We start from the raw sequence: 72,089 nt of genomic DNA on the forward strand, positions 1-72,089 counted from the left end.
CCTGGTCAAAGAAAGCGTGTTCATTCTGCAGCTGGTGTGACTACATCAACATGAATTATACACAACTAGACAAAAGTTAACTTAGCATAACTAACATAATTAGGAATATAATAACTTACTTAAACAATTTTATCCAGAATTTAGTATACAATAATTCAATCAGTGAAACCTAACTGAAAGTTATCCTCAGGGCTAGTAGAATTTCAGGAATTGTGTTGGCTATGATAGGGTGTCCTAACTATCACTAATGGGACCAATACAGCGTTAGAAATTGGCACTAGTCCCGTAGTCCTTGCCAAACTGCCCAATAGTTAAGGTATCATAAGGACTAGTAGAATTTTGCCCTTTTTAAGGGTTTTGCTATATGTTGTCATTATAAGGACTAGTGGATCAAACCTGTTAGTTTCTACCGCTGCAATTTCTGTTTCAGGTTAGGTTGCACCCCTGGGTTGCAATGCCCTCTTTACAGCACGTGATACTCGGCAAGGGCAGCGGGAGAAACTAACAGGTTTGATCCACTAGTCTATATAATGATAACATATAGCAAAACCCTAAAAAGGGGCAAATTTCTACTAGTCCTTATGATATCTTAACTATTGGGCAGTTTGGCAAGGACTACAGGACTAGTGCCAATTTCTAACGCTGAAGGGTATGCATGAGTCGTACCTACAACTTGAAATTCAAAATCGAGGTCACGTTATTACCAGAGTAGTTTGCAACGACAGAATCATTCATATCAAAATGTATCACAGATATACTTTACCTCATAAATTCAAGTTATCATACTGAATAAGATGAAGCCTTTTCCAAGTAATACCCTTTGTATCATAAATTAGTCATACATTAGTCATACATCCCAAACAATTTTAAAAACAATTATATATATAATTCCATACAGTGCATAAAAATAGAGCCATATGTAAGTTAAGTACACACTAACCCACGGGATGTTGCAAGGAAGAAAATATTTTGGCTCATAGCATAGGTTAAAAATATCTAGTTTTGCAGAAACAAAATCCAAGTTCTCCCCCCTTCCAAATATCAAATGATCTGTCTCTATTGACTAAGGTATCTCAAGAGGAAGAAAGCTCATCATTTTTGAAAAATTCATATTTCTTTCAGGGGAATCAACAACCCTAAAACCAGGTAGGGGAGTATAAATAACATAGATTTAGTGCAAAACTAAATACTGACAACCGTCTGTAATATATTTTGGGGTTTGTTTCTAAAATTATGTACACTACAGAGAAAAAATCGGAAGACGGGTGTTGTGCTATTTTGTGTTGATAAGCGGGCCTACAACAGTTTTTAGTCAATTAAATAATGAAGTCTCAAGTATAGTACAAGTGGTCACACCACCAGCTATACAGTTGAGATTGTGGGATTATCATTATAAACATTGGGCCCCAAACCTTCCACAGCATATATATCTACGTTTATTGAAGGTGGACAGGATGAAATAGGAATGGCGAAGAAAAGGCAAGGCAAAGCGACATAATGACAAGTAAAACGAAGGTGACATAGAGAAAGGAAGGAAATACCTGAGAAAGACGAGAACATAGGGAAAGCAAGAGGGCAGCGGCAAATAAATGTGCTTGAAATCAGTAAAATCGCAGTACTTTGCAACGCAAAATCTGTATGAAAAATCAGATATGTCCGTTCACAATGAACAAAGATGGCTGATTTAGATCACTGTTGCTAGGTTGCTGCCTTTCTAGTATATCACGCGAGATTAGGTTGGACTGAAAACCTGAACGGGAAAACTTTTCCGGTATTTCCGGTTCTACCACTAAGTCCCGCCTAATGTCTCCCCATTCATATATTTCGGTTTTAAATGTTCATTTGTGTGTTGCTAAGCTTTATCAAAATCTTACTACAAATATCTCGACACGTATATGTCAGTTCTCTTTGTAAATCTTTTCTTGAAATATTGCAACAACGAACTTATTATAATGTGGCTGAACAGTTGGGCCAAACGTTCATTTCTCCTCATCATGACTAAATTGCAGACAGAATAATTTGTGAAAAGTTCAATCCTGAAGCCCGAAAGTGACCCAGGGTTAAATTTTGCTTCCGAATTTAGGATGAAATTAATGCTCATTTTATCAAGAGTTGTAATTCATGTACATGTGTGATAATGAAACGTAATGGTTAAACTGTTTTTATTTTGATTCGCTACAATGAAATCACATAGGTAGGAACTGGTGTTGAAAAGTTAACTCTCTAAACTTAGGAGCACATTCTGTCATTCTTAACACGATTGCATCAGGGAAAGGGACAGTGGCTTTATAATGCTTAGGGTTATTTCTTTACTAGTTCACCAGTATTTTTGTCACGATAATTACTAAGTCAAGTATAAATGGTATCAATCTGAGATTTTGAAAGTCAATTTATTGACATAATATTGCACTGAACATTATGCCAAAAGGCTAGATGACTCAATCGGTTTGGGCACAGCCAGCAGTAAGATTCAGAAAACATCTATGTCTACACCGAAAAAATGCAGCTCAGTGTTAGTTTGCCATTTTTACGGTTAGTAGCCCAATCTGCCCACCGATAATTCTTAAATATCAATAAGAACACGCTACGAAATTCAAAAGTGAGACAACATAAACCCTGCTTACTTTGAGGATGAATGCATCCTATATAAAATATTAACCAGGGTTAGAAATTGGCACTTGTCCTATAGTCCTTGCCAAACTGCCCAATAGTTAAGGTATCATAAAGACGAGTAGATATTTGCCCTTTTCAAGGGTTTTTGCTATATGTTATCATTTTAAGGACGAGTGGACTAAAACTGTTAGTTTATATCCCTGTTAACTGAACGTTTGTTGATTTTTTAAAAGATATTTTATTGTTTATCCATGTTGTGCAAATGTTGTTCGTGAATATAGTGAATGTCTTTTATTTTAAAGGGGAGTTTGATCAGCCTCACCATTTAAAATGAGCTTACATATTCTAAAAGTGCAAAATGCAGGATGCATGATAGATATTGTCATGTCATATGAACACTCCTCCAAATATATGTTGGGAAACGATTATAATACTATCGTCATGCCAAGTGCAACAATGTGAAATATTTATAACTGACATCACACTGTTGGCATTACGATAGTATTAGAATCTTTTACCAACATTTAAAGGAGTGTTCATATCATAATCTTCATATCTATCACCTGCCAGTATTATATTGAATAGCAATAGTGTTCGAGGATACCTTGAAATTGGAATCAAACGGATTTATTCCAATAGACTCACCGTGCAAATGTATTTACAGATTGATAATCATAAAACAGTTCACTCAATTTTTTCGCTGTTAACAATAACACCTAAATCGGGAAAGTATTATTATTCTTTCATTAATTTGAAGATTATCCAAAAATATACAAAATTAAATTGTGTATCATAACTATCAACATGACCATGGTCCGCATAGGTTAATGAATATAATGATCTATCCTTATAAGTCTATCCTTACCTGTTTTTATCAACTGGATTCAATGGTCATGCAAGTAAATGCATTACCAAATGCCAATTTTACTGTTTTAATGCCACAAGCCACAAACTTATCTATGAAATTTTAAAAACACACGAGCTTTCACACAATTGTGAATCAAAATAATGAAAATATATTATTATAGACGTTTTCTGAATCTAGGAGAAAATTGATATTCGAAGGTTTGTTGAGAGATAACATGCTGTCTGATAGATACTGGCTAGTATTTTTAAAGGTTATCTATACTTATTTTTTATGATTCCTGTATAACTATACGTAATGGATATATTACAATTGTTCTATCACGTTTGTATTCCAGCCCGTGAAAAGTATTTCTGGGGATATCTGCTTTTGGAGTCAGGGATGCAACTTGGCAATAGACCTTGTTTAATGTTATATGTATCCTTAGGGGCCGTAGAATGTCAGGCTAAACATTTAGTAGTGTCGTTCTATGTTATCACTCTGAGTCAAATTGTGTAATGTTACATGTATCGTAAGGTATCCTGGTCAAAGAAAGCGTGTTCATTCTGTAGCTGGTGTGACTACATCAACATGAATTATACACAACTAGACAAAAGTTAACTTAGCATAACTAACATAATTAGGAATATAATAACTTACTTAAACAATTTTATCCAGAATTTAGTATACAATAATTCAATCAGTGAAACCTAACTGAAAGTTATCCTCAGGGCTAGTAGAATTTCAGGAATTGTGTTGGCTATGATAGGGTGTCCTAACTATCACTAATGGGACCAATACAGCGTTAGAAATTGGCACTAGTCCCGTAGTCCTTGCCAAACTGCCCAATAGTTAAGGTATCATAAGGACTAGTAGAATTTTGCCCTTGTTAAGGGTTTTGCTATATGTTGTCATTATAAGGACTAGTGGATCAAACCTGTTAGTTTCTACCGCTGCAATTTCTGTTTCAGGTTAGGTTTCACCCCTGGGTTGCAATGCCCTCTTTACAGCACGTGATACTCGGCAAGGGCAGCGGGAGAAACTAACAGGTTTGATCCACTAGTCTATATAATGATAACATATAGCAAAACCCTAAAAAGGGGCAAATTTCTACTAGTCCTTATGATATCTTAACTATTGGGCAGTTTGGCAAGGACTACAGGACTAGTGCCAATTTCTAACGCTGAAGGGTATGCATGAGTCGTACCTACAACTTGAAATTCAAAATTGAGGTCACGTTATTACCAGAGTAGTTTGCAACGACAGAATCATTCATATCAAAATGTATCACAGATATACTTTACCTCATAAATTCAAGTTATCATACTGAATAAGATGAAGCCTTTTCCAAGTAATACCCTTTGTATCATAAATTAGTCATACATTAGTCATACATCCCAAACAATTTTAAAAACAATTATATATATAATTCCATACAGTGCATAAAAATAGAGCCATATGTAAGTTAAGTACACACTAACCCACGGGATGTTGCAAGGAAGAAAATATTTTGGCTCATAGCATAGGTTAAAAATATCTAGTTTTGCAGAAACAAAATCCAAGTTCTCCCCCCTTCCAAATATCAAATGATCTGTCTCTATTGACTAAGGTATCTCAAGAGGAAGAAAGCTCATCATTTTTGAAAAATTCATATTTCTTTCAGGGGAATCAACAACCCTAAAACCAGATAGGGGAGTATAAATAACATAGATTTAGTGCAAAACTAAATACTGACAACCGTCTGTAATATATTTTGGGGTTTGTTTCTAAAATTATGTACACTACAGAGAAAAAATCGGAAGACGGGTGTTGTGCTATTTTGTGTTGATAAGCGGGCCTACAACAGTTTTTAGTCAATTAAATAATGAAGTCTCAAGTATAGTACAAGTGGTCACACCACCAGCTATACAGTTGAGATTGTGGGATTATCATTATAAACATTGGGCCCCAAACCTTCCACAGCATATATATCTACGTTTATTGAAGGTGGACAGGATGAAATAGGAATGGCGAAGAAAAGGCAAGGCAAAGCGACATAATGACAAGTAAAACGAAGGTGACATAGAGAAAGGAAGGAAATACCTGAGAAAGACGAGAACATAGGGAAAGCAAGAGGGCAGCGGCAAATAAATGTGCTTGAAATCAGTAAAATCGCAGTACTTTGCAACGCAAAATCTGTATGAAAAATCAGATATGTCCGTTCACAATGAACAAAGATGGCTGATTTAGATCACTGTTGCTAGGTTGCTGCCTTTCTAGTATATCACGCGAGATTAGGTTGGACTGAAAACCTGAACGGGAAAACTTTTCCGGTATTTCCGGTTCTACCACTAAGTCCCGCCTAATGTCTCCCCATTCATATATTTCGGTTTTAAATGTTCATTTGTGTGTTGCTAAGCTTTATCAAAATCTTACTACAAATATCTCGACACGTATATGTCAGTTCTCTTTGTAAATCTTTTCTTGAAATATTGCAACAACGAACTTATTATAATGTGGCTGAACAGTTGGGCCAAACGTTCATTTCTCCTCATCATGACTAAATTGCAGACAGAATAATTTGTGAAAAGTTCAATCCTGAAGCCCGAAAGTGACCCAGGGTTAAATTTTGCTTCCGAATTTAGGATGAAATTAATGCTCATTTTATCAAGAGTTGTAATTCATGTACATGTGTGATAATGAAACGTAATGGTTAAACTGTTTTTATTTTGATTCGCTACAATGAAATCACATAGGTAGGAACTGGTGTTGAAAAGTTAACTCTCTAAACTTAGGAGCACATTCTGTCATTCTTAACACAATTGCATCAGGGAAAGGGACAGTGGCTTTATAATGCTTAGGGTTATTTCTTTACTAGTTCACCAGTATTTTTGTCACGATAATTACTAAGTCAAGTATAAATGGTATCAATCTGAGATTTTGAAAGTCAATTTATTGACATAATATTGCACTGAACATTATGCCAAAAGGCTAGATGACTCAATCGGTTTGGGCACAGCCAGCAGTAAGATTCAGAAAACATCTATGTCTACACCGAAAAAATGCAGCTCAGTGTTAGTTTGCCATTTTTACGGTTAGTAGCCCAATCTGCCCACCGATAATTCTTAAATATCAATAAGAACACGCTACGAAATTCAAAAGTGAGACAACATAAACCCTGCTTACTTTGAGGATGAATGCATCCTATATAAAATATTAACCAGGGTTAGAAATTGGCACTTGTCCTATAGTCCTTGCCAAACTGCCCAATAGTTAAGGTATCATAAAGACGAGTAGATATTTGCCCTTTTCAAGGGTTTTGCTATATGTTATCATTTTAAGGACGAGTGGACTAAAACTGTTAGTTTATATCCCTGTTAACTGAACGTTTGTTGATTTTTTAAAAGATATTTTATTGTTTATCCATGTTGTGCAAATGTTGTTCGTGAATATAGTGAATGTCTTTTATTTAAAAGGGGAGTTTGATCAGCCTCACCATTTAAAATGAGCTTACATATTCTAAAAGTGCAAAATGCAGGATGCATGATAGATATTGTCATGTCATATGAACACTCCTCCAAATATATGTTGGGAAACGATTATAATACTATCGTCATGCCAAGTGCAACAATGTGAAATATTTATAACTGACATCACACTGTTGGCATGACGATAGTATTAGAATCTTTTACCAACATTTAAAGGAGTGTTCATATCATAATCTTCATATCTATCACCTGCCAGTATTATATTGAATAGCAATAGTGTTCGAGGATACCTTGAAATTGGAATCAAACGGATTTATTCCAATAGACTCACCGTGCAAATGTATTTACAGATTGATAATCATAAAACAGTTCACTCAATTTTTTCGCTGTTAACAATAACACCTAAATCGGGAAGTATTATTATTCTTTCATTAATTTGAAGATTATCCAAAAATATACAAAATTAAATTGTGTATCATAACTATCAACATGACCATGGTCCGCATAGGTTAATGAATATAATGATCTATCCTTATAAGTCTATCCTTACCTGTTTTTATCAACTGGATTCAATGGTCATGCAAGTAAATGCATTACCAAATGCCAATTTTACTGTTTTAATGCCACAAGCCACAAACTTATCTATGAAATTTTAAAAACACACGAGCTTTCACACAATTGTGAACCAAAATAATGAAAATATATTATTATAGACGTTTTCTGAATCTAGGAGAAAATTGATATTCGAAGGTTTGTTGAGAGATAACATGCTGTCTGATAGATACTGGCTAGTATTTTTAAAGGTTATCTATACTTATTTTTTATGATTCCTGTATAACTATACGTAATGGATATATTACAATTGTTCTATCACGTTTGTATTCCAGCCCGTGAAAAGTATTTCTGGGGATATCTGCTTTTGGAGTCAGGGATGCAACTTGGCAATAGACCTTGTTTAATGTTATATGTATCCTTAGGGGCCGTAGAATGTCAGGCTAAACATTTAGTAGTGTCGTTCTATGTTATCACTCTGAGTCAAATTGTGTAATGTTACATGTATCGTAAGGTATCCTGGTCAAAGAAAGCGTGTTCATTCTGTAGCTGGTGTGACTACATCAACATGAATTATACACAACTAGACAAAAGTTAACTTAGCATAACTAACATAATTAGGAATATAATAACTTACTTAAACAATTTTATCCAGAATTTAGTATACAATAATTCAATCAGTGAAACCTAACTGAAAGTTATCCTCAGGGCTAGTAGAATTTCAGGAATTGTGTTGGCTATGATAGGGTGTCCTAACTATCACTAATGGGACCAATACAGCGTTAGAAATTGGCACTAGTCCCGTAGTCCTTGCCAAACTGCCCAATAGTTAAGGTATCATAAGGACTAGTAGAATTTTGCCCTTTTTAAGGGTTTTGCTATATGTTGTCATTATAAGGACTAGTGGATCAAACCTGTTAGTTTCTACCGCTGCAATTTCTGTTTCAGGTTAGGTTGCACCCCTGGGTTGCAATGCCCTCTTTACAGCACGTGATACTCGGCAAGGGCAGCGGGAGAAACTAACAGGTTTGATCCACTAGTCTATATAATGATAACATATAGCAAAACCCTAAAAAGGGGCAAATTTCTACTAGTCCTTATGATATCTTAACTATTGGGCAGTTTGGCAACAGGACTAGTGCCAATTTCTAACGCTGAAGGGTATGCATGAGTCGTACCTACAACTTGAAATTCAAAATCGAGGTCACGTTATTACCAGAGTAGTTTGCAACGACAGAATCATTCATATCAAAATGTATCACAGATATACTTTACCTCATAAATTCAAGTTATCATACTGAATAAGATGAAGCCTTTTCCAAGTAATACCCTTTGTATCATAAATTAGTCATACATTAGTCATACATCCCAAACAATTTTAAAAACAATTATATATATAATTCCATACAGTGCATAAAAATAGAGCCATATGTAAGTTAAGTACACACTAACCCACGGGATGTTGCAAGGAAGAAAATATTTTGGCTCATAGCATAGGTTAAAAATATCTAGTTTTGCAGAAACAAAATCCAAGTTCTCCCCCCTTCCAAATATCAAATGATCTGTCTCTATTGACTAAGGTATCTCAAGAGGAAGAAAGCTCATCACTTTTGAAAAATTTATATTTCTTTCAGGGGAATCAACAACCCTAAAACCAGGTAGGGGAGTATAAATAACATAGATTTAGTGCAAAACTAAATACTGACAACCGTCTGTAATATATTTTGGGGTTTGTTTCTAAAATTATGTACACTACAGAGAAAAAATCGGAAGACGGGTGTTGTGCTATTTTGTGTTGATAAGCGGGCCTACAACAGTTTTTAGTCAATTAAATAATGAAGTCTCAAGTATAGTACAAGTGGTCACACCACCAGCTATACAGTTGAGATTGTGGGATTATCATTATAAACATTGGGCCCCAAACCTTCCACAGCATATATATCTACGTTTATTGAAGGTGGACAGGATGAAATAGGAATGGCGAAGAAAAGGCAAGGCAAAGCGACATAATGACAAGTAAAACGAAGGTGACATAGAGAAAGGAAGGAAATACCTGAGAAAGACGAGAACATAGGGAAAGCAAGAGGGCAGCGGCAAATAAATGTGCTTGAAATCAGTAAAATCGCAGTACTTTGCAACGCAAAATCTGTATGAAAAATCAGATATGTCCGTTCACAATGAACAAAGATGGCTGATTTAGATCACTGTTGCTAGGTTGCTGCCTTTCTAGTATATCACGCGAGATTAGGTTGGACTGAAAACCTGAACGGGAAAACTTTTCCGGTATTTCCGGTTCTACCACTAAGTCCCGCCTAATGTCTCCCCATTCATATATTTCGGTTTTAAATGTTCATTTGTGTGTTGCTAAGCTTTATCAAAATCTTACTACAAATATCTCGACACGTATATGTCAGTTCTCTTTGTAAATCTTTTCTTGAAATATTGCAACAACGAACTTATTATAATGTGGCTGAACAGTTGGGCCAAACGTTCATTTCTCCTCATCATGACTAAATTGCAGACAGAATAATTTGTGAAAAGTTCAATCCTGAAGCCCGAAAGTGACCCAGGGTTAAATTTTGCTTCCGAATTTAGGATGAAATTAATGCTCATTTTATCAAGAGTTGTAATTCATGTACATGTGTGATAATGAAACGTAATGGTTAAACTGTTTTTATTTTGATTCGCTACAATGAAATCACATAGGTAGGAACTGGTGTTGAAAAGTTAACTCTCTAAACTTAGGAGCACATTCTGTCATTCTTAACACGATTGCATCAGGGAAAGGGACAGTGGCTTTATAATGCTTAGGGTTATTTCTTTACTAGTTCACCAGTATTTTTGTCACGATAATTACTAAGTCAAGTATAAATGGTATCAATCTGAGATTTTGAAAGTCAATTTATTGACATAATATTGCACTGAACATTATGCCAAAAGGCTAGATGACTCAATCGGTTTGGGCACAGCCAGCAGTAAGATTCAGAAAACATCTATGTCTACACCGAAAAAATGCAGCTCAGTGTTAGTTTGCCATTTTTACGGTTAGTAGCCCAATCTGCCCACCGATAATTCTTAAATATCAATAAGAACACGCTACGAAATTCAAAAGTGAGACAACATAAACCCTGCTTACTTTGAGGATGAATGCATCCTATATAAAATATTAACCAGGGTTAGAAATTGGCACTTGTCCTATAGTCCTTGCCAAACTGCCCAATAGTTAAGGTATCATAAAGACGAGTAGATATTTGCCCTTTTCAAGGGTTTTGCTATATGTTATCATTTTAAGGACGAGTGGACTAAAACTGTTAGTTTATATCCCTGTTAACTGAACGTTTGTTGATTTTTTAAAAGATATTTTATTGTTTATCCATGTTGTGCAAATGTTGTTCGTGAATATAGTGAATGTCTTTTATTTAAAAGGGGAGTTTGATCAGCCTCACCATTTAAAATGAGCTTACATATTCTAAAAGTGCAAAATGCAGGATGCATGATAGATATTGTCATGTCATATGAACACTCCTCCAAATATATGTTGGGAAACGATTATAATACTATCGTCATGCCAAGTGCAACAATGTGAAATATTTATAACTGACATCACACTGTTGGCATTACGATAGTATTAGAATCTTTTACCAACATTTAAAGGAGTGTTCATATCATAATCTTCATATCTATCACCTGCCAGTATTATATTGAATAGCAATAGTGTTCGAGGATACCTTGAAATTGGAATCAAACGGATTTATTCCAATAGACTCACCGTGCAAATGTATTTACAGATTGATAATCATAAAACAGTTCACTCAATTTTTTCGCTGTTAACAATAACACCTAAATCGGGAAAGTATTATTATTCTTTCATTAATTTGAAGATTATCCAAAAATATACAAAATTTAATTGTGTATCATAACTATCAACATGACCATGGTCCGCATAGGTTAATGAATATAATGATCTATCCTTATAAGTCTATCCTTACCTGTTTTTATCAACTGGATTCAATGGTCATGCAAGTAAATGCATTACCAAATGCCAATTTTACTGTTTTAATGCCACAAGCCACAAACTTATCTATGAAATTTTAAAAACACACGAGCTTTCACACAATTGTGAATCAAAATAATGAAAATATATTATTATAGACGTTTTCTGAATCTAGGAGAAAATTGATATTCGAAGGTTTGTTGAGAGATAACATGCTGTCTGATAGATACTGGCTAGTATTTTTAAAGGTTATCTATACTTATTTTTTATGATTCCTGTATAACTATACGTAATGGATATATTACAATTATTCTATCACGTTTGTATTCCAGCCCGTGAAAAGTATTTCTGGGGATATCTGCTTTTGGAGTCAGGGATGCAACTTAGCAATAGACCTTGTTTAATGTTATATGTATCCTTAGGGGCCGTAGAATGTCAGGCTAAACATTTAGTAGTGTCGTTCTATGTTATCACTCTGAGTCAAATTGTGTAATGTTACATGTATCGTAAGGTATCCTGGTCAAAGAAAGCGTGTTCATTCTGTAGCTGGTGTGACTACATCAACATGAATTATACACAACTAGACAAAAGCTAACTTAGCATAACTAACATAATTAGGAATATAATAACTTACTTAAACAATTTTATCCAGAATTTAGTATACAATAATTCAATCAGTGAAACCCAACTGAAAGTTATCCTCAGGACTAGTAGAATTTCAGGAATTGTGTTGGCTATGATAGGGTGTCCTAACTATCACTAATGGGACCAATACAGCGTTAGAAATTGGCACTAGTCCCGTAGTCCTTGCCAAACTGCCCAATAGTTAAGGTATCATAAGGACTAGTAGAATTTTGCCCTTTTTAAGGGTTTTGCTATATGTTGTCATTATAAGGACTAGTGGATTAAACCTGTTAGTTTCTACCGCTGCAATTTCTGTTTCAGGTTAGGTTGCACCCCTGGGTTGCAATGCCCTCTTTACAGCACGTGATACCCGGCAAGGGCAGCGGGAGAAACTAACAGGTTTGATCCACTAGTCTATATAATGATAACATATAGCAAAACCCTAAAAAGGGGCAAATTTCTACTAGTCCTTATGATATCTTAACTATTGGGCAGTTTGGCAAGGACTACAGGACTAGTGCCAATTTCTAACGCTGAAGGGTATGCATGAGTCGTACCTACAACTTGAAATTCAAAATCGAGGTCACGTTATTACCAGAGTAGTTTGCAACGACAGAATCATTCATATCAAAATGTATCACAGATATACTTTACCTCATAAATTCAAGTTATCACACTGAATAAGATGAAGCCTTTTCCAAGTAATACCCTTTGTATCATAAAGAGAAGAAGGTGGAAACCCTTACTAACGTTCACACATTAGTCATACATCCCAAACAATTTTAAAAATAATTATATATAATTCCATACAGTTCATAAACATAGAGACATATGCAAGTACACACTAACCCACGGGATGTTGCAAGGAAGAAAATATTTTGGCTCATAGAAAAGGTTAAAAAATATCTAGTTTTGCTGATACAAAATCCAAATTCTCCCCCCTTCCAAATATCAAATGATCTGTCTCTATTGACTAAGGTATCTCAAGAGGAAGAAAGCTCATCATTTATGAAAAATTCATATTTCTTTCAGGGGAATCAACAACCCTAAAACCAGGTAGGGGAGTATAAATAACATAGATTTAGTGCAAAACTAAATACTGACAACCATCTGTAATATATTTTAGGGTTTGTTTCTAAAATTATGTACACTACAGAGAAATGTCAGAAGACGGGTGTTGTGCTATGTTGTGTTGATAAGCGGGCCTACAACAGTTTTTAGTAAATTAAATAATGAAGTCTCAAGTATAGTACAAGTGGTCACACCACCAGATATACAGTTGAGATTGTGGAATTATCATTACAAACCTTGGGCCCCAAACCTTCCACAGCATATATATATATCTACGCTTATTGAAGGTGGACAGGATGAAATAGGAATGGCGAAGAAAAGGCAAGGCAAAGCGACATAATGACAAGTAAAACGAAGGTGACATAGAGAAAGGAAGGAAATACCTGAGAAAGACGAGAACATAGGGAAAGCAAGAGGGCAGCGGCAAATAAATGTGCTTGAAATCAGTAAAATCGCAGTACTTTGCAACGCAAAATCTGTATGAAAAATCAGATATGTCCGTTCACAATGAACAAAGATGGCTGATTTAGATCACTGTTGCTAGGTTGCTGCCTTTCTAGTATATCACGCGAGATTAGGTTGGACTGAAAACCTGAACGGGAAAACTTTTCCGGTATTTCCGGTTCTACCACTAAGTCCCGCCTAATGTCTCCCCATTCATATATTTCGGTTTTAAATGTTCATTTGTGTGTTGCTAAGCTTTATCAAAATCTTACTACAAATTCCTCGACTTCATCTATAATCTTTAAGAATACCAAAAACAACATAAACCCTAACCCTTTTTTACATAGATATATATTCTAAAGAAATAAACATGGAGATATCCATTACTTTTGAAGTAATAGTGGTCACCATCTAAAGTGTCTGAGGTACAGGAGCACAGACAAGGGCGTAAACCTATATTCAAGAGATACATGAAATTTATGTACGCTAACTGTTTGTGTAAATGTTTAGGAGAAAATATTATATTAATGATTCTTTCATTTTAACGACTGCAATCGAGTAGGATATCTCACACAAAATATATTGTCTTCTGATGAGACTACGTCAATCCAGTGAGGAGTATACAAATGTATCAGAATGTCTCAGAGAAAACGCGAACGCATATAAGAGAACTTTCAGCAACATGGGACAGTGTTTACAAAATCACGTGTCACGTATGCCGGGTATGAAACCCAGTTTACATCACATCCCGTTACTTGCCTCTTACGACAAGCATGGGTGACGAATGACTCGCCAGATGCACGTTGGTCACAAACTAGGTACGAATTACTCCTGTCGTTTTGTGTAACATCATCAATTGTGACCACAGGATATTAACTGTTTAGAATCTACTTCATTCTTACAAAAATTGTAAAACATAAATATAAACCGTGACATGTACCCTGTTGGTCGAACCTCATACGATTATCCCGATAATTCCATACCAAAGGATCCTTTTCGCATCTCTCATTGAATAATCCGTGACGAAATGATGAAACATAACCACATAATAATGAAGAAATTAAAACTGTTTTTGATTGTTTTCATATATTCTTTTGAGTATTTGATTTACGTAAAATTGATGCCTAACATGTGCGCGTCTTGTCCAATTACGATACACGGTAAAACTATGTAATTGTTTATCTATTCAAGATTTCAAGATACCATTTTATGGTGTGTCGAAAAAGCGTCAAATACTGATATCATAATCTTCATATCTATCACCTGCCAGTATTATATTGAATAGCAATAGTGTTCGAGGATACCTTGAAATTGGAATCAAACGGGTTTATTCCAATATACTCACCGTGCAAATGTGTTTACAGATTGATAATCATAAAACAGTTCACTCAATTTTTTCGCTGTTAACAATAACACCTTAATCGGGAAAGTATTATTATTCTTTCATTAATTTGAAGATTATCCAAAAATATACAAAATTAAATTGTGTATCATAACTATCAACATGACCATGGTCCGCATAGGTTAATGAATATAATGATCTATCCTTATAAGTCTATCCTTTCCTGTTTTTATCAACTGGATTCAATGGTCATGCAAGTAAATGCATTACCAAATGCCAATTTTACTGTTTTAATGCCACAAGCCACAAACTTATCTATGAAATTTTACAAACACACGAGCTTTCACACAAATGTGAATCAAAATAATGAAAATATATTATTATATACGTTTTCTGAATCTAGGAGAAAATTGATATTCGAAGGTTTGTTGAGAGATAACATGCTGTCTGATAGATACTGGCTAGTATTTTTAAAGGTTATCTATACTTACTTTTTATGATTCCTGTATAACTATACGTAATGGATATATTACAATTGTTCTACCACATTTGTATTCCAGCCCGTGAAAAGTATTTCTGGGGATATCTGCTTTTGGAGTCAGGGATGCAACTTGGCAATAGACCTTGTTTAATGTTATATGTATCCTTAGGGGCCGTAGAATGTCAGGCTAAACATTTAGTAGTGTCGTTCTATGTCATCACTCTGAGTCAAATTGTGTAATGTTACATGTATCGTAAGGTATCCTGGTCAAAGAAAGCGTGTTCATTCTGTAGCTGGTGTGACTACATCAACATGAATTATACACAACTAGACAAAAGCTAACTTAGCATAACTAACATAATTAGGAATATAATAACTTACTTAAACAATTTTATCCAGAATTTAGTATACAATAATTCAATCAGTGAAACCCAACTGAAAGTTATCCTCAGGGCTAGTAGAATTTACGGAATTGTGTTGGCTATGATAGGGTGTCCTAACTATCACTAATGGGACCAATACAGCGTTAGAAATTGGCACTAGTCCCGTAGTCCTTGCCAATTTGCCCAATAGTTAAGGTATCATAAGGACTAGTAGAATTTTGCCCTTGTTAAGGGTTTTGCTATATGTTGTCATTATAAGGACTATTACGATACACGGTAAAACTATGTAATTGTTTATCTATTCAAGATTTCAAGATACCATTTTATGGTGTGTCGAAAAAGCGTCAAATACTGATAACAAAAATTAAATTCAAACAATTAACGGAAATAAGGCCATATATATATATATATATATATATATATATATATATATATATATATTATATAGCTCATCTTTGGACTTTTGTATTATATATATATTAATCAATATACCTATGTCATTTTTCTACGACGTAGCCAAACACATAAAGCAAGCAATGGTGTCACATTTTTAATAACTAATCACACTTGACGAAAAGGCTACTATTCCATTATCATTGGTTCAACATTAGTCAAATTGCATTTCTCCCACAACGCTCAATTCTCAGAACTTATAAAATGTGCGTCAGAAAATTAACTAGGCATCCAAGGGGTTAAGGAACGGTCTAGGGGAGATAATCCCTTGGGCCTTTACTGGTGATGATGATGTACCGATGAGAGTTACTTCCCTTTTGGAGGCATAAACAATGGTGTCGAACAAAGAAGCTCGTTTTGCTATTGGTATAATAAGTAATCATCACCGCCCTAATACGGGCAAAAGGCACAAATGTTACAAACCTAGTACATAATCGTTTTGTTCAAAGGCATATAAAGATAGACAGTGTCAGTTGGATCAGTAAATATTTGCCTTACATCCATCCATTTCTAATTCTTCAATCTCAATTAGAACATGCTATGGAAATTCAAAAGTGTGACCACTTAAGCCCGGTTTACCTTGAAGATACATGTATATCCAATATGAAATATTTACTGAACGTTTGTTGATTTTTTTTTAAAAAGGGACATTTTATTATCTGCCCCTGCTGTGCAAATGTTGTTCATGAATTCAGTGAATTTTGATTAGCCTCCCCATTTAGAATGAGCTCACATTTTGCTATATCCTGCAGGATGCATCAAAGCTACTGTCTTGTGATATGAACACTACTCTTAATTTTATTGGGAAAATATTACAATACTATCGTTATGTCAATAATGTGACATATTTAGTATAGTACTGACACCGCACTGTTTGCATATCGATAGCAGTATTATAATCTTTTCCCAACGCTAAAGGAATCTTCATATCTATCACATGCTAGTAAATCAAACGGATTTATTCTCATTGATTCACTGTACAAATGTGTTGACACAACTACAAACTGATCATCTCAAAACAGTTCACAGGATGTTTTCGTTGTTTACAATAAGATCTAAAGAGGCAAAGTATTCTTTCATTAATTTTAATATTATCAAACAAAATATTCCAAAATTGAATTGTGTATCTTGAATATCAATATGACCAAGATTAATTAATCTAATGATTTCGTCACCTATGTTTTTATCAAATGGATCAATTGGTCATGAAAGTAAAACTTTTACCAAATGCCAATTTTATGGACTTTCATATAAATGTGAAACAAAATATATTATATGGTTTTCTGAATCTAGAAGTAAATTAATGTTAGAAGGGATGTTGATAGATAACATACCGTCTGATTTACATTGGCCAGTGATGTAAATAAAGGTCTATACTTACTCTCTGATTCGTGTATAATCAAACTTCATAATGGACATATTATAATCGCTCCATCACGATTCGAGCAGATAACAGATATTTCTATGAAAATCTGCTTTTGGAGTCAGTGATCGAACGAGGCAATAGTTCTTGGACTCTGTTAGTCTAATGATACAGTTTTCCAAGGGTAGTATAATGTCAGGCTATTTAGGGGTGTCTTTATATGTCACCTTGTGTAATGTTATAGGTATCCTAACTATCCTAATGTATCCTGGAGAAAGAAATCGTGTACATTCTATAGATGGTGTGACTACATCAACACGAGTTATGCACAACTAATCAAAAGCTAACTTAACATAACTAATATAATTGGGAACATAATAACTTGCTTTAACAATTTTATGCATAATAAAATCGAGGTAACGTATATTGCAAGCACAGAATTTCTTTATTTCTTTGAACACATAATTTACAGGACGAAGCATGAACTAAATAAGATACAAAACAAAGAAGATTTGAAAGTGAGAGTAGGTGGCAACGACAAAATCAATTTATATCAATATCACGGATAACCTTTAGCTCATAAATTCAAGTTATTTCACTGAATAAGATGATAACCTCCGTTTTACAAGTAATACCCTTGGTATCCAATATCATAAAGAGTAGAGGGAAGAAACCCCTACACCACGGTTATACATTCGTCACACAAAAATAATTATAAAAGAATATATAATTCCATACAGTGGGATAGCGTCCTGTGTAAGTACATTCTTACACTGAGAGAAATAGTTTGTAAAGTTGACTAACTGAGTGAATGTCACTGTCCAGTTGAATCCTCGGTGTGATTCGATCACACTACGTCTCGATTTCTAATCCGTCACTCTACCACCTGTGCTACAGGGACTGTTGCCGTCACATGTGTCAATTTTCCTTGTCACCATATCTTGGTGTATTTGTACATTTGTATGTTAATATTGTTTTGAAAATATTAAAACTTTTTGAGCGATGTCTCAAACCCTAAAACTAAGGAGTTTAAATAACATAGATTCCGTGCCAAACTGAATACTAACAACCATCTATAATATAGTATAGTTGTTTCTAAATTAATATATACAACAGAGAAATGTCGTAAGATTCGGTGTTGTGCTAGTTTGTATTGATAAGCGGGCATACAACAGTTTTCCAAGCCAATTAAATAATGAAGTGTTGTACAAGTGGGCACACCACTAGATATGCAGTTGAGATTCCCGTCGATTGTCATTACAAACCTGCAACAGCATATATATGGGTCATTCTAAAAAAAAGTGAGTTTTTTAGTCCGAGTTGAATAACAATTAAAATATTTATTTTAGATATGTTTAAACACAAGTGTTTTTCGTAGAACATACCATGGTGTCTGAAAGTTAAGTTTCAGTATTTCTTATTAGGTATTTTATTTTAATTAAAACTGCTTAATTGCGGTTAAACTGAGCTGAAGGGTGTGTCCGTAACCCTATGTTTGCACGGTGTTGTGCTAGTTTGTATTGATAAGCGGGCATACAACAGTTTTCCAAGCCAATTAAATAATGAAGTGTTGTACAAGTGGGCACACCACTAGATATGCAGTTGAGATTCCCGTCGATTGTCATTACAAACCTGCAACAGCATATATATGTATCTACCTTCACTGATCGGGGATCAGAGCAATTAAGAGTAGAATGAAAGAGTAGGCAAGGCGAAGGAGAGCAAGACAAAGCGACATGACAAGCAAAACGAAGATGAAATTGAGAAAAGAAGGAAGGAAATACCTGAGACAGACGAGATCATAGGGAAAGCAAGAGGGGAGCAGAAAATATCTATGCTTGAAATCAGTAAAATCGCAGTACTTTGCAACGCAAAAGCTGTAGGATATAATCAGAGATGTCCGTTCACAATGAACAAAGATGGCTGATTGAGGTCACAGTTGCTGGGTTACCGCCTTTCATAGTATATATAGCGCGAGATTCGGTTGGACTTAAAACCACAACGGGAAAGCTTTTCCGGTTTTGGTTTGGTTTGGTTTGGTTTGGTTTGGTTTGTTGTTTAACGCCGGTACTTCCGGTCCTACCACTAAGTCAAGCCTAATGTCTCCCCATTCATATATTCCAGTATTGAATCCATTAGTGTGTTGCTTAGCCCAAAAATAATAGTGGATTATCTCGACTATATCTGCCACAATCTTTGTTGTTTATTCTAAATAAAAAGACATGGAGAAACATTTATCCATTACTTTTGAAGTAATAGTGGTCAGCATGTAAAGTGTCTGAGGCACAGTGGCACACTTTAAGGCGTTTACCTATATGCAAAAGATACATACAATGTCTGTACGCAAATTGTGTGTTGAGACTTTAAAATTTTAGGAAAAGATATAATAATTATTATTTTCAACTACTGCAATCGAGTAGGATATCTCAAACTAAATATATCTTCTAAAGAGACCTTACGACAACCCAGAGAAGAGTATACACATATCTCACGACTTACTATTTCATCACTGCTGAATTGTGATGAGAGTTTAGTTATAAGTGATGTAACTTGATTCTGATGGCCATAGTTGTATTTCACATTTGTATTTGTAATTTGAGCAGCGGTCTTGGGGAAATCATCCAGTTGCCCTTTTGTTGAAAGGCGTTGTCGACATTTGCACTGAGCTACGCGGATGTGAGTTCCCTTTGTAGCTCTTTTCTTGAAAGATTGCAACAACGAACAGGGTGGGATAAAACTTCTGACAATCATTCGTCAAAAATAATCTTCATATATTATACATGTGATTAGCTGTATATTTTATAAACTGGTTAATTAATATGAAAAAAATATCCATGTAACATTTGCTTCCGATTTTGAACGAAATTATTGCTAATTTCATTCATACTTGTTTTTATCACTGTACAATACGTTTGTGATAATGCAATGCAATGATTAAAATGTGTCTTACAGTACATCAATTGTTTTGTTTCTACAATAAAAACACATGTGTAGGAACTGGTGTTGTAATATAAACTCTCTAAATTTTGAAACATATTTTGTCATTGTTGACACAATCATTGTAAAGGACAGTGACTTCTGGCTGCTAAAGGATTTCCTTACTCCGTTCCCAATGTTTTTGTCAGCCCAAAGGTCGAATCCAGTATAAATGGTATCGGTCTGAGATGTTGAAAATCCATTTACTGATATAATAATACACGGGAAGTTATGCCAAAAGGACATGTTCACATTACATGACTCATCAGTTTGGGCACAGACAGCAATAAGATTCAGAAAACATCTATGTCAACACCGAAACAATGCAACTCAGTGTTCGTTTGTCCAATATATTTATAGATGTTTTCAGGGTCTAGCAATAAAATGATGTAAGAAGGGATGTTGAAGGATAGCATGCCGTCTGATACTGGCTTCTGCATTAAATAATGATATAAATCATTTATTTTCTGAATCTTGTGATATACTTTATAATGGATGCATTACATACGTTTTCTCTCACGTTTGTATTCGAGCAGATGAATAATATTTCTACAAAAATCGGATTTTGGAGTCTGGGATGCAGCTTTACTTGTCCCCTGACTGTCTAATGTTATTGGTATCCCAAAGACAATAGCCCTTTCTTCATGGAATAGAATAACGGAATAACACGATTATTAAATAACGAATATAGCTGCATGTGTACTAATAATTGTTAAGTGAAAACACTCCATCCCGGCGATAAGAAATTACTTTCAGTAATGACAAAAAATTGCAAAGTGCGCTTTTCAAGAAATATCTAGTTTGCGAGCGATGAACATCATCATTGAGTTTCTTTCACGTGGTTACAATCCAGGTAAGGATCGGCAGTGCCGGGAATGCGAGCGTATATAGTACGTGCATCTCGAACTAGGTCAGAGTCAGTTTGTTAAATGTTGCAGGTTAGTTCTAAAGAGTTGGAAGTATGTCAGGCTTTTGATTGGTGTTATAAATTTATGTTTTCAATATTGGGCAAGTTATGCCCAAACAGACCTTCTAAAAACATTCGAGCATCCATGAGAACATTTTTACTTTTCATATAAAATTTGCATTAAGACTTTTGATGTCAATTCGAATGTCAACACTTTGGACCCAAGGTACGCCTTTACAACTTGCCGAGACATCTTTTTCGTTATGTTAACCATGGTTTGCTTTAATTATTTAATTTCATCTTTCGTACATATATAACATTTTGCAAAGGAAAAGATTGAAATGTTCAATAAATTACATTTCAACATTATTCAGTCTATTCACTTAATACCATGCATCATAGTTTTCAAGATACCAACATCTCCTAGAGTACAAAATTAACACTATTTCCCAAAATATTCTAAATGAGTATATTACACACTCCTATTGTCCTGGTGGGAGGGAGTCAGTCAATGATAGGTGTGATCATCTGTACGTGAAGACTAGTGTGGAGAGTATGCATGAATCGTAATACAAAATCGGATTACGGTCAGTTGCAGGGAGTGATTTCTGTATACTCGAGAACCCCCCCCCCCCCCCCCTCTAATAAAATAGAAACTACGAAAGAATATATAATCCCCAACTGCACATAAATACATATGAACGGTCAAAGGACATTCTACCCAAAAGGTTGGTTGGTTTGTTGTTTTACGCACTCAGCAATATTCCAGCTATATGACGGCGGGCTGTAAATAACCAGACAATCCAGTGATTAATATCATGAGCATCAATCCACGCAATTGGGACCGATGACATGCATCAACCAAGTCAGCGAGCCTGACCACCCGACCCGACCCTACCCGTTGTCAAAATATGTCTTCACCTATATGTATCGTATTACCATATCAACCTCGCAGATAATTTGGTATTATTAGGCAGGGTTCAAAACTAAAGAGTCTACATAAGACTTACATTTCCTTGTGGGTGATTTTTACAATCAGCTAGATGTAAACTGATGTAACCGATTATATTTTCGGGTTAATGAAAAACAATTTCTAACCTTCTAATATGGTATGTTATAAGAAAACTTTTCATTTGCGTATCTTCTTACACAACCTTAACACTTACCATCATACTTTAGATTCTATTATTTATTGTTTTATCGTAATTTCAAAACCCCGAAGTGTCGGAAGTATCTTTTTATAATGCATGATCCACATTACATAAACCTGACAACAACAGTGTCTAAATTAATTTATCATACATACTTGTCTTATCAACAACTTTTCACAAGTCGAATGTTACTCAAACCCTTCAACCCATTGGCCAACGTATACGTGTATACATACAGTGTATTTGCTGCGAAACCGAATATAGAATGAATAAAATGCATTGTTTAGAATTTATAACACGTTTTTAGTTTTGTCTGTAGACTTGTCTCTCGAGAAGAATCTGAATCAGTGCCATTAATGACATGGTATAATGGGACTGCACTGTAAGGGGTGTGCAATAAAACTGGTATATTGCAATACACTTATCGCTGTACTACCTTTATGTAACGATATTTTCCGATACGGTCACAAAAGCATTAATATATAATCATATGAATTATATTCTACTTTCTTGAGGCCTATAGATTGACTGGGTTCCTATCTAAACCATGTAAACCAGTAAACAGCACATGCTTTACGTTAACATTCCATATTTATGACCTAATAGGTAGTTTCGTTTATCCACACTACCCATCTCGCAATCTGAAGTCTGGATAAGTGAATGAAGAAGTACAATTTGAACAGTACAAATATATATTTGGACCCCAATACCTATTACAATATGTATGCAATGCAGACCTCCGTATTGCGATATACTGCGATATATACGATTTGTGTGCCAATATTTGATATTGGTTCGTGTCTTTTAAAGAATGATCTGGTGACATATGTTCTACATATGTTTTATACATGCTCTATAATTCACATACTTTTGAATAAGCTAATCGGTAAGAAGCTACCATAAAGTTGGTGCAACCTACTTGCAAATTTATTCCCATATCAATATTGGTAGGTATTAACAGTGACGAATGTGATTTGCGTTTGTGATTTTGTATGACAAATTAATTAAAAGATAATGTCTGACATTTTCAACCAGTGTCTGAAAATTATAAACTTCGCCCTTGTATCTTGCAGTAATCTGATTAAATATCTACATAAATATCTACCTACATATATCTGAACTTCTGAATATGAAAAGTAGTGCATCATCTTAGGATATATCATGCAGGTGGACAGAGTTTTAGCTTCTATGCAGAACTATAGGCAGAATGTACATTGTCGGTCCCTATCTTCATGTAGGGCCGTTATTATATATCATGTTTGTAATTATTGATCAAGTACAGGGATTTACCTGGTTTCATCTAGTTTCGATAGGGGTGCCAGGCTCGAGACACACATATGGCACATGCTCAGAAGCCTATGAGGTCATATTATCTGGGTTTGACTTACAAAAAAAATCAGAGTCCTGTAAAATAATGAAATGGTGTAGTGTACTGTATGTTTAGATAAGTACTTTGGAGCATGGCATGAATCAATGATCATGTGGAAAGTGACAGTTATTGATGGATGGACAGACACCAATAACTGCTTATTATGCGCTGTAGGTACAATGAATACTGTTGTGCGTCTCGGGACTCAAAGATAGATTGAGTGTATATTTTACATGAATTTAATTGTAAGTTTCTGTGACATGAAATGTACACTTTTTATTAGTTTGAATGATTACGTTAAGACTGGCTGTAAATGATTTTGCGTAAATGCGTAATAGGACGAAATATTATCAGGTAAAAACACCCAGGATCATTTATGTTTGACACTGTCTTATTGTCGTCCTAAAGTTATTATCAAATTTTTAATGATGAATGTTGTATCAAAATTTGATTCTGTCACTGCGTCAGGAACGTATAAACAGCTGAAAAGTGTTGAGAATGGGGTACGTGGAGGTTTTCTATGATATTTAATAGGTAGTTAAAAATGCAGGGACCGTAAAAGTACTTTGCGTAAAGGCTTGCCAGACAGTCACACTGACGGGACTATAAAGCAGGGCGCAGGGCCATGTAACTGATATTCTATGTGCTAGCAAATATTAGTTAAACGGTAGGGCTGGGAAGAGTCCAAAAGTTACTCCCCGGGTACCCGACACCCTATTACCCGGCCCTACCCGCTATAGGTCTCAAGTGTTGGGTACAAAATGACCGAATGGGAATTGTTTTACCGCAGCCCTTGCAAAAACTATTTAAATACACGTTTAAAACGATCTGGTCATGTATACACTGCAGTTGATAGACGCTTTATCCTTACTCGAACATATAAAAGTCAGAACGAATGCTTGCATAGTGAGATCGAAAAGTGAACATTAGCTATACTTGTAGTGTAACCATTGAGTTTTATTGTAAATGTCATTAAACAGTATGTCTAACCACTGGTCCAGGTAGTCATGTGGGTACCCAGGTCAGTACCCGAGTTACCCGTCCAAGCCCTAGTTAAATGGTCCTGTAAGCAGTGGGAGAAAAGGGCCGGTGAAAAAGGTGGAGACTACAGAAGAAACAAAGATCTACAATGAAACTAAGGCAAAGGAAGCAGAAGAAGCAAAGAAATACCTGAGACAGACGTGAACATAGGGAAAGCAAGAGATGAGCAGCAACAAAAGTGCTTGAAATCAAGAAATCTGCTGAACCTTTCAACGCAAAAGAGTTGTGATATCAGAGTTGTCCGTTCACAATGAACAAAGATGGCTGATTGAAACCACCGTTGCTAAGCGACCACCTTCACCAGATTTTGGTAAAATTGAAAACTAGAACGGGAAATCTTTTCCGACGCTTCCGGTATGGACAGTTTGTTTGCAGCAATGTTTTCGTGTAGCTTTCACTTGGAGGTAAAGAAGATGATAAGATGAAACAACATTTGTTGTTTCATCTTATCATCTTCTTTACCGTGATTTTTATCCTAGTTTGTAATACATACTGTAGAGCGCTCTACATGAAAAGTTTTAACTTTGTATGATAGAAATGTAACACACACTCACATGATGTCATATATGTCATGTATGCATAAACACATACTTATTGACACTGATTGTATTCATGTAAACGGTAGATTCAATCCAAAGGGGTCATATTGTCAAATGCAATCGTCACAAATTGGGTTGATACAAGTTATTGTTTCAACAAATATAGTGTAGACAATGTCAATGAAGATTCAGCAGCGAAGTTTAAAAAAAATTTGGATGATACTAATGTATACAAAATGTAATGAACATGAGAAATCAACACCTAAAATAATGTAAAATCACCAATTTTCCACAACATACTAATCAATGCCATAAATAGTAACTAGGTAGAATTCATCTTAGAATTATTTCTGTTGTACGTTTGAGTAGATAGATGAACAGTACCAAAAGGCACACCTGGGTGTATACGTTACAAATTATACATTGAGCAAATTTGTAGAGGGTTTTATTTTATATCAAATAACTAAAAACATGTGTTTGTAATTATGAATGTTGAAAGGTTACATACCTTAAAATAATTATGAAACCATGTAACATACAGGCTTATTTGTTTGATATGAAACTTATTATATTGGAAGTGCGATTTGTTAAAAGATTTCCTCTGTGGTAATGTTGGAATTTGCAAACTCGTTCCTTTTGTGTTGCAGTTATATAATTTTCTGAGACTCTGATATATTACTTTTCTTGTACACAAATGAAGAAACATCAGCGAGTCAGTGAGTGGACTGATGTAAGATTATTTGTCAACTCTTTCACCACCAGTCAACCAGTTTTTTTACTGCTATCAAACAGAGTTCCCAGTGACTCTGGGATGGTAGATGAAGCCTAAATTTATCGAGGAAAGAATCTTTGCTACTACAAGTCATATACCATTTGAAAGGTCTGATCCTAAATTTGAAGATACCGAGATTGAGATATTTAAACTATTATGTTGGTTTTTTTCACTGTTATAGTCATACACAAATCTGAATCCAGCTATGTTATTACATGTCACTCGAACTAACAGTGCGATGGCAAGATATTTTTTTTCTGTTTCATGTGAACTTTAACTTCATGTAGGAAATTCCAGTGAAAATGAATTCGGCAGTATATCATGTAGTATGGGGAAAATATCTACATCACTCACAACATGCATTATCTGTTGCAATATGAATTGAAACAAATTCAAATATGTAGAAAAGGGCATTCCTTTCAAGCACATACAGTGATAGAACTGAAACTAATAGATTTAGCCCACTAGTCCTAACTCCTTATGATGATAAAATATAGCAAAACCCTTAAATTTCTACCAGTTCTCGGGATACCTTAACTATTGGGCAGTTTGGCAAGGACAAGTGCCACTTTCTAACAGGTGTATGTGAGGTGAAATTGGGTTTAATGTTCGTACTGATGCCGATTTATAGTGCTAGCTCACTAAGATACCATGCCGCAGTTTAACATGAATACCCCACTTAGTTAAGGTGTACTGACTCTGAGCCGACCAGTCCTTGTGTTAGCCCCTTAATGCTAAGCGCCAGACTGGGTAATAAGAAGTACCATCCCTTAACGTTGGTTGGTTGGTTGTTGTCGCACTCAGTAATATTCCAGCTATATGACGGCGAGCTGTAAATAATCGAGTCTGGGCCAGACAATCCAGTAATTGACATCATGAGCATCGATCCACGCAATCGGGACACAATGACATGCAGCAACCAAGTCAGCGAGCCTGACCACCCGAACCTGTTAGTCGCCTCTTACAACAAGCATAGTCGCTTTTTACAGCAAGCGTGGGTCCCTGAAGACCTATTCTACCCCGGATCTTCAGGGGTCCATCTTTCAACGTCTTTTGGTAAGACGCGGTCGGGGCTCGAACCCCGGACCTTCAGCTCTACCACTAGACCACAGAGCCGGTCCACCCCCACAGGTATATGTACATACAAAGAATCAAAATGTATGAATTTATTGAATAGTCATCATTCCCACTGGATCTCGGCAGATTATCAACCATATATGATATAGTAACCCGGTGACCAGAACATTTGCATGAAGTAACTTAATTTGTTAGTGCGTAATGTTAGATTATACCTATTTAAAACAAATATTGAATGTATCATATGACGACACATTATGTGTTTTCCTGTTTTAAAAAAACCCATCAAAGTTTATACAACTCATATTGGATAAATATTATTTCCAATGTAGTTTAATTCCTGAAACATAAGTTTATACATGAAACACGAACTAAGGAATATAACAAGTACATTCATATTGCAACGAAGACAGATAGTGACGGAAATAACTAAAATGGAGTAAATATTAAAGAAGAACTGCTGTAGAAATATAGATATAACAACTGGTGATTAAAATGGTTTAGTTTCTAGCAGTTGTATGAATGGATCTAAGTGTAATAGGATATGCAAAGACAGAAATTAGGAAGTTAGCTTGGCTGAAGAAGTAAAGCACAAAAGGTAGAAAAGAAACACAAGAAAATACCTGAGACAGACGAAAACATAGGGAAAGCAAGAGATGAGCAGCAACAAGAGGTTGAAATCAGTAAATCTCGACAGTACTTTGCAACGCAAAGGTGAAGCGATATCAGTTGTCTGTTTACAATGAACAAAGATGTCTGACTGAGACCACGGTTGCTAGGCGACCACCTTAAGATTTTGGTTAATGAAAACTAGAAACGGAAACCTTTTCCGACACTTCCGGTTCACGGTTCAATGTCAGTTTCCAAAATGCATTAACTAATAACTATACATAATATGATAATGAGTCGACATGGTTGAACAGACTAAACAATACAGTGAGTGACAACTCAAGTCCCAACAGAGATAGACATAGCCACAAGTCAGTACTAGTGAAAATCGAAAATCTAGAGGGTTAGGTCGAGTGGAATTCTCAAAACATCTAGTTATTTTACAAAAAAAAACACTAGTCCGAAATGAGCTGCGAACTAGTTGGGTATGACCAGTGGTGTCTACCCCTGTTCAAAATACACTTTTCAAACTTTCCAGATGGGCTATCCCAACAAATGATAGCCTTGTGAAGTGTTCATCGATTGTTTCGGTGGGTCTGCAACATTGCAAATTGTTTGCCTAACTAGAAATAAAAGTGATATATCTATAATGTCTTGAATCAATGAAGAACAAACATTCTGTCTCAAACAAATATTTAGAATTTAGGGAGAGTATGTTTAGATGATCAATCGCCTGAGGATTCAGGATTTTGATTTTCGCCAGGCCACGTACTGTGCACGTGGTTTCCCTTATGACTGTCTAAATATTTAGTGTCACAGTCACCAGAACACAGAAACTGGTCGTGATTTCTTTAAATATTATTAATTTCCCTTCAATGACAACAGATGCGATAAAACTCCATTAGGCCTAAAACAGATTCCGACTATCATCATTAGGCTAGATATGAGGCAAGATTAGAAAGTTTTTTTACCGGGGACCTGTCGGCATTTTGATGAGGGATGTGCGCGAACACCTTCCTGAGGACAATTTCTAAGTTTGTCAGGCGTCTAATTAAACTGACTGGGCACTTCAATAATGAAACTTACTTCGTTCTAGTAACTTCTTCCAGTAATGCAGTAATGGCGGCAAGTGAATGTGCTGAGTCAGGGTGAAGGTCATCAAAGTAAGATAACTCTGAGTGAAAATGAGTCGCCGTGGTGTAAGCATCTTGGAAACGATTTGATGGGATAGAGACCACTTCTTAGTCACTTGTACCCAATGTTACAGAATGAAGACCTAACACTACATCCATATACAGATACCTAACTTCATGTAAAATACATTTATTTATAGCAAACACGTTCATATACAAGATTGTAAACATCCACATAAAACATGAAAGTGATACGTGCAATTATCATATGTAGAACACAACACACTTCGGAGACACGTGATGTGTACTTAATACATTAAACATATAAATAAGACATAATATAAACAGAACAAGCCGCTTAGGTTTACAGAAGAGTTACCTATGTACAGTCAACACGTTTGTGTTATTTTGCGCCTAATACAATGTGCAAATTCGACCAATATCCACAAAACACAGAGACCACATTAGCAGAGCAAAACAACAGTTAAAGCCAACAAGCCCCCAGTTTAGTGTTATGTGCAACATTGCTAGATCTCAGGATCAAGCAACTAGTCCATGCAAATCCATTTTATAAGATCTGCAAAGTTAACGTTGCGAGAATTGTGATCGCGCAGCACTCGCTCTACCTCTGTGACTCTGAGTATAAAATTACACATGGATAGAGAATATTACATTTCTTCTTCTGAGGGTGGAACATTAACTACAAATATTAAACTGGTTTGAAAAACAGACAGTGCTGAGAGTTGTCCAATACTTTGTTATGGTAACAAAACCAACAAATTTCGCCCCTTTATGTCGTACACCGTTAAAAATACTAGTCTGTGCGACAATAACTATTGCGCACAAAGGAAATGGTCATAACTCCGTATTAAACTCGGCTCACTTGGTGAGAATTTGGCTGGAAGCACTATTCAGCATTATTATTAATCCGACGATTTTTCTACCAGAGATAATTCAATAACAGTACCAGAAACCACACAAATCTCGTGGCCCAATGACCAAGGCTAGACAATTTAAATATACTTCATTTTTAAAGACATAGTTTGCCATATTGCTCCACAACCGATGTACATTTACTGTCAAACTTGTTTCTGCTGCTTTAGATGCTTGACATGTTGGTCATTGGTCACGTGGTTTGGCAGCCATGACTTCAAGACTTTCTGAGTGCATTTTACTTTGTTTTGGGCACGTCTTCAAAACCGTTCGTCCCTGAACCTACCAGACGAAATGCTTCTACACTTTCCAAGAGTTGCCTCCATACTTATCATATTAATATACGGTAGCCGTTTTTTTCTGATAACGTTTGGATGTGGCCAAAATAAATATATTTTGGTTCGATTTTCTCTCATAAATTTCAAAGAAAATATTGAATGTTTGTATGAAGTTTTGATGCCTTATATTTCAAAGTTCTTGTTCTTGGTTGCATATCGAAAGTAACTTGGCGTGGTAGCCCTATTCAATACAAGCATTTCAGGGTGCATTCAACCTAATTAAAATAAGATCTTAGTTGTCGCTAAACTAAGACATACTTTAATTATATTGGTGTGCACTTTACTTTGTATTGGGTACATGTCTTCTAAACCCTACTCCTTTGAACATACCAGTTGAAATGCTCCCAGACTATCTAATAATTGTCTTCATACCCGATTACCGTGTCAGACGCCTCCCGATATCTATCACTATGGGGTTCTCCTCCTGGTCGATCTTGTCATCTACTTTATAAATCGTTTCTTCAAAGGTTCTACATAGAAAACATTGAGAGCTGGCAATACGTATTGACATCGTATGTTGGATCTTTTGGTGGTTTTGTTTTTGTGCATGTAAACAAAACGGCGCTTGACTGACTCATATACTACTCAAAAGAAGTTAAGGATCACCCGATTATTTCATATTGGTAATGTTAATCTGTCATGGCATGAGTGATTAACTATTGTAATATGAAAGAATCAGGTGATCCTTAACTTCTTTTGAGTAGTATATTTTATTTTTAGGTTTTGCTAAATGACGCGAAATGCAGGATATTAAAATAAACGTTAGTATATTATTACACATCCTCAACCCCCTCACTGCCTCCTCATCGGCGCTAGTGCCATGACCTATCTTAACTTGAAAGTCTTCTTTAATGTGGTGTGTATCGGCGCTAGTGCCATGACCTATCTTAACTTGAAAGTCTTCTTTAATGTGGTGTGTATAAAATTATGCTTTTTTAAAAAGCGTGAAATCACTTATTATTCCCGGCCACTAAGGACGTAATAGCGAAATGGATGGCCCTGTCTGACATGTTCGTTAGTTCTCAGACCCCGCGCATTCAACTGATCGTGAAAGTGAAATTTGACTCATTTTGCACCGTTATTAATTAGCATTTACATTCTACTCTGATGGATTACCGAAGCTTGGACACCTTTTTGTTAGACATTATGGCTTATTTTATGCCACTGGCAACACTCGATTTGTAAAAAAAGAATTAATGATTCTTTTACCATGTAAATAATGCCTTTGAATTGATAGAAAATGAGATTTCTATTTTAATTAGACAAGACATGCACCTGTTATACATCGAATAAAATATAACGCTGATTCTTGAGATCGCCATCACCTGCCTCGCCTCACAATGCTCTAATAAGGGAGTTATTGACTGACAGATTGACTGGCAGAAACAAGCGAGGCCAAGATAACTCATGCATTCATTTCGATCTCTTAAAAATAACTGCCAAAGATGGATCAATATGAACTATGAAGTCACTGTCGCGCGTCAAAAAAGGTGAAAAGGGAAAGATTCCTAACTATACCAAACATAAATTAAGAAATAACGTTTGCTGTATCCCACATGCAGTGTAATAAAGTATATTTTTGGTGAAGTAAAGTTATAGTTAAAGCAAGAGGTACAGGATGGGAATAGAGCAAACGTTATTACTTTTCTAAGATGCCAAATTGTGTTTTATTGGAAGTGAGTTAAATCTTATATCAGTGGCACAAAAAATGAAAATCCTCGAACTGGACAAACTGGGGGGCTGTTACAACTAATTGCCTGCACCCTTACGATAACAGACAAAATACGTTCTAAACATAATATTACACGAAATAGTGATGTCGTTATCAGTTATAAGCACCTAGTTTTCGACTCGTCTCTATCGCGCTAAACGACAACAAACGTAAAGATAAAGATATTGAACTTTTTATTGAGTGTCGTATATAAATACTATAACGTTTCATATCAGTAAGTTTATTCATAAAGCTGAAACTTGACATGCTTATTTGAGTAATATTTACAAGTATTTTGCTGTTCCATATTATGTTCACTTCATTAAACCTTAATTAGGAGGATGAATGTTTTTACACAAATACAAGATTCCAACCAATTAAAAATAAAATCATTTTCTTTCAGGATTTCCAAATTTGCTAGGGTGTGTAGATGGCACATTTGTAAGAATCATAGGCCCAAAGGTGAATGAAGGTGACTACCTGAATCGTAAAGGCTATCATTCGATGAATGTTCAGGTATGTATATAAATGGTTCACACAAGTTATGTATTTATTAACACCAACAAAAAATTAAATTATGATTACATGATACCTAACAAATAATGGGAATTTTATGTCATTATTTACAAATGAAAGTATATTTCAGTACCAATGAAAACGGGCCTCTGCTCCCTTTCAGATGATCTGTGATGCAGAATACAGATTTATCAACTGTGTAGCAAAATGGCCAGGAAGTGTACATGACAGCAGGATATTCAGGGACAGCAGAATCAGTGTTGCGTTTGAAAATGGTAGGTATCACATTTGATTACCAGACTTTGTAGTTGCTATGAACATCGGTACAAATGACTATTAAATAAAAAATACAAGTAACGTGAATATTTCTCAAAGCTGGTTTTGTCAGAAATAAATTATGATCACATAACCACTGAAGTTGTTAAATATTTCTTGAGCTGGCATGTTGCAATGTTTTCATGAAGAAATGTAAAAGCACCATTCACGATATTCTAGCATCCTTAGCAGACAGACAGCATTATGATGTGAAATACTGAAGTTCTCATTTGTATAGTGTGATCATGTCTATCAATTTATCTCCCCTGCCGTTCCAAATATTATTTGGGTGACAGAATTTCATATGTCATGTGTTCTTATTTGTGTATGTTACAGGCACATACAAAGGTTTTTTGTTAGGGGATTCAGCCTACCCCTGCAAAACCTACCTGATGACACCATTCCTCTCTCCAGCATCTAGAAGTCAAGAAAAATATAACCGCTGCCATGTCCGAACTAGAGTTTTAATAGAACAAAGCTTTGGCATCTTAAAGCGGCGATTTTCTTGTTTACATAGTGGCCTTAGAACATCACCAGAGAGGGCCTGTCAAATTATCACAGCATGTGTAGTACTTTTCACAACATAGGAATTGATAGGAAAGACATAATTAATTTGCATCATGAACCCTCTGATGGAATGGAAAATGCCAATGTCAATGTCAACATTGCTAATGACTGGAGTGGTGTTAATGTCAGAAATTACATATGCGAGTCATTCTTTTCATAAATCTATTTGATGTATGGAAGGTAAGATTTAGTCTCCATACCTGATGCTTGTTTTAATGAATGACTAAAATGTTCATTCTGTACGCAGATACATCTTATGAACTGAGGTGTGAATTTGATGCATGAATAAATATGTGCATCATATGTGATTATATATACATGTGTAATTGTGTACCAAAATGTTTGATTTGTGTAAGAGGATGTGTGCATTATTAAGTGTCCAGTTGATGTGGTATAAACCCACTGTTTCCACTGAAATTTATCTGTATAGATGCATCTGTAGTAATGAAAGATAAGAACATTTTTGCATGACTAAAATGGTCAACATTTAATGAAAGAATACCTCCAATAGTTTGGCATATTTCATGTGAATGGACAGACAGACAGCACACATTCATCTGTCCCCCTTCCTCTTCATAGCAGGGGATAGTGAATAAATCCACAATAGTATTTCAAGTTCAACATTTATTAACAGTAAAACATTGATAAAAATCAGATTATCTCCCTTATCAATGTTATCAATGTTATCCGTATTACATCCATTCCAATAAATTGATCAAATTGTTTTGGGGGCCAAACCAAATATATGAGTTCAGTTGCAAAGATTAGGTTACATGTAATGTTGTTGAACTCAAGGATCAGGAATATACCTGCTCATCATCACACAGGTTTTCATTTCTCTTAAAGTAAGAGTTCATTGAAGGAAATTGGCAAAAGTAGAGTTGAAAACAGGCTTACATTCAGTAACACAAATTTAGGGCAAACAATGAAAAATTAGCTTGCCAATATTTACTCAGTTTCTTCTCATATCTTTATTATCTAATGAGAGTGAGTGGGTATGGTTTTACGCCGCTTTTAGCAATATTCCAGCAATATCAAGGCAGGGGACACCAGAAATGGGCTTCACACATTGTACCCATGTCGGGAATCGAACCCGGGTCTTCGGCGTGACGAGCCAACGCTTTAACCACTAGGCTACCCGACCGCCCCTTATCTAATAAGAACATTTCCCTTGTTGTGTGGTTATTTCTTCCTCACAAACGTTACTTTTTCTGTGTTTTTTTCCCCGCTTGTACATGTTGAGGCCTCGGTTACTTTTGGCGCTGTATGTAGTATCCCAACCAGGGATATTAAGACATCCATGCTCCTGTCCCTGCAACACTGATGCAAAATCATATACTTCATATCAGTAGTCTGGACAAGTTGATGTGGATCACTGAATATATATATTGAGAATGTTATAAATGATTCGCCTGTGCTCATTGCTTATGAATCTTGTATTGATAGTATGTAAGGATGTCCATGGCCACCGACAGGTCATACCAGCATAAGATTCATTTTATGAGGCCCATGCTGAACTTGTTGGTGTGTATTGAACTGGTTGCAAGCAAAAATTTGGAGGGAAAACTATTTGTGGTGAAGGGGCAGCTTGTATTTCTGCAAATACATACAAATACATCTACTTTTGTACTATTGACATAAGATTATAATGTCTTACCATTGTCACAAAAGGCACTTTCTGTTGGTGTCACTGCTTCTGGGAGTAAAACTGCAGCTGTATCCCCATCTACAGCACAATAAGTAATGCAACATTAGCACATATGCAAACATGTACTTAACCCTACCTCTGATGGTTTATACCTGTTTGACTGCACTGGCACTACTATACATATTAGCTTTGAATAAACCTGTCGCCTGTAGACTGCAGGAGACGCCACCCAATGAAATATTGTGTTGTTGATAAATGTGTTATGTAAACTTGAGATAAATTAATCAGAACATAATGTCTACATTTTCAATAAACAGTTCCATCACTTAGAATACAATATGTTCATTACCAGTATACTTCGGCATTGTATCAATGGTCACGCAAGACTAAATAATCTTATGTATGTATCATAATTGTATTGTAACATGTCGCTGTTTCTTGTAAAAAATAGGAGGTATTTTAACATATTTCTTATAGTGAGTTATGAGTGAATAATACAAGGGAAGATGGGGATATTTATTTATGAAAATGATGAAAACATTTATGAAATTGTGAAAACATTTTTGAAATTGTGCAAACAATAATAAATAGCAAGTTGCATACAAAATACAAAAAAACAAACAGTATCATTTGTAAACATACATCTCTGTTTCAAGTACCATATTGCTTCCTGACCTCATCTGCAAATATTCACACATAACTGTATTTTCTGGAATACGATTTGCTTCATTTCAAAATGGCATCACAAGTCAGTATCTCGTGTGTCCGCCATGTGCATTGATGACTGCCGTGCAACGTCGATACATGGAATGGATGAGGCGGTTGATGAAGGCCATAGGCACTTGAGCCAACACTCTGAGGAACGCCTGACGCAGTTCAGCTGCAGTTGTCGGCCTTGGTCGGACGTCATTCAGCCGTGTTTGAATCTCGTCCCACAGACGCTCAATGGGATTTAAATCGGGACTGAGGGCAGGCCACTGCATGGTTCTGATGCCATTCTGCTGGAGGAAGTCTCTTTTTGCTCTGGATACGGAACACGGGCGTTATCATGCTGAAACTCGTGGTTGCGGCGACGTGCCAAATGAGGTATGGCGTGTGGTCTCAAGACGTGATCAATGTACCGAGCTGCTTTGACACCATTGCCTCTCCCTGGACCGATGTTCTTGAAGACCACAGGGCCTACCCTCTGTACCCAGTCTCTCTCTCTATTTTATCTGCTGTTGAGATACAGTAACGGTTCTCGTCTGAGAAGAGGACTCTTTTCCACTGGTGGTGGCGCCAATGCTGGTGCTGCGTTGCGCACTGAAGACGATCCTATCGATGGCGTGGTGTCAGAATGGGTCCTAGGTGTGGCCTGTGACAGTGGAGGTGTCTGCTCATCCATCGTCGACGTATGGTGTCCGCACTAATGTGTCGCTGGTGTGTCCCCATGGTCTGTAGTGCAGTTTCCGCAGCAGTAACAAAGTGGTCTTGAAGATGCTATCGCACAATCTGACGATCCTGACGTCGGGTGGTGACCCTTGGTCTTCCACTACGTGGTCGTCATCTGTGGTGTTGGTGGTCTGGTACCGTTGCTGGAGCCTGTATATGGTCCTTACGTGGATTTGAAATGCATTGGCTACTTTCCGGGCGGTTTGTCCACCTTGCAATCGTCCAAGGGCTTGGTGTCGCTGATTTCTTATCAATCTTGGCAAGTGGTAGCAATTCAATAACGAATGAAAGTTATCCGATCTGTGTGGAATTTTATTGGGCAAGAAATGGGGAAACGCATGTGCATTTCAATTTGCACGGAACTCACGTGCATCGGGTTACCATGGCCGTTGCCGTGATGCGTTTTGGCGATCGGTTTTATTGTAATCTGCTTTGGGTTTTTTTATCATCAAATTTCCTTTTTCCGGACAAGGTAATGTTAAATTTTAGAAACTTTGACAAAAATTCCCAAGATATTTAAATGAAAACTTTTCATGCAATGTTACGTGGGGTGACGTTTCTTTTGCAGTTCAGTATATAACAACAAACTGCAACGCGTTTTGCGGGCGTATTAAAATGTAACCGTCTGTACGTCCGTCCACTCGTGCAAGAAGTCGTTTCCGGAGCAGATCTTAAAAACCGTACACTGTCTTCACCAAACTTGGTACATTGATAGGTCTAGTAGTGAACTGGTGCCTTTTGATAGATTTGGATTAAAAGAAATATATATTCGAGTTTCCGTGACAATAACTTTGACTTAGACTGAAAATGGCGGCAGTGCTCGTTTCGGTAGTTGATCTTTGAAAACAGTACAATGTTTCTTCACCAAACTTGGCACATTGATAGGCATAATAGTGAAATGGTGCCTTTTGATGGTTTGGGTTTCTTAAAAAAAACATTTTCGAATTTTGGGCAACAACTTTGACTTCAGTACTGAAAATGGCGGTAGTGCTCGCATCCGGGGTAGATCTTCAAAATTTATCAATATTTCTTTACCAATTTTGGCACGTTTGTAGGTTTAGCTGTGAACTGGTGCCTTTTGGTTGTTTGGGATTTTTAAAATAAATATATTTGAGTTTTCATGGCAACAAGTTTCATATATGTATTCACGACAGTTATTGGTGACTTTGTCCTCTTGTTTTAATAATGGCGAGAACACCCCAGTTACTAAATAATAAGTAATATCCGCTATATATGTATTTCTTTCATTCGTTACCGAGGACCAATGATTGCTATGTTTGGTGTTGTCTAATCGCAGCCTTGGACAAATCACCGCCTCCGTGGTCTAGTGGTAGAGCGTCAGCCCGGAGAGCGGAAGGTCCGGGGTGCGATTCCCGGCCGCGTCATACCAAAAGACGTAAAAGATGGTACTTGTTGTTACCCTGTCTGGCGCTCGGGGCTAAAACAAAGACTGGTCGGCTCGGAGTCAGTGTACTGTGTCTGAGTGGGGTATTCATGTTAAACTGCGGCATGGTATCTCAGTAAGCTAGCATTATAAATCGGCATATCACACACACACACACACACACACACACACGCACGCACGCACGCACGCACGCACGCACGTATGTCAGTGCAATAATCTTGGACGCGATGTTAAACCCAATTTCACTTTACCTCACCTCACCTTAGACAAATCGCGATCTCGTATGAAAATTAAAAAAATAAAATGCTATGTACAGCTACGTATTCCTGTGTTTAATATTAATTATCTTTCAGTGTTAGATATGAAGGATGAAATTGTCTTGCATCATATTGTAATCGGACGGTAAATTACGACAGAAAATAAATCTTTGCTAAAGCGTATAGAATATAACTGTACACATGGAGGATTGAACTAACTCGGGTACATACGTGCCCTTAATTCCAAACAATAACATAAATAATAAAATATAAAATCCTCACTCGCTGAATCAAATAATCTAAATATACAAGTTGAAAAAGGTTCTCTTTATTATTAAATTTAAATCTTTCAAAGTTTGAAACATTGAACATAGGAGAATGGTGACGAATGGTACTGAGAATAATACAACTCCTCACAGGGGAGCGAAGCAATGTCCGGAGCTGCAAGATTATCGAATGTAGAGTAACTTCCCTTGATCTTCGATTGAAAATACGTAAACAACCAGAACGTATCGTCAACGATAACGATTCCTGTCGTGCGGAAGGCTAATTCAGTGATATGTGAAACTATTAAGACAGGCGTATTGGTTCATACTGATACTGAATTTCACATAGACACGATTTTGTATGTTTATGATCAAGTAAAGTTGACTGACAGAAACAGCTGACCTGACAATGGCGACCTAAATCAGTATTTCACTTGCTGGACTTCGTTATTTGGTAAGTTGTCCTCGGGTTCATTCTTCATCGATCATTACCAACAATAATCATACTGAGTAATACATGTCATTTCGTCATGAATTGGCAACTGTGATAAGGCTATAGGTCACACAAAGCCAAATTTTTCCCCAAAGCCAAATGCTTCATGGATCATGGACCTATATATAGGTCGGTGCACACACATAAGACCTGACCAATCCCAAGCAAATGAATCTAGTTTCTCGTGACTTTTTAAAATCTTTCTGTGTTGGGAGGAAGAATTTTTATTTTGTGTAAATTTACATCTTGGCCTATATCTTCAGATGGTTATAGTTTAAACTTATACATCTATTTGATTCTATCGTACCATGATGTTTTTGGTTACCTGTTTTGGCCACTGTGGTCCAAAGAATTAGGAGTGGCCATGGTGATGGTGTTAATGGTTCCACTGCATGTCTCACACAAGTATGAATGACATGGCATGTGCTTAAATGTAAATATATATTGGGACTGATTGTGTTATGATAAACAAGAAATATATTTGATCTCAGTTTCATTAAAATCAGATAAGATATATTATTATACTACGACACGATATCTCTCTATGTGAAGATCTGACGACACCTTCATAGGAGGTTGAGTCAGGTGAACCTTCTAATCACCCAATCAGTGTCAAGGCTTCTAACTCCTCAGTACGATTGGCATAAGCATTCAGACAAGAATAACTTAATTTTGTATCTCGAAAACGAACTAAACTAACAAATTCTGAATGTAAATCAATAAGGCGGTGCCGTTATGTTGTTGTAGATGTTTTATGCACCCTGTTGTTTCCATGTGCTGTGGCATCGACAACCGGTACCTTTTTGGCTTTTCCTTTTGAGGTACATTGACTACTTAAAGTTTTGAAAGTTAGAAACCTGAGCATTTATGCATACCATACATAATTTAAAAGATATGTAAAGGTAACTTGGTAAACAGTTATACAAGTTATATTTACGTATGTCTTAAACTTGTCGCCATTGCATCTCTTGGCTTTTGGAGATCTATGTGGATAGCAGATCTAACTGCAATTCTTGTTTAAAAGCAGCAACAAAAATCTTGCATGTTCCTACCATTGCTACTTCAATGTCTCTTAATTTGTTTTACTTACTTCTAATTGGTTAACACAAATGACATTTAACCTCTTATATGAAATACAGGGTCATGTATGTTTGTATTCATTTTCGAACAATATCATAGTAAGTTGTTGTTTCTTCATAAATGTACTTGTTTGAACAAAACAACTGCTAGTTAACATGAGAGCGTGCTTCTCAGCTTAATCTCTTAGCTTGTTTCTCTTGTGACCTGTGAAGATCCGAGGTAGAGTAGGTCTTCAGCAACCCATGCTTGTCGTAAAAGACAACCCTGCTTGTTGTAACAGGCGACTAACGGAATCAGGTGGTCAGGCTTGCTGACTTGGTTGATGCATGTCGTGGTATCCCAATTGAGTGGATCGATGCTCATGACCGCCATCATATATCTGGAATATTGCTGATGGTGGCATTAAACAACAAACAAACAACAAAATTGTTCTTCTCCTGGACTATACATCAGTAGGTAATTTGTCTTTGTTGTTTCAAATAAGTCTAGTGATTTTGGCATGTAGTAATTATGGCATGTAGTTTTGGGAGACAACCTCCCCAACATTTTCATTAATAGAGATTATTATACGAACATATATGTCATACTGCTTTTATGAAATGAGTATCAGAATTATTGTATTTCCCGAGCGTGAGCGATTCGTAAAATCAGTATGACACACATGCAAGTGTAATAATTTCTTTATACCCCATTATTTCTTAACCTTTTAAGCTCACCTTCAGCATGTTCAGACAAATGCATTGATCACAGCACCGCCGTCTTAGAGATCACAGTTGCCTGATGTCAGTCTTCAGCTATGATGTCGCTTCTAGACTAAGTGTTATATCATTCCTACTTTAGGTCATAATAAGATTTGAATGATGTCAACAATGCTGTCCAGATAACATAAACAATATGCTTGTGCGCATGAAGTGATATTTTCACTAGTGCACATACAATTTTTATGCACTCGGTTATTCATGTCATTTGTAACCCTATAATACTTACAAATGTGAACCAATCTTAAACCTTGCATGTTTATCAACATGATTATAAGATCAAAGTTAATAATTTTCAAATAATTTTCAAATATCATTTTCAGATCAACATGGAGAAAGGGATCCCAGTACCAGACAGATTGTCACAAGACTTCCATAAAGAGTTACTGGACAATGTCGATGAGTTCTATCACTTAAATTCCATTCTTCACATCGAAGGCAACAAGACAGATATACTAGAATACATTGCGAAAGAAGGCCCTGGGATGGTCTATAGGTTCAATAGGCTGTGTTACTACAAGGAGTCCCATTTCATCGAAGATATTCCAGACTACCCCCTCAGCTGGGCTGCAGCAGGTGGGGATGTGGACATCGTAAAGGCGTTCATCAAAGCTGGGTTCGACCCTCACATCACAAATAAGGAAGAAAACACACAGAAGGATTTCCGGATACCACTTGTGCGAGCTGTTGAAAAAGGTCATCTGCCTATTGTGAGATTGCTTGTTGAAGAACATGGCTGTGATGTTAATGTCAGCGATGGCTACTTTAAACGGACTGCCCTACACCGAGCTACGCAGAATGGTGATATTACGATGGTTAAATACCTGGTTGAACAAGGAGCAGATGTGAATGCTGTGGACAGTGTCAATGGAGTGCCGTTGTATCACACACTAGATGATCACAAAATGGTGAAGTATCTTATTGCCAATGGTGCCAAAGTTAAAACCTGGGGAAGGCATAATTTACCTTTGCTTACCTATGCTGCGGACTGTTGTGATGATTTGGAGGTATTTCGGACGCTTATAGAAGCAGGAGCGTGTGTTAATGATGGCGGACCGCCCACGACACCTTTCAATAGTGCCGCTGAGCGTAACAGGCTTGATTTGATGAAACTGTTGTACGAATATGGTGCTGATGCAGACTTGCAGGACATGTATGGGTTAACGGCAATGCATGTGGTTAGTAAACACGGAGACACTGTCTGTGCACAGTATCTGATCATGGATTTGAATGTTTTTCTGGACAAAACAGATGGGTTCGATCGTACCCCTTTTTCAGTTGGAGTGAAATGTGAGAACCCTCAGCTTCTTCATCTGTTGATGGATGCAGGTTACAGGCCGACGGGCAAGGATAGTGATTACATCGATCATAAGAAACTTACCACTACAGATTTGTTACTGAAGGCTGCACTGCATCGTGCACAGGCCATTGCAGCTAGTCCAAGTTCGCTTCAAGACAGCTGTTGTTTCAGGCTTAGACGGATGTTAGGCAGGAATGTCCTGTCCAAGGTGGAACAGTTGAGTCTTCCGGTTGTCATGAAGGACATGATCAAATTGAACCATTTGAAAACTTGATATTTTTGGTTTCAGGTTGTTTCCTTTGGGAAAAGTTCAACTGGACCTGTTTTATGTTGGCTTTTACTTGATGGGTAGGGATTGTGTTAAACAGCATCATTATTGATCATTGTGATGGACTTGTCCAAAAACTTCTTCTAATCTCATTAAAATCAGATATTAGTTCGCACCCGCTAAAAAAGATCTGAGGACATCCTATTAGGTACGTTTGGGTCACATCAGACCAACCTTTTATCCGACCAATCAGAGCGTCGCTTACCAGTTTGGGAAAGTGACAGTCGGAATGTAGTTTCTAATCATGCAAACACAAAAAGGTTAACACAAGTATTCCGAAGACAGTTAGGGGCTGTACGACTGATTCCATCAAAATCATCATGCATTTCTCACTTCAATTATGATAATCATGACAATGGGATAAACATTTGTAACTGAGGAGACTTTACATAGCCCAAGGGAAGTACTGCCATAAAATATCAGCCATAATTTAGACATTGACGGAAGTTACCAGTTTGGAACTAGTGCCATATAGCTCGAGAAAGCTGCTTTCTGATTCGCTAATGTCAACCTCTTGTTAGTTTCTTTGGTTGGTCAAAGTTCGCAAAAGGTCATTCTGATGTGACCTGTTATGGGATGTCATGTGATCTTTGTGTAGCAGCAGAGAGCACTAAGATCTGATTTTAATGAGATTGAAATTTCTTCTTTCTCATGACCTGTCCACCCCTAAAAATGCCCCTAACATTTATATATATTTTAAGCACTGTTAACATTCAGACTGTTCATGACTCAAGACACAAAATGGTCTGTATTTTAAAGCTTTCCTCCCACATCAAGCTGGCATGCCATGATATAACTGGAAAGCTGTTCGAAGGTGTTAAACCCATTTCATCACTCACATCATATTTTTATATTTTAAAGTGTTATCATGGATATATTTTCTGGTGTTGCCAGTGCATCATGGGTTTGTTTTATTATTTTTCTGTTCCCATTTTTCAGTCCAAAAAAAGGAGATAGAAGTTTGGTCACGTAACAGTACTAGCAGGATTAGCATTTCTATTTGTTCCACCCAACAGTTATATCTGATGCCAAATAAACCATTGAAAATGTTAAACTACATAAAGAATGATCGTTCAACTGACCCAAGTTAATTGGGCAGGAGACCCGTGAAGATCTGGGGTAGAATAGGTCTTCGGTTACCTATAGTTGCTGTAAATGGTGATTATCCTTGTCATAAGAGGCGACTAACGGGATCGGGTGGTCAGACTCGCTGACTTGGTTGAAGCATGTCATCGTATCCCAATTGCGTGGATCGATGCTCATGATGTCAATCACTGGATTCATTATTTACAGACCGCAGTCATATAGCTGGAATCTTGCTGAGTGTGGCTTTAAACAACAAACAAACAATAATTGGGCAGGAAAATTTTGTAAACCCCCAAAAAGAGATGCTTTGCACCACAGGTAGCATTGAAAGGGTTGTCAATAAAATGGAGATGTTTAGGGAATTACTGATATATAGGCAATACAGGTAGAGGGTTCAATGTCTTAGAAATCCTCCCTGTAACCAACTGGGGGTGGGTATGTGTATTTGTTCACGTTGAGGTGCTTCCAACAAGTTCAATAGGTAAACTATTCCCCTGTGTGAAGGGGGAGATAAACATTTTGTGTTTTGAGATTATCGGGTGATGTGGAGTATTTGTGGCAGCAAATTTCATCTGGGATCAATCCAGCAAGACAGAGGTTTCAAATGTTAAGGTTTCCAGGCATGGAATACACGGTAACATCAACAAATGTTTATGGACATTGTAAACAAGAACAATTATGATTACTCTCTGTGCATGCTCTTTCTATGCTTACTCAAATAGTCGTGAGACATTCGGTATTGTTTCGTACTTCTGTGATGGTTTGTTTTCTATTTATTAGTAGTACTTAATAGCAATATGTAATCAGCTTATATTGGATGCAGTATTCTTGTTGTCATGGTTGAGTGCTGTATTTGTTAAATTTTATATATGATACTTATCAGGAAATGTATTCATATGCAGTGACCAGCAACTGGTCCTGGGTTTAGAATCCAATGTAATGTTTTCATCCCATTCAATTTACAGTGTTATAATATCTATTTAGCATGTTGAGGTATCTATTCTGTTATTCATTTATTATACTTTTCATATCATATATGACAATATTCACAGCTTCCAACATGTTTGTAACTGAGTTTGTAATGCAGAATTACTTGACTGAATATGCATTTTTGTAATCAATATACCAACATGGCCAATGGGCAGGACGGGATGTAATGTGAAAAGGTGAAAAAATCAGAATCAATTTGACATATTCATGTTTGAGGTTATTTTCTTATGACAAATAGTACACTTCTTGGAATCTCCAAATCTTTGACAATGCACGTTAGGTTGTTTTTATAGAATAAGTGAGGACCTGTGAAGATCCAGGTTAGAATAGCTCTTCAGCAATGCATGCTTGTTGGAAGAGGCGACTAACAGAATTGGGTGGTCAGACTCACTGACTTGGTTGATGCATGCCGTCGTATTCCAATTGCGTAGATTGATGCTCATGATATCAATTAGTGGATTGTCTGGTCCAGACTCGATTATTTACAGACTGTTGTCATATAGCTGGAACATTGCAGGGTGCGGCGTTAAACAGCAAACAAGAATAAATGAGTTACTGATTATGGTTTTACGCAATTTCAGCAATATCATGGCAGTGGGGACACCAGAAATGGTCTTTACACATTGTACCCATGTGAGGAATCAAACGCTGGTCTTCGAAGTGACGAGCGAATGTTTTACAACTAAGCTACCCTACCACCACTATAAAAGTAAATAAGTAGGGCCTGACAACAATACCAGTATTGTCATTCTAGGATAGCAGCACCGAGCAAAACAGAAATGTCTGTATTGATTTGTCACTATGGTCAGGACATATATAGTCATCATCTAGGGTTTGCCTGTCCGTCTCTCCGTATTTCGTTTCGGAGCATAACTTGAAAACCGCAAAAGATTTTTCATCCAATCTTGCTACATGTATTAACCAGGGGCTGAAGTGGCACCTTTTGCTATTTTGGAATTTTTTTTAATTTAATTTTTTCCTGTTTAAATTACTTTGACTCTGTTCATTTTGGTGTGTACCAGGGATCCGGAAATATTTTTTTGTCAATCGGACATTTGCATTTTGGTCATGCCCACCTAAACTATGTCACTTTCATAACATACATAGTGTTCCCTCGCTATTGTGTACCTCAATACAGTGCTACCCATTTGTTTGTTTATGAGTCTGACCATCATGGTGAATGATACTGTATTACATGTTAAAATCTTTTATTTTATCTTTCATATCGTTTCGCATCTGTACTTCTGTGATTGGATGGCATACAAGTTGAAATCTGAAAATTTGAGAAAAATATCCGACCACTACATTGAATTTCAGGTTGATTTTTTTAGAATTCAACTAATGAAAAAAGGCCATGATTGTCACACTATTCAGGTTAAGCTGTCGTTAGGTCAATCTGTCTACTGTACATTTGGTGATGAAACAATTCCCCACAACCTTCATGAGCATAATGCAATTAGATACATTTCTTTTATAACGATGCGACTAGATATGATGCCAGGTCTAAAGTAGCAATAATTACAATGAATTTTTTTATCATCTAGTGAACGTGATGAGCCTGGTCAGACATGTCAGTAGCCATGTGTATGAGTGGACAGATAAACAAAATCTCACATTTCACAGGATAACTCTGTTTATCAACCTTCAGGGCAGTCCTGCTACACATCTGCGAGCAGGACTGAGACAAATGAAGCTCTGGACTCTGACCTATTCAATGAACATTTATTGACTCTCTAATAAGTGTTTGTTTTTCATCATGTATTTGTGTACCTGCACCTCAGATGTTCCACTACCAAAACTGTAGGGATATTGACTGATGCACCTCAGAAAATGTGGGTACAAGTATCACGTAACTAGATTTTGGGAGAAAATAACTATTCTTTCCAGATTTTCACTTTTCTTCGTAAAATGTTTTTGAATTGCTTTTATTTCACCAATCCACATGGGTGTCTATTTTTGTAGGAGATATTAATAAAAAAGTATTATGAATTTATTTCATAATTTGATTTCATTGTTTATAGATCCCTTAATTTCTTAAATATTTTGTCTTCGTGCCAATATCACTGATCTTGACAATGAGATTTATTTGCAATTGTCATAATCTTATAATGTTACCATGGTTACCTGATAGTCTAGATTATTTAAGTTATTTGACTTTACATAGCCTGTGATGGTTCAAACAGACAAGTTGTTATCATTGTGTGAATAAACAACACCACAGGAAGACTTGTGATTGTTTGTTTTTCTGTAAGGCAAGTGAATGTTGTTTTCTACCACAGTAAAGTAGGCTAGTGGTAGCTAGTGGTTGATAGTGCGAGGAACAAATCACAGTACGGTTATTATGACATCATCAGGTAGGTCACACATTTAATAAACTACCTGAATACACCTTTTGGTATGACGCAGCCAGGAGATCAAACCTACAACCTGCTCCCTGGGCAGACACTATCCAAAACACCACACGAGGTGGTCTCGGGTAGACACTATCCACAACACCACATGAGGTGGTCCCGGATAGACACTATCCATAACACCACACAAGGTGTTCCCGAGCAGACACTATCCACAACACCACATGAGGTGTTCCTGGGCAGACACTATCCACAACACCACACAAGGTGGTCCCGGGCAGACACTATCCACAACACAACATGAGGTGTTCCCGGGCAGACTCTATCCACAACACCACATGAGGTGTTCCTGGGCAGACACTATCCACAACACCACACAAGATGGTCCCGGGCAGACACTATCCACAACACCACATGAGGTGTTCCTGGGCAGACACTATCCACAACACCACATGAGGTGTTCCTGGGCAGACACTATCCACAACACCACACAAGGTGGTCCCGGGAAGACACTATCCACAACACAACATGAGGTGTTCCCGGGCAGACACTATCCACAACACAACATGAGGTGTTCCCGGGCAGACACTATCCACAACACCACATGAGGTGTTCCTGGGCAGACACTATCCACAACACCACACAAGGTGGTCCCGGGCAGACACTATCCACAACACAACATGAGGTGTTCCCGGGCAGACACTATCCACAACACAACATGAGGTGGTCCCGGGCAGACACTATCCACAACACCAAATGAGGTGGTCCCGGGTAGACACTATCCACAACACCACACAAGGTGGTCCAGGGAAGACACTATCCACAACACCACATGAGGTGGTCCCAGGCAGACACTATCCATAACACCACACAAGGTGTTTCCGGGTAGACACTATCCACAACACCACACAAGGTGGTCCCAGGTAGACACTATCCACAACACCACATGAGGTGGTCCCGGGCAGACACTATCCACAACACCACACAAGGTGGTCCCAGGTAGACACTATCCACAACACCACATGAGGTGGTCCCGGGTAGACACTATCCACAACACCACACAAGGTGTTTCCGGGTAGACACTATCCACAACACCACACGAGGTGGTCCTGGGTAGACACTATCCACAACACCACATGAGGTGTTTCCGGGTAGACACTATCCACAACACCACACAAGGTGTTTCCGGGCAGACACTATCCACAACACCACACAAGGTGTTTCTGGGTAGACACTATCCACAACACCACACGAGGTGGTCCTGGGTAGACACTATCCACAACACCACATGAGGTGTTTCCGGGTAGACACTATCCACAACAACACACAAGGTGGTCCAGGGCAGACACTATCCACAACACCACATGAGGTTGTCCCAGGCAGACACTATCCATAACACCACACAAGGTGTTTCCGGGTAGACACTATCAACAACACCACACAAGGTGGTCCCAGGTAGACACTATCCACAACACCACATGAGGTGGTCCCGGGCAGACACTATCCACAACACCACACAAGGTGGTCCCGGGCAGACACTATCCACAACACCACATGAGGTGGTCCCGGGTAGACACTATCCACAACACCACATGAGGTGGTCCCGGGTAGACACTATCCACAACACCACACGAGGTGGTCCTGGGTAGACACTATCCACAACACCACATGAGGTGTTTCCGGGTAGACACTATCCACAACACCACACAAGGTGTTTCCGGGCAGACACTATCCACAACACCACACAAGGTGTTTCCGGGTAGACACTATCAACAACACCACACGAGGTGTTCCTGGGTAGACACTATCCACAACACCACATGAGGTGTTTCCGGGTAGACACTATCCACAACACCAAACAAGGTGTTCCCGGGCACTCCGGAACATCTTCCATGTTGTTGGGACAAAAGGCTACAGTAGTTGCCTTTGGATGGATTTCTCAGGTTCGAATTCTGCTTACAAGAAACATTTTATGTCTAATTGTTCAATCAATGACGATAAAAAAGAAGTCTATGATTGGTCATTGTTGGAAAGTGGTGTTTATTAAAAGAATTCAGTTATACCTGGTCCAAAACAAAGTAGCCATGGATCAAAGCAGAGTTAACCCCTCAGATCACTAACTTACCCCTAGCATACTACAGTGAGTGAGTAAGTGAGTTGGGTTTGAATACCGCATTTAAAATTATTCCAGTTATATCATGGCGTGTCAGCTTAATGTGGGAGCAAAGCCCGATGTGATGCAGGTCTCAGACGTTTACCACTTCGGTGAAACCCATGAGCATGGGTATGGTGCTGACAAACCTAGAAACATAATCAGGGCAAACCGGGATTCGAACCCACAATCACAGGTTTCTGGCGTGCCCAAGGGACGCATATCTGCACAGAGCCACCCGTGCCTCCCTAGCATACTATAGGACCACAAAAAAACACTAAACAAAGTTCAGAAAAATATGGATTCATAAATATATCAGGAATACAATTAAACATATCCATGATATCTGTGATCAATAAAGACTGAAGAGTAAATATTTTCAGGATGCAACGGTGTTATTTTGGACATAAAGTCTTCTGAAGACATATTGATTTATGAACTTAACTTGCACATAGTAAGCAAATATGAAAAATAAGAGATAATGCATATATTTAATATATTACAGAATATAGTGATATCCCCTCCCCTTACTAAATTCAGGGCGGAGCATCATTTCTAGCCAACCTAGAGAAGAAATAGAGCAGATAATATTCTCTTTAAACTGTTAATATTGTACTGCTCTGTTGTTTATAAGCTAGTGAAAAGTTCTATCCCTGATATCACTGACAAAGTATGAAAAACACACACACAAACTGAGTTTCCTCCTATACCAAACACTGACAATAACAGAAACTACTGGATACTGTTACATATCTCAGTTTACAGATTCAATGAACAGGAGTAAATGCCAGAAACAAAAAATATCAATAGTTTCAGTTTATTTTACTTGCCCGACACCACACGATACAACCACAAAAAATCCTACATAATGAAAGGAATGGTAACTTCTCAAATAATACTTGATCATATGCACTGTACGTAGTCTCTAGACACAACCAGCATCCTAACAAGAGAACACCTTCTCAGAAGGAAATAAACTGAACAAAAATATTGGGGATCATGAATATTTTGGGGAATATTTTTTGTAAGGAAGACTGAGCACACAATTTAAAAAAGTATCTCCCTAAAATAAATTACCTGTAACTTTCTTGTTAACTATACAATTCATATGAAGACATGCATTGTAAGAGCACTATTTACTCACTGAAGACTATGACACCCTACAATGAAACATTATTATCTTGTAGTTTACCTAAACACCTTTCTATTCATGTTATTAGGGATTTCACAATTGATACATATCGTGATATTTGAGTCATGATACCATACATCGTGTGTGATCCTGAACTTACAATGTTGTAGTGAAATTCTCCATGTCACATGTACCTGGCTTCTAGAGGTTGTTGCTAGCAAATAGTTTCTGTTCAAATTGCATGACAGGTTCATTTCAATTGGTTCCAATCATACAACAGTATACTACTCCTCTTGTAGGGATAATCCATCTTCCCGAGGCAAGAGAGTTAACTGACTTTAAAAGTCCAGTTTCCACCCTTGCCGAACTAGGCTGGAATTCCTGGGCTCGATCGTACCGCCACCAGTGGCTATTACGAGTAATGTCCTTTCTATGTCTCTCCTACCTACCAATCAGATTCAACCTCTCGTATCACAAGCATTTGCTTCAAACAAAACGGTGGCGCCATGTCAAGACGATCTGATCGATAATCAAGATCTATATTGTGATCAAACGAGTCTTACATCGCGAAGTGCATCAAATCACGTGAGTACCTTGATTAAAAACATGAAAAGATATAGAAAATATTTGTTGACAATGAGTTAGTGGTGCACATGCTTTGCAAATCCTGCAGTCGACCGAACTATGCATGACACTTTACGAACCGGATTTCGATTTCGGTGCGCGATTTTGATTGGACTATGCATAGACTCATTAGTCCAGCCAAAATGTAACTCCATAATACCAGCCTATTTCGGCAAGGGTGGAAAACTGGACTTTTATAGTCAGTTAACTCACTTGCCTCGGGAAGATGGGGGATAATCAGACATGTCATTCTACTTAAATATACACTTGACATATTATGAAATTCATTTTTGTGTATCATAAACATATCCTTATCAAATGTTGAGTAACATGTAATGCAATCAGCCACAGCATTTTGATTCATGATATGCAGTAAGGTAATGCTAGCCTCAGTAGTACCAGTACGATATTGTAAATATTTGTAAAACTTTACTTTCTGAAAATCAATACAGTACAAAAACAAGAATTGATACGTAGGTATCTTATCAACAGGAGTAAATTTGGGATACATATCAGTGAATCGAACACCCCTACTGTCTGCCAGTCCACAGGCTTGACCATCTCTTACTTCACTGTCCCTATCATCCTTCACCTTTATCATTGTGACCTTGACCAACACACCTATTCCCTTTCTTTTCCTCGGCTTTTCTCTGTGCTCTGATTTCTTTTCTCCTTGCTTTCTTTTTATTCCTCTTCTCTTTTATCTCCCGCTTTTTCTTGTTTTTTTTCTTCTTCTTTTGGTCCTTACTTGAATAATTATCATTACCTTGTTTCCTGCAATTATGCTCCTTGGGACTTTCCCCCACTCTTGCATCACTGTCATCTCCTCCACTAACCTTTCTATCATGTATGTGCTTACTATATTTGTCCTTGTCCTTCGAACCCTTACCATCCTTCCTGAGCACATTAATGTCCTTCTTAGAAACCTCACTATCATTCCTGTCCACATTCTTGTCCTTCTCAAAAACCTTCCTGGCCATGTCCTTGTGCTTCTTAGAAACCTCACTATGTTTCATGGTGACATCCTTGTGCCTCTCAGTAACCTCATGAACCTTCCATTGAGACATCCTGTCAACACTACATTTCCTGGAACTCCTATCCCTTTTATGATTTCTGGATGTTTCACTATCAGCAATGTACCTCCTGCTAGCATGTCTAGTCTCGCTTGTACTCGTGCTAGTCCTGCTAGATACATCTTTACTGCCCCTATCCACACTAACCATCCTGTCATCACTTTTCCATCTCGACCTCCTTCCATCGTTTCCACTGTCCACATGTTTCCTGGACTTTCTGCTCCCACCATCTGTCCCGCCAGACTCGCTATCACTAACCTTCTTGTTGTTACGATAGTGTCTGTTGGTAGACTTCTTGAATGATTTGATACAAATCTTCTGACCCTCTGCATGAGCTCCTTTGCCATCCTCCTTTACTTGTTCATTGCCTTCCTCTGCTCCACAACCTTCAGTTGCCATCTTGTAGTCTCTGAATACATCCATCACAGTTTCCTCAGTTTCCACAGGCTCATCGTCACCTGCAACATCTCTGTCCACTCTCTTGCTTTCATTATTTGACTTATGACTTTCTTTATCATCAATTGTGTTTTCAATGTCCACTTTCTCCCTTGACACATGCTCTATGTGTACCTTATCAGAGGCCTCTGTTTCATCAACAGCTGAAAACACATCTTCTCCATTCTTTTTCTTCTCAGCCTCACTGCCTGCTTTGTCACACTGTTCATCAGCTTTTTCACTTTCTCCTTTTGCATTCATACCCAAACTGTCATCTTTCTTACTTTCCTGACGAACACCTTCCTCCCTCCTAGTCTCACTGCCTGTCTCAGACACTCCTAACACTATCTCCTGTGTACCTCCATGAAGTGGCTTCTCAGTCATTGTGTCTTCTTTGCTCTGCTTCTCCCCTCCATCTCCCTCACTCCCTGCCCCAATCTCACAATGTCTGCTGTGTGGGACACTACTGGACACTCTCTTTCCATCTTCAGTGTTGTAGCTCTTCTGTCCCTGGCCACCATGTTTCCCACTACCCTTGCCTTCAATCATCACCCTCAGCTGTATGCTCCTAACATCCTTGTCCATACACTTGTCATCTTGTCTCTCTTCTCCCTCTAATACCACGCCATTGTCCTCGCCATCCACTCTCTCCTCTTCCCCTTGATTATCAAGCTTGGCAGTCTTGTTCCTTCTTTCCTTTCTCTTCAAATCCTCACATCTGCTTGAACTATTACTGTCACTATGCTCCTTCCTTCTTTCCTTTCTATCCTGTCGTGATGCTTCACTGCCATTACTACTGTGTTCATCATTCTTCTTCTGACTGTCATTTCTGCTCCTCCTCCTCTTCTTCTGCTTCTTTTTCTTTTTCAGATGCCTGCCAGCTTTGGAAGTCTGGCCAATCACACTGCTGCCTCTGTCACTATCTTCACTGGAACTGCTGCTATTCTCACTATTTGTACCTTGGCTGTCACTCCTCGACCTTTCACAGTCTCTTCTTCTCTGTTCCTTATTCCAGCTCCTCCCACATGTCCTCTCCTCCCCTGTCTCCCCTAACCTCTCACTATCCGTCCTGCTGCAACTTTCTCCCTGGGTGGTCTTCTGTTTCTTAGTGACAGGACTTCTGTGTCTACCCGGACTGCCATCTCTTTCCCTCACACTATCCCCTCTGCTGTAACTTTCTCCCTGGTCTGTCTTCTGTTTCTGAGTGACAGTGCTTCTTTGTTTACTCAGACTGCCATCACTCTCCTTATCCCATCTGGACACACGCTTGCCTCCAGATTTACGTTTGTCCAACCTCTCTCTGCCACCACTGCCAGTCCTTTCACTTCCACTATTCTGGTCGCTATCTCTACTCTGTGAGCACTTCCCATGGCTATCTGGACACTCACTGCTGCTCGTCCTTTGCCCACAACTCTCACTCCCCTTCATGTGACTGAAACTGTGCCATTCCGCTCTTCTTCTGTCCATATCATCAGAATTGTGCCTGTGATACCTATCTGAACTATAAATGGCTGCAGTGTTGTAACCTGTCTTCTCCCTACTTTCTCCTTCCTTGTCACCCAAAACTCCTTCCTGTCTCATCAGGTTGTCTCTGACATCGGTGATGATTCGGCCAAGCAAGTTTTTACCCTTCCACGTCCGCTCGTCCCAAGCCCGGGGGTCATTTTTGTGTAATGCAATTCCCCAGGTAGCATCGTAGGGACTTGCCTCCACCATCAGTCGAGGTGAAGTGGCAAACAGCTTTTTCTTCAGGTTGGGATTTTGGGAAAACTGGAAACATAACAAACATATTGTTTATACATAAATTCTCCCTACCCGACACACATAGATGGTTCACCATCCCTTGTATTTGCGACTTAAAAAGTAGTTTGCAAAATCTTAGGTGGGTGGAAATTGGGTTTAACGTCGCGTCTAAGATTATTGCACTTATATAGCGATGTGCAAGCACGTGTGTGTGTGTGGCTGATTTTACTAGTTTGGACTGATGCTGATTTATAGTGCTAGCCCACTGAGATACCATGCCGCAGTTTAACATGAATACCCCACTCAGACAAAATATACTGACTCCGAGCCGACCAGTCTTTGTTTTAGCCCCTTAATGGCGAGCGCCAGACAGGGTAACAACAAGTACCATCTTTTAACGTCTTTTGGTATGACACGGCCGGGGACCAAACCCCAGACCTTCTGCTCTCCGGGCGGACGCTCTACCACTGGACCACGGAAGCGGTCTGCAAAATCTTAATAAATATAAACAAAAGTATCCAAAAACATTTAGGGTCACGAAACTTCTTTATCATACATTTAAATATGATTATATACAAAATCATTTTTAACAAAATATTTGGAAAACTAGGACAATGCTGTTGGAGGCGAAAGAATACACGCTGGTCAAGTAACAAAAAGGGCGCTTTGCAAAACAAACAGTCTCGATTGACAAGTTAATTTTGGAAGTTTACAGTACATAACGAAAAAATACCAAACAGCAAGAAGTGATAGTAACTCCACAAATCTGTCATTATATTGTCTTGTCAATGTGGAACTAGTGTGAAAAAGGAGATCAACAGTTTGTGTACGAGCCAGACACTTATGATAAAGGAAGACAATTTAAGGGAAGGTAACTCTTGTATGACAATAGTTCTATCAAAGTGTTATCAAGTGTTATGTTCACTGCAGTGGAAATATCACTTTTCTTAACTTCAGAAAATGCAGTCTTTCACACAAAAGTATATAATAAATGTCTAAATTATGATAAGCAAGGGAAGGAACTTTTGTGCATTATTCACTGCAGTAGAGTTCATGTATGCCTGCATTCAATCAGTACATACATGTCTGTAAAGAAATACAGATACCCAAGCTTAAAAGGTTACACTTGGTATGTATGCACAGTGTTATAATACTGTTTGGATTTGTAAAAAATGTCATACATTGATTGGTATTGGTGCTTTATCTGAGGTATATTATGCAAATACACTGCTTATCTGGAGGTCCATAGTAGGGCTGCATCAAATACACTATGAGACGAATACCTGAGTGAATTGTAACAGCTCTAGTCTTTAGGGAAACACAGGTATCTGCTCTATGTTCCCATAGAATGGTAAGTGGGGATATCATCGTAGATCACCAAAAATGCTTAATGTCCATACTGTATCGATATACATTTAAGAATAATAAATTAATAATTCATCGCCACAGAAACCTTCACATTTGTTAAGATCATAATGGGTAAGTAAAAGATGGTCAAAAGAAGTCAGAAATTTACTTTTTAAAATTTAATGGATCAAGTTCTTTTAAAGCATTTATTGCAGGTCTTGAGAGGCATTTTCTATGTAAACACATACATAATAACTAATTTTGTTATAAGTGTAGATATATCAATACTAAACTTTCTAATCCATGACAACCAAAATGGTAATTGCATCATAAGTTAGTGAGTATGCATTTATGTCACTTTTAGCAATATTCCATATATCATGGCAGGGACACCAGCCTCACACACTGTGGGGAATCAAACCAGGGGGCTTCAGTGTGACGAGAAAATGCTTTACCCACAAGGCTACCCCACCACCCCAAGTGCATCATACCGCCCCCACAGACTGACCTTTGCCATGTTGCCTCTTTCCACAACCTCCTTGCTGTGCTGCATCCACGTGTCAAAGTTGAAGTTCTGGATCTGCTTGCCCAGACGCTTCTGTTCCTTGGGATTACTGGAATTCATTATCTTCTCTTCAATAGCTTTGTCTTTAAACAGCGCTGGAAAATGAAAACAAGTGTCAGCCGAAAAAAAGCAAAATTGTAAACACAGGCAGCAAATGTATAAATATATCTCATGAGTCTCTGTAGCTCACTGGATTGTTTATATATTTGCAACTCGTATTATGTAAAACTTAAATCCTTAGATCATAAAGAGGCCAAAACTTCTACCAAAATCATATAACAATGTTTTGGATACTGAATTATGAAGTAATGCATAAACAAGTAGAGACATTTGACCATGGCATCCTATCAATTTTTGAGTCTAATGGACTAATATATTTTGAGGGTCCAAGGCATGAACATTAGGGTCTCAAGCTGTTGATATGTGGTACATTTCAAAATACATACTCATTCCACATGATCATAATCTACTGTGGATGACAGTTTCAAGGTTTCAGTGAAGAAAATCAACCACTGACACATTGAACATTGAGTCTGCCAGAACAGAAACATCAGTCATATGTAACGTGCAATCTACAATTCTGATAAATTCAATATTTCAAACACCCAATACATTTTTTTTCATCTTCCCGAGGCAAGGGAGTTAACTGACTGTAAATTGTAAAAGTCCACTTTCCACCCTTGCCAGAATTTCTTAGTTTGATCGTAGCGCCACCAATGGCTATTATGGTTATGTCCCTTATATCCCATCCTACTGACCAATCAGATACCACCTCTGAAAATCACTTGCATTTGCATCAAACAATGAGGCAGCACCCAGTGAAGATGATTTGAACGATAATCAAGATATATATTGCAATAATTGCAACGTGCATCAAATCATGTGAGCACCTTGATTAAAAACATAAGATTTTGAAAATAAGTTGATGGTACACATGATTTGCAAATCCTCCGATCAACAGAGTTCTGCATGGCAGTTTACGAACCGGATGTTGATATCGTTATGCGATTATGATTGGACTAAGCATAGACTCGTTAGTCCCACCAAAATATAACTCCATAATTCCAGTCTGGTGTGGAAACTGGACTTTTATAGTCAGGTAGCTCCTTTGCCTTGGGAAGATGCATACCCCTTGTTCCTTGAAAACAAGAGACCCATAGGATCTGTATCGGGTGGGAGATCAGCACCTCCATTTGTACAATTATGAATTCCCACCACCTGGGAATACTTCCAATCAAATTTGGTTGATGTCCATCTCTTAGTTCCAGAGAAAGAGTCGTTTAAAGCAATATAGCCAAATTACCCCTATTTGGCCCCGCCCCTCAGCCCCTTGGGGGGTCAATGGGGGGTCAGCCCCACCATTTGTACAATTTGGAATCCCCACCAGCTAGGGATGCTTCAAGTCGAACCCGGTGAGCTAACAATAACAAATGTTTCAGGATGCCATTGTTGTAAACACATTTTACTAGTTTTATTTTCATAAAATGTTTGTTTTCTACTTTAGTAATACATAAATATTTAAACTTAAAATGTGTCATTTTCTCATTCCTGATTCTGAAGGTACCACCTGCAAATTACAATTTGTTTAACCTTCTGGGATACACGTGCGCTTTGTGACAGTATAGCCTGTACTGGTAGGTATGCTACAAACTTTATTTGCGCCTTGTTGATCCTCTTGATCAAGGTTCTCTTGCAATATATATTTCTCAAAATCTTGAAAGGTGGCAAGTGGAAGGGGAGTAACTGGATTCAGAGTTCCATTTCGACATCAGTTAAAAAATGTTTTTTAAATAAGTTTTCAAAAATGTTTTCAAATAAGTTTTAATGAAACCTAGCATTTAGTTTGGGGACAACAAATGTAAAGCATATTATTTAAACAAAGAATTTAACAGAAGCTTTCTTCAATATGTTCTGTGTTTACATAGGGATAAATGTGAAAGGGCCTTTCCATGTTTACTGTGGGTAGAATCTACTTAAATCTGCATTTGGTTGGAAATGGAATTACATGAGGATGACAGTGTTATTCTTCAGGGCAAGTTATTTTCCGGTTTCAAATGGTGAATTCAACAATCCACAAAAATTCAGTTATTTATTTATGAAAGCTCTTTTACCAAAAATATAAATATTAATAGAAGCGGTCATAAAATAACAAACAGGCAGCAAATGGTCTGTAAACAAAACCTGTCAACTCACCTGCCTTCCTGTACATGTAATACTGCTCGGCGCAGTTGAAAACTTTGTTGTCAACTGTGAACGTGACTGGGTGATGTTGACTAAAAGGTGATTGCCAACCAAAGAAAAGTTCATATTTTTGTGACTGTCTGTCAGCGAAGCTGTCAATGTTGCGAATGTTGCGGTTGTTGGGTTGTCTTGTTTGCCTGTAACTTTCGCTTCTGCGTCGTTTGGGTGTATCAAACTTGCTATCTGCAAAGTTCCCCTTCCGTTTTCGACTTGACTTTGAATCTTGTTCCAACTCTAATTCCCAGCAATTATTTTTATCCGACATTATCGATTTTTTACACAGTGAAAGTCGACATTACGATTATCAATCATAATGCACGTGCAGAATTTCTAGTGTTCAGCGCCATGTCCTGTGTATGATGGGAGGTAACTCAGTAGGAATGCTTCCGCGAACTTGAGAGGACATGTCATGCGTCCAACGAAAGTTTTTCCCGAGAATAGACAGTTGAATATTTCAAATTCTTGATTTACAGATCCTGCTAATGTTTACATTACCTGATATAACCCAATTCAATTTCTGAAGGAAATGATTAGCATCTCGAATCCGATTTGAAGAGAAGAGTGTTCATGCAATGCATCACGCAGTGCTTACCAATCACTATGAGAGGTTTGTTTAACGATTAAATAGTTGCAACGTCACCTTCTCAGTATTCTACTTTCGCTTTCACAGTTGTCTACTTTCACTTTTGTTTTCGCAATTGTGTATATAATATACTAGCGGAAAATAGTAACTGTGCTTCACATAAAGTGTACAAATTACGTTATTGAAAATAACAACTTAATATACTCTGTCAAAAAAGAAACGCAAAAGTAGTAAAATCGTGAATGGTGAGGTGAAGTGAGGAGAGGTGAAATGGGGTTTTACGTCGCGTCCAAGATTATTGCACTTATATAGCGAAATGCATGTGTGTGTGTGGCTGCTTGTACGGACTGATGCCGATTTTAAAGTGCTAGCCCACTGAGATACCATGCCGCAGCTTAACATGAATACCCCTCTCAGACACAACATACTGACTTCGAGCCGACCAGTCCTTGTTTTAGCCCCTTATGCCGAGCGCCAGACAGAGTAACAACAAGTACCATCTTTTAACGTCTCTTCGTAAGACGCGGTTGGGACTTACAGCTCTTCGTGCGGACGCTCTATCACTAGACTACAGAGGCATAGATATCTGCCAGAGTGTTGCCGACATCCATAAAAAACTAACACCAAAAGTGAATTGGTCATTCGGCATGTATTTGGATTGATTTGTGTGGAAAGAATGAGGTACTGCAGACATTTGGTGAGAAGAATCGCACAAACACAACCACTTGAGTGTCTGGCGCCAAAACACACCGATTCCCTAGAAGCACTTACCAAATATGGTTGTATTATTGGCGGGACGTGACATTTGGACGACCGGCCCTTGGCAAGTCATGAGTTTTGCCCTGCTGTTGATAATGTCTTCAAAAAGATGATATTGTGTTTCCCTGAACCTTAAAATATCTGGCAACTTCGTTTTACGCCATTCCTCACGGTTTGCAGGCCCGTGAAGATCCCGGGTAGAATAGGTCTTCAGCAACCCATGCTTGCTGTAAACGGCGACTTATGCTCGTCGTAAAAGGCGACTTACGGGATCGGCTGGGACTCGCTGACTTGGTTTTGATGCATGTCATCGATCCCAATTGCTTGGATAGATGGTCATGTTGTCAATCACTGGATTGTCTGGTCCAGACTCGATTACTTACAGACCGCCGTCATATAGCTGGAATATTGCTGAGTGCGGCGTTAAACAACAAACACGGTTTGCAACATATCCACGGCGCGTTGACGTTGATATTCAGCCAACCGTGGCATTGCCTAAACGCTATTTACAGTTACACAAAAAACGTTTTTATGAGCATCAGATGGCTAAACAACCATTGTGTGCTATTTACATTAAAAAACCACGAGTGTGAGTACCATGCTCCCATCAAACACGCAAACATCCAAATTGTGAGCGCTCATGAACATACACGAGCAAATTGTGAATCACGACCTTCAAGTCGAGATGACTTCATGAATATTTCAGAATATATTTTTATCGAACTTTAATTTACATGTATACATGTTACTTTTTTCCCTTGGTATAAATACACACACCGGGTAGTCTTATACAAATCCCGTGTTTATCGTGGCCATTTGTAATATATTTCAGATCAAGTGAACCTGTTGTTCGAATATCAATCAATAAACATCCTGTCGTGTACGAATTAGAATCATAAGTTCAAGAATGTGCATGTGCGTGATTTTCAAATGGCTTATTTGGGCAAAGTTGGTGACAATAATTTTTTTTCTTTAACATATTTGAGACCTACAAACAATCTTAAATCTTTATTTTTACCCCAAGAGAATATTCAGAGTGAGTTTGGTCAGTCAGCAATAATATGCATCTTTATCGCTGTGATAGACTAGTGGTTTATAGTGTTAGCAATGCTATACACAACAAGGATATGGAGGTAAGCGGATAATACAAACAGGTGAAAGATGGCATGTGAGATCACGAAGTTCAAGTATACAAATACTACAATACATGCGCCATAACCGGCAGTCATTGTGGCCACACAATCAAGATTTTCCCACATTTATAGACATGATCCTGTACTGAGGGTAATCTCTGCCCAACACGTTTGAACGGTCTTACACTGAAGCAGGCATCATACTTATTCCGGTGTCCGGTAAGTTTAGGCCACACAATTTGCGGAGTTGCCTCGCTTCGCCGTTCAGGGATCCGTTGATCGCGGGTACGGATCCCAGATTCGATTTAATTATGATCCTTGGCTTGTCAGCACCATATATTCCAGCACTAAGCTCACCTCATTCACTCAAAAATCGTGGTAATGTCTTATTTGTCAACATGCTACCAACTTGTTTTCACGCGATCCAGAAAGTGCACTCTCTGCTTTAGCACTCACTGTTCCAACTCTGGAATGTTTGTTTGTTTGTTGTTTAACGCCGCACTCAGCAATGTTCCAAACTATATGACGGTGGTCTGTAAATAATAGAGTCTGCCATGGATCAGAAATCTAGTGACTGACAACATGACCCACGCAATTGGAATACCATAATATACATCAACCGAGTCGGCAATCCAGATCATTGGCCCCTATACACGTGTGTACATGTGCAGCCCTGTTGTATAACGTACAAGGGACGATTGGTGGATGATCAGGCCTTATAGGGTTTCAGTTTGCTTACAAGACCGAAAAATGAACAAAATGACTTTTTGCGGACTGTTTTACAATTAGGTGAAATACAAATGAGAGGGTTAAAACACGAGATTTTACCACCGCTGTTCGTAAGAAATGGAGAATAATACGCATGAAAATCTTCATTATAAAAAAATAAAAACAAATCAGTTATCTTTCTATATCGTTTCGCAATCATACTTCCGTGATGGTGTAGTAACCTTCGAGTTTGTTTCATTCATTAGTAGCAATACTATCATGAAGTTGAATTTTTTTTTTCGACCACCCACGTTGAATTTTAGGCTCATCATTTGTAAACCAACAAATAAAAACAAAGGGCCTTATGTCATTCACATTAATTTACAACAATACCATAGACAATAATCGTGCAAGTTCCGAATGAGGTGTTTCGTGACCACTCAAAAGTAGAGACAATTTATGGATAACAACGTTTTGTTTGACAGCTGTATAAGGATCTATACCGAGACGTCGCCTTTACAGTAAATAAAGAAGTTGTTATCCATAAATTGTCTCTACTTTGTCAGGGGGCACGGAGGGCCCAGTCGTCTAAGGCGCCGCGATTTGCTGTGCAGAGTTGCATCCCCTGGGCACGCCAGAAACCTATGATTGTGGGTTCGAATCCCGGTTTGCCCCGATTTTGTTTCTAGGTTTGTTAGCACTATATCCGGTCTGATACCTGCATCATTTCGGGCTTTCCTCCAACATTAAGCTGATACGCCGTGATATAACTGGAATACTGTTTAAAGCGGCGTTAAACCCAACTCACTCACTCTACTTTGTCATCCGTCAACTTCTAAGTAATGCCTATTAACAAGTTGTGACCACTCGTATCATTCCGAGTCAAAGCAGAACGCAGGTTACGGAAAGGGGCGAGTTGTGACGAATGGGTATACGGCCTGATTCGCTTGGAAAAGCCGGAGGTTGAAATATTAGTACAAAGAGACATGCATGAATTATTCATGACATAAATACACTATACGTGCCATTCACATAGATATAAAACAGGCAAAAAATAGATAAGAAGGGTATCACATTTAGGACTTGTTAACAGTTTCTCTTTCACGACCTATATATACAAGCATTAACTGGGTAGAACATGAAATCAGTCACTGAATGAACGCGATATTGTTTAAGACGCAGTCACCAACGTTCCTCTACCATGTCACGACAGCCTATCATAATAAAAAGGCAACGTAAAATACTGGATGATCGAGAATGTCCATCTATCTGACTACAAAATAGGACAAGCGATCTCCCAAAGGTTACGAAATAACTACAACTGTATGGACACTGTAACAGGTATGGGTTGCGCTGTTGTTGGTTCGTTTAATCGGATTTTGGGGAAATGGAGACGGGCCAGCACACTGGACACAAAGACAGGGCGATACATAGCCCACACACTCGTCATAACACGCGTATTTTCGCAATCTCGTTAAAATTAGATCTTAGGTATTGCTACCGCTACCGATGTGAATCCTGAAAATACAAGTTAGGGACAAGTGATACTTGTACAAATACACCCCCCCCCCCCCCCCCCCCCCCCCTTAACTACGGCCTTGGATAACGAAGATCTGATTTTAATTAACTTATTAAATTGATATTTCCGTAACTGCGGGCATGGGTCGCCCAGTCGACTCTCCTACCCAGAGTTACATGCACTTTGAAAAATATAATTACCGATTTGAATATTTTTTTTCAGTTTTCACAACTTGTACTGTAACAATGATACTTAACTGATGTTTCTTAAAAAATATTTACAGGTGGTTTTATGTTGATAGATTACACATCAGGATCAGGAGAGTGGTGAGTAAAATATATTTAGTGGTATTTCATACTGGGCTGATGATCTGGTTGTCGACGTTCCCCCAACATGTACAGCTCTCTGTATTGTCTGATACGCGTCACACGTATTTGGTACATTAATAAGAGTGACTCAAGTAAACTGTTTTATTTGCTTCTAGTTGTTTACAAAATGATTTCTCAATAAACATTCTCTACTATATGATAGTTAGTTTACCACAAATCATATATACGCAAAGACATGACATTCAAACGAATTATTTCGAAATTTGTAAAGAAGAAAATCCTTCTCTAACATATAACAATGAAAAGAAGCTACCGCGTATAAAATATAAGAAGTAAAAACTGAGAGAAGTAATAAATGGAAACTTAATGTAATAAATAGAAGGGGGTTAACTGTTCAAAATGAGTGACCTATCATTAATGCTATAATACCTAATGTGTACATTTATTCTGGCTTATTAAACTGTGAGGGACTAAGTTTGTATTATACCCTGACACTTTATTTAATTGAATACCAAATACCAGATCACTCGTTATCTTTTACTTTATATCACTCTTACATACATCTTTGTTTCCAAATAGATTCTTAATTCTTTTCAAACAAATATTATGGTATTATACTCAGGGATATGTTTATCTTATTTATTTCCTTCAAAATAACTCTTAATTGTGTTGTCTTTAACTGCCCATATCTTACATCTTATCATCTATAATGTGTATTTAATGCATTGAATTCATTTAAATGTTCATCATAGTTTATGTCAAGTGTAATAGCGTATGTACCATAAATGTTTAATTGTCACGTGCTGTTTTTGCTGAGTATTTTAGTCATGATCTGAGATGTATATCAAATTCCTGAAAAGTAATAAACTATTATTATAATTATTATTATTAGTGTTTATTTATTCACATGTTATCATTCGTATTGGGTATTGATAGTTTTCTTTGGGTATTCAATATAGCAAGCTTATCTGGAACTCTGAACTCCGAATTGCGGATTTAAGAAAGGTAAAGACAAAATCATTATTGGGATTCTAAAATGAATAATTCTAAGTAATGCAATCTGTGATTTCGAAAATCACTTTCCGATTGTCATTTATTTCGTCTAATTTTAAAATCGTATTTATAAAAACTAATACTTGCAAAGACAAAGACACTTTTATAACAGGAATAACGAGCCCTCACCTCGCGCCTTCATAGACGCGGATTGAATAAGAGTTATCGTTCTTGTTTGAAGTTGTTCTCGTGTTCAAACGCCAATATGGGATCCTTCGAGAGGGGCACGAGTCTCCATTTGGCTTTGCCGGAATGACACGAGTTACTCGGGGATGTGATAGTGCTTCTAAAAACCCCATCACTATCTCTATTGTATCTGGAAATATACTTGTCTCTCGAACCCCTCTCTGCTATAACTATAACTACCCGTGTCACTATCCCCCCAGCTGTAACTTTCTCGCGAATCTGTCTTATGTGTATACATGCCTGGGTTTCTTTGGCTATCCCATCTATAATTATACGGGTTTCCAAATGTACGTCTCTCCAACTTCTGTCTCCCATCCCTCCCTGCCCATTCTCGCCCACTACTGTAGTAATATGTCCTCTGTGGCAACTCCCAATTACTATCTGGACACCCTCTGCTGCTCGTCCTTTGACCATAACTCTCACTCCGCCCCCTGTGACCGAATCTGTGCCATTCCACCCTTCTTCTGTCTATATCATCAGAATTGTTCCTGTGATACCCATCTGAACTATGAATCGCAGCAGTGTTGTAACCTGTCTTCTCCCTACTTTCCCATTCACCGTCAACCAAAACTCCTTCCTGTCTCATCAGGTTGTCTCTGACCTTGGTGAGGATTTGGCCAAGCAAGTTTTTACCCTGCCACGTCCGCTCGTCCCAAGCCCGGGGGTCATTCTTGTGTAATGCAATTCCCCAGGTAGCATCGTAGGGACTCGCCTCCACCATCAGTCGAGGTGAAGTGGCAAACAGCTTCTTCTTCAGGTTGGGATTTTGGGAAAACTGGAAACATAACAAAAATATCTCATATATAGTTTCGATTTTAAGTAAAAAGTAAGCCATGCTTATTATATTCATTGGTTTACAGAATATTATAACAATTCTGGTTTGTGGGCGAACAAAAATAAGAAGACATATCATATTATAAATTGTAGCATGAGGCGCATGAAACCCCATATACCCCGAGTGCTCCTGCTACAACGAATTTATCTTACTCACATTTAATGTGACATTGTAAAAGAATTAACCAAAATTCAAAATGGATAGAAAACAGATGTTTCGATTGAGCTGGGGTTAACGTGTGCAATGTCACGTGACTTCCATTGACTCTGAAAAAGCGTGCGGCGTTTTGCTTTGAACCGGGGTATAAGGGATTTATTCTGCCTCCCAGAAATCCACGTGCAACCTGTATTGCGCGTGGCGGGGTTTAGAGATTTATTCCCCGGCTGGAAAATGTATTACCCTCCAAGGCGGATTACACAGTATTTAATCAAGATCACGTGGGCCAATCTGATCTCATCATTCTGACATGGAGGTATGAGAATATTTTTTATTATCCTCCGAAATATTATCTTAATATATCACCATGTGCTCCACGTATGTTAAAGGGGACCAGTATCGGGTCATTTGGCAGTCCTAGCAAGCGTTATTCAATTCATAATGACATTCATAATGGCATTCACGATCATTGTGGTCTGTGTTTTGTCACTTTGTAAGTGCGTGAATGTTTAAACAGAAACATTCTGTCGACATCACGTCGGCCTGTAATAACCTATTCTGTACGATGACTACCAGATCACACATTATGACAACCAATACTCAAGTTATTCAGCACAGAGGACAAGCATGGTGTACTTTGACAGGGCTCCAGATAGTGTTTTGAGCCATTGAGTATTTACTGTCTTGTTATCATTCACATTGGGTACTGAAAGTTGTTTTTCTTTGGTATTCAGTATTTGTAGTCCCCTGAGTTCTGTAGGGAAACACAGATATCTTCTCTTAAGTCCATACAGGATGGTAAGTAGGGATGCTATCGTATATCGCCATATATCGATAAATGTTTAATGTCGATACTGTATCGATATATATTTATGAATATTGATAATATATTAAAAATTCATTGCCACAGAAACGGTTACATTTGTTAAGAGCATCATGATTAAGATTGACAAATAGGCAGAAATTCATTCATAAACATTTAAAGAATCGGCCTAGTTCCTATTTGGCTTAACCTCTTAATCTATTACAGGTCTCAATTTGATTTATTTATGTATACACATAAATAATAACTACTTTCGTTATCAATTGCGATATCGATATATATCGTGATACTTTTTGAGTGGTAACATATCGCTCTTACACTTTCCAATCAATGACACCCAAATCAGGCACGTGCACGTGATTAAGTGTGTGAGTATGGTTTTAAGCAACTTTTAGCAATATTCCCTGCAATATCACAGAAGGGGACACCAGCTTCACACACTGTGGGGAATCAAACCAGGGGCTTCGGCGCAGAGAGCAAACGCTTTACCCACTAGGCTATCCCACCGCCCCAAGTGCATCATACCGTCTCCACAGACTGACCTTTGCCATGTTGCCTGTTTCCACAACCTCCATGCTGTACTGCATCCACGTGTCAAAGTTGAAGTTCTGGATCTGCTTGCCCAGACGCTTCTGTTCCTTGGGATCACTGGTATTCATTATCTTCTCTTCAATAGCTTTGTCTTCAAACAGCTCTGAAAAATGAAAACAGTTGTCACCAAAATATAAAAACTTTAATAATTATATATACATATGTGTATATATCTCACGAGTCTTTGAAGCTCACTGGATTGTTTATATGCTGTAAATCTTGAAATTAATGCGTCTCCAAATTAATACGACTGCTGACCCCTAGCCTTGTATTTTCAACTCGTATAATGTGGAACCTAAATCCTTAGATCATAAAAAGGTCAAAACATATATAAAAATCGCATAACAATGTTTTGGAAGAACGTTAACACAGGCAGCAAATGTTTGTTAACAAAACCTGACAACTCACCTGCCTTCCTGTACATGTAGTACTGCTCGGCGCAGTTGAAAACTTTCTTGTCAACTGTGAACGCGACTGGGTGATGTTGACTGAAAGGTGATCGCCAGCCAAAGAAAAGTTCATATTTTTGTGACTGTCTGTCAGCGAAGACGTCAATGTTGTGAAAGTTGCGCTTGTCGGGTGGTCTTGATTGCAAGTAACTTTCCCCTTTGCGACTATCTGGACACCAACTGCTGCTCATCCTTTGACCATAACTCTCACTCCGCTCCCTGTGACTGAAACCTTGCCATTCCGCACTTCTTTTGCCCATATCATCAGAATTATTCCTGTGATACCCATCTGAACTATGAATCGCAGCAGTGTTGTAACCTGTCTTCTCCCTACTTTCCAATTCATCGTCACCCAAAACTCCTTCCTGTCTCATCAGGTTGTCTCTGACCTTGGTGAGGATTTGGCCAAGCAAGTTTTTACCCTGCCACGTCCGCTCGTCCCAAGCCCGGGGGTCATTTTTGTGTAATGCAATTCCCCAGGTAGCATCGTAGGGACTCGCCTCCACCATCAGTCGAGGTGAAGTGGCAAACAGCTTCTTCTTCAGGTTGGGATTTTGGGAAAACTGGAAACATAACAAAAATATCTCATATATAGTTTCGATTTTAAGTAAAAAGTAAGCCATGCTTATTATATTCATTGGTTTACAGAATATTATGACAATTCTGGTTTGTGGGTGAACAAAAATTAGAAGACATGTCATATTATAAATTGTAGCATGAGGCGCATGAAACGCCTTATACCTCGAGTGATCCTGCTTCAACGTATTTATCTTACTCACATTTAATGTGACATTGTTAAAGAATTAACCCAAATAAAAAATTGATAGAAAACAGTTGTTTCGATTGAGCTGAGGTTAACGTGTGCAATGTCACGAGACTTCCATTGACTCTGAAAAAGCGTGCGGCGTTTTGCTCTGAACCGGGGTATAAGGGATCTATTCTGCCTCCCAGAAATCCACGTGGAACCTGTATTGCTCGTGGCGGGGTATGAGATATTTATTCCCCGGCTGGAAAATGTATTACCCTCCAAGGCGGGTTACACAGTATTTTATCAAGATCATGTGGACCAATCAGATCTCATCATTCTGACATGGAGGTATGAGAATATTTTTTATCATCCTCCGAAATATTATCTTAATATATCACCATGTGCTCCACGTGTGTTAAAGGGGACCAGTATCGGGTCATTTGGCAGTCCTAGCAAGCATTATTCAATTCATAATTCATCACGTCGGCCTGTAAGAATCTATTCTGTACGATGACTACCAGATCACACACTGTGACCAACCAATACTCAAGTTATTCAGCACAGAGATCAAGCATGGTGTATTTTTACAGGGCTCCGGATAGCGTTTTGAGCCATTGAGTATTTACTGTCTTGTTATCATTCACATTGGGTACTGAAGGTTTTTCTTCATCTTAGTCATCTTCAGTTTTTCTTTTCTTAATCTATTACAGGTCTCAATTCGATTATTTATGTATACACATAAATAATAACTACTTTCGTTATCAATGGCGATATCGATATATATCGTGATACTTTTTGAGTAGTAACATATCGCTCTTACACTTTCGAACCAATGACACCCCTAAAAGGCACGTGTACGTGATTAAGTGTGTGAGTATGGTTTTAAGCAGCTTTAAGCAATATTCCATGCAACATCATAGAAGGGGACACCAGATTCACACACTGTACCCATGTGGGGCATCAAACCCGGGCCTTCGGCGCAGAGAGCAAACGCTTTACCCACAAGGCTACCTCACCGCCCCAAGTGATCATACCGCCCCCACAGACTGACCTTTGCCATGTTGCCTGTTTCCACAACCTCCATGCTGTGCTGCATCCACGTGTCAAAGTTGAAGTTCTGGATCTGCTTGCCCAGACGCTTCTGTTCCTTGGGATCACTGGAATTCATTATCTTCTCTTCAATAGCTTTGTCTTCAAACAGCTCTGAAAAAAGAAAACAGTTGTCACCAAAACATAAAAACTTTAATAAACATGTATATGTATCTCATGAGACTCTGTAGCTCACTCGAATGTTTATATATTTGCAACTCGTATTTTGTAAAACTTAAATCCTTAGATCATAAAAAGGTCAAAACCTATATATAAATCATAGAACAATGTTTTGGAAAAATGTTAACACAGGCAGCAAATGGTCTGTAAACAAAACCTGTCAACTCACCTGCCTTCCTGTACATGTAATACTGCTCGGCGCAGTTGAAAACTTTATTGTCAACTGTGAACGTGACTTGGTGATGTTGACTGAAAGGTGATCGCCAGCCAAAGAAAAGTTCATATTTGTCTGATTGTCCGTCAACATTGTTAAAGTTGTGCTTGTAGGGATGTCTTGTTGGCAACGAAGGTTCGCCTCTGCGTCGTTTTGATGGATCAACCTCGTCATATTCATTGTTCCTCTTCCGTTTACGACTTGACATTAATTCTGGTTTGTCACCACCGAACATAGTTTCCTCGATAATAGACCGGGATGGATTCTTCAGATGTAAAATACTTTCTGAAGTAGATTGTCAGCGCCAAGAGCTCAGCGCTTACCTTAACAGTTTGCTTCGGTTACAACCGATTGAACGAAACCTTCTCAGTATTCTACTTTCGCTTTTGCTTGATCAATTTCCAAGAAGTCTTTTGTATCGGCACAGCGCCTCCTTTGTCAGGAGGACAATCAATATACCAGACCGACACGACACGATTGTGTTTATAGATCCAATGTAATAAGTGCAGGTATTAGCACCTTTTATTCTAATACCGGATCAATCAATCCGACCGTGTCCGGAAAAGAACCATATTTTCAAGACTGTTCATGTGCGTGTCTTTTCAATGTGAATATATTAAAGAACGCTTTTTGTTATGTATTTCTAGCCTGAGACTAACACTTACTCAAAGAAAGCATTTAAAAAAAAAAAATTGTAATATTTTTTTATCTAGAGTTGCCTGGGTGTTTAGTAAAAAATAATTGAACAAAAATATACATTACACAGTCTTGGCACAGTACTACTCTTGCCTATACCGACCAGGATTTTGACAAAGAAATACGTTAACCAAGAAATAACCAAACAGTCTTGACTTCTCTGTAAAGAATCTCCAGTTGTGGTTGCTTTAGCCCTGCTTGTAGTTCTAATGATTAAAACAATGTGATCTGTTGACCATGATGAGAAGGTAAGCTAATATAGATTGAGCCTTTTTCGTTGAGAAAAATTTGGACCTGTCCGCCACAGGCGGCAGTCATTGTGGTCGTCCGATCTACATCTTTCTTTGTTAGTTTGTTTGTTGTTTAACGCATCACTCGGCAATATTTCAACTATATGTCGGCGGTCTGAATAAAATCGAGTCTGGACCAGACAATCCAGTGATTGACATCATGAGCATCGATCCACGCAATTGGGATACGATGACATGCATCAACCAAGTCAGCGAGCCTGACCACCCCATCCTGTTAATCGCCCCTTACAAGCATAGTCGCCTCTTACGATAAGCATGGGTTGCTGAAGACCTATTCTATCTCGGACCTTCACGGGTCTTTTATAGACATGAATAAGAAACTGGTGGCTATCTCTGCCCAATACGTTGTGATGGGCGTACACTGAAAGCAGGTACCCTCCTTATTTTTTTGGCCCAGAGTTTTAGCCTAAACAGTTGGCTTGTTATGTCGCTTAGCATGCCTGCAACAATTTTTCACGCGATCCAGAGAGCACCATGTGTTTTTGCATTCACCATTCAAAGTCCAGCATGCGCCTGAATAGGCCCCTCTGTTGTATAGTGTACCAGGACGGTTTACGATTCACATTATTCACATTTTTTATCAACGACAATACCATCGCCTGTATGATTGAGGCAAAGGGCCATTCGTGATCACTCGTAGCATTCTGGGACAAAAAAAAAATGCAGGTTACGGAAAGTGACGAATGGGTGTAAGGCCTAATTCACTTGATAAAGCGTTAGGGTGAACCATTAGTACAAAGAGATTACGAGCATTATTCATGACATAAACACACCCTACGTATCAATCCACAAAAATGTAAAACACGCACTCAAGAGATAAGAAGGTTGTCATATTTCTTTTGTTGATAGTTGTCACTGTACATTTGTCAATATATGCCACACACGCAACGAAATATTTCCCTTTCACGACTTATACAAGCATTGGGTTAAACTATAAAAACAGTGACCGAATGAACGCGGTTTTATGCAGAGTTTTTTTTGTTTGTCTGTTGCTTAATGCGACAGTCAGCAACACTCCTGCCATGTCACGACAGCCTGTGAATTACCGAGACGGACCAGACAAACCAGCAATTGATGCATCTATAACATCCAACGCCGTCTGGGGTGTGATGAGGAAGCACGGGTAGCCCAGCCGTCTAAGTCGTCTAAGGCACCACAACTGGCTGAGCAGAGTTGCGTCCATTCGGTACGTCAGAAACCTATTCATGACGCCCCGATTATGGTTCTAGGTTTATCAGCACCATACCCGTGCTCGTGGGTATCATAAAACTTTTCAATATATATTTTACCGTACACCCCTAAAACATGTTCTCTCGACGGTATTAATTCGAGTGAAAGCGAATGGTACTGTGATGATAAAAAACACGACACTGCCAAATCTACCATTTAATGGTAAGTATGAACAAACCAAACAAATGTAAGATCACAACAAAACAC

General features: G+C 37.9%; 4 protein-coding genes, 1 long non-coding RNA gene and 1 pseudogene across 5 annotated transcripts in view; 2 read left to right on the plus strand and 4 right to left on the minus strand.

Annotated features, from left to right (window-relative positions):
• Window positions 1–21,417: 21,417 nt before the first annotated feature.
• LOC124133813 lies at window positions 21,418–34,181 on the plus strand (annotated as a pseudogene).
• A 632-nt stretch (window positions 34,182–34,813) lies between these two features.
• On the minus strand, window positions 34,814–35,757 carry LOC124152593. Its single transcript, XR_007222115.1, has 2 exons — window positions 35,243–35,757; window positions 34,814–34,905 (listed from the first exon to the last, which is right to left on the minus strand). It is a non-coding gene; the product is annotated as an uncharacterized LOC124152593 (long non-coding RNA).
• A 3,038-nt stretch (window positions 35,758–38,795) lies between these two features.
• Window positions 38,796–44,739, plus strand: LOC124138822 (ankyrin-3-like). The gene is made up of 2 exons (XM_046505703.2): window positions 38,796–39,046; window positions 41,247–44,739. Exon 2 carries the CDS (start codon window positions 41,253–41,255, stop codon window positions 42,495–42,497), a length of 1,245 nt encoding a protein of 414 aa, XP_046361659.1. The 5' UTR covers window positions 38,796–39,046; window positions 41,247–41,252; the 3' UTR covers window positions 42,498–44,739.
• A 6,561-nt stretch (window positions 44,740–51,300) lies between these two features.
• On the minus strand, window positions 51,301–58,914 carry LOC124138823 (peptidyl-prolyl cis-trans isomerase G-like). Its single transcript, XM_046505705.2, has 3 exons — window positions 58,243–58,914; window positions 55,993–56,144; window positions 51,301–54,164 (listed from the first exon to the last, which is right to left on the minus strand). Exons 1-3 carry the CDS (start codon window positions 58,553–58,555, stop codon window positions 51,468–51,470), a joined length of 3,162 nt encoding a protein of 1,053 aa, XP_046361661.2. The 5' UTR covers window positions 58,556–58,914; the 3' UTR covers window positions 51,301–51,467.
• A 4,534-nt stretch (window positions 58,915–63,448) lies between these two features.
• LOC124138824 lies at window positions 63,449–70,748 on the minus strand. The gene is made up of 5 exons (XM_046505706.2): window positions 69,601–70,748; window positions 69,214–69,365; window positions 67,374–67,977; window positions 66,917–67,068; window positions 63,449–65,335 (listed from the first exon to the last, which is right to left on the minus strand). The coding sequence occupies exons 1-5, from the start codon at window positions 69,878–69,880 to the stop codon at window positions 64,682–64,684; spliced, it is 1,842 nt and encodes a 613-aa protein (XP_046361662.2). The 5' UTR covers window positions 69,881–70,748; the 3' UTR covers window positions 63,449–64,681.
• Window positions 70,749–72,023: 1,275 nt separating this feature from the next.
• LOC124138825 (riboflavin biosynthesis protein PYRR, chloroplastic-like) overlaps window positions 72,024–72,089 on the minus strand; it is a 2,080-nt gene continuing 2,014 nt past the window's right edge. The window contains exon 3 of the mRNA XM_046505707.1: window positions 72,024–72,089. This exon is cut by the window's right edge and continues 521 nt beyond it. The gene's annotated coding sequence lies outside the window, so the exon portion shown is untranslated.

Source organism: Haliotis rufescens, unplaced genomic scaffold (assembly GCF_023055435.1).
Source record: "Haliotis rufescens isolate VD_foot unplaced genomic scaffold, xgHalRufe1.0.p SCAF_2, whole genome shotgun sequence".
Classification (NCBI taxonomy): domain Eukaryota; kingdom Metazoa; phylum Mollusca; class Gastropoda; order Lepetellida; family Haliotidae; genus Haliotis; species Haliotis rufescens.

Bases quoted from the DNA above. Each gene is read 5' to 3' on its own strand.
- LOC124138823 (XM_046505705.2), bottom strand. From the start codon at position 58,555: ATGTCGGATAAAAATAATTGCTGGGAATTAGAGTTGGAACAAGATTCA. The intron at 56,145-58,242 runs GTGAGTTGACAG...TTCATTTTCCAG, and splicing joins TTACATGTACAGGAAGGCAG to CGCTGTTTAAAGACAAAGCT. The intron at 54,165-55,992 runs GTCAGTCTGTGG...TTATGTTTCCAG, and splicing joins AAAGAGGCAACATGGCAAAG to TTTTCCCAAAATCCCAACCT.
- LOC124138824 (XM_046505706.2), bottom strand. From the start codon at position 69,880: ATGTTCGGTGGTGACAAACCAGAATTAATGTCAAGTCGTAAACGGAAG. The intron at 67,978-69,213 runs GTCAGTCTGTGG...TTATGTTTCCAG, and splicing joins AAACAGGCAACATGGCAAAG to TTTTCCCAAAATCCCAACCT. The intron at 65,336-66,916 runs GTCAGTCTGTGG...TTATGTTTCCAG, and splicing joins AAACAGGCAACATGGCAAAG to TTTTCCCAAAATCCCAACCT.
- LOC124138822 (XM_046505703.2), top strand. From the start codon at position 41,253: ATGGAGAAAGGGATCCCAGTACCAGACAGATTGTCACAAGACTTCCAT.